This window comes from Hevea brasiliensis, chromosome 10 (genome assembly GCF_030052815.1).
Source record: "Hevea brasiliensis isolate MT/VB/25A 57/8 chromosome 10, ASM3005281v1, whole genome shotgun sequence".
Lineage (NCBI taxonomy): Eukaryota > Viridiplantae > Streptophyta > Magnoliopsida > Malpighiales > Euphorbiaceae > Hevea > Hevea brasiliensis.
Genome location: NC_079502.1, coordinates 28,273,486 through 28,345,574, shown reverse-complemented (window position 1 = coordinate 28,345,574; position 72,089 = coordinate 28,273,486). Strand labels below are relative to the sequence as shown.

General features: G+C 32.2%; 2 protein-coding genes and 1 long non-coding RNA gene across 5 annotated transcripts; 1 reads left to right on the top strand and 2 right to left on the bottom strand.

Moving 5' to 3' along the window:
- Positions 1-24,424: 24,424 nt before the first annotated feature.
- LOC131169854 (uncharacterized) lies at positions 24,425-26,065 on the bottom strand. Of its 2 annotated transcripts, XR_009140784.1 has the most exons (3): positions 25,988-26,065; positions 25,193-25,249; positions 24,425-24,618 (listed from the first exon to the last, which is right to left on the bottom strand). It is a non-coding gene; the product is annotated as an uncharacterized LOC131169854 (long non-coding RNA). The 2 variants fall into 2 exon arrangements; XR_009140785.1 differs by lacking the exon at positions 25,193-25,249 and having other exon boundaries at positions 25,988-26,063.
- Positions 26,066-36,256: 10,191 nt separating this feature from the next.
- LOC110655260 (uncharacterized) lies at positions 36,257-37,520 on the top strand. Its single transcript, XM_021811500.2, has 2 exons — positions 36,257-36,666; positions 36,779-37,520. Exons 1-2 carry the CDS (start codon positions 36,385-36,387, stop codon positions 37,328-37,330), a joined length of 834 nt encoding a protein of 277 aa, XP_021667192.2. The 5' UTR covers positions 36,257-36,384; the 3' UTR covers positions 37,331-37,520.
- A 3,178-nt stretch (positions 37,521-40,698) lies between these two features.
- LOC110655270 (serine/arginine-rich splicing factor SR45a) lies at positions 40,699-43,587 on the bottom strand. Of its 2 annotated transcripts, XM_021811515.2 has the most exons (6): positions 43,445-43,584; positions 42,708-42,829; positions 42,507-42,615; positions 42,176-42,325; positions 41,654-41,717; positions 40,699-41,562 (listed from the first exon to the last, which is right to left on the bottom strand). In XM_021811515.2, the coding sequence occupies exons 2-6, from the start codon at positions 42,827-42,829 to the stop codon at positions 40,850-40,852; spliced, it is 1,158 nt and encodes a 385-aa protein (XP_021667207.2). In that variant the 5' UTR covers positions 43,445-43,584; the 3' UTR covers positions 40,699-40,849. The 2 variants fall into 2 exon arrangements, with proteins under 2 accessions (XP_021667207.2, XP_021667208.2); XM_021811516.2 differs by lacking the exon at positions 42,507-42,615 and having other exon boundaries at positions 43,445-43,587.
- Between the last annotated feature and the right edge of the window lie 28,502 nt (positions 43,588-72,089).

Sequence of the window (72,089 nt, the reverse complement as noted above, 5' to 3'; positions counted from 1 at the left end):
GCCAAATGTTTTTCATCAAAGTTGTTCTTTGTTGTGTCTAGTTACATTTATTTTTTTGAATCACTTCATTTGGAGTTTTGTAGCTCAAGTTATGGCCTAAACACCATAACTGGCCGGATTGCAATTCTTCTAGAATTTCTGGGCAGAATCAATTCTGCAGTTTTTGTACACTGAGTGCAGGTCAGTTTTTGGATATATTATGGTCAAAATTTGGGTTTTTTTCCTCATGAAAGTTGTAGGGCTATGTCTCAGCTTTCTACTGGTAAAAATTCAGGTCAATTGCACATTTATACACTGAGTTATGACCAAATGAATGAACACTGTTCATTTAGTCATTTTCCAGGGACTGCATATTGGTCAACTGGATTAGGTCAATTTTTAGAGCCACTTAGGTTGGTTTTCTGGGACAGTTTCCTTCATCAAAGTTGTTTCATTTTGTGTCTAGTCTAACCTAAAATTGTCCTTGCACCAATTGGAGTTACCTAGCTTGATTTATAACCCTAAAAGCACACTGGACTCAAGTCTAGTATTCTGGCACAATGGGGGCAGCATACCACTTTCAATTTCAAGGCCACAATTACTTCCAATTTAGGGTTAAACTTCATCAAATGGTCACTAATTGACTATTACAACCTCTTTTCATCAATACATGAACAAAAATCCAATTTTTGGTGCCCAAACCCTAACTCCAACAATTTCAATTTATGCAACACACTTCATTCAACTTCTAATACACTTAGTATCCTTAATCATCATCACTAAACAAAGTAAAGTCAATCAAAATAATCAAGACCTTATGGTCACCAAGGGTGCTGAAAATTTCAGTCCCCACATACTCCAAATTTTCTTTTAATTTCATAAAATTTATACTTAATTTAGCATGCTTCAACTAGTTAAGAAAGAAAGGAAGAAGGTTTAGTGCACTAACCTTTGTGTGCAGAATTTTCCCTTAACTAACTTCAATTTTTTCTTCACTCTCTTGGCTTTTCTTGGCAGCCAAACACTTGCTCAAGATGTGGGTGTAATTTTTAGTGAAGGGACCTAAGGGTTTTGGGGTAAGAATAGAGAGAAATTCAAGCTAGAAGGAAAGAAGAAATGGAGGAGTTTCATGGCCATGGTGGTGCGGCTGGTTGAGGAAGACAATAATCAGAATTGGTTCTCATTTTACTCATTTTTATCTCTTTTAATAAGGTTTTTAAGTATGTGTCACAATGTGATTGGGTGGGAGTGCTTTAATGACATCATGTGATGTCATAATTCCTAATTTTTTTCATTTTTCTTTTCTTTTCTTTTCTACTCATTTTCAATTAAATTTTTAGCAATATTTATTCATATTTTAGATTATAATAATTATTTAATTAACTGGACAAGTCGGCCAAAAATCATCTCTGAAGACGAAATGACCAAAATGCCCTCCGTTTGGCTTATTGAGCTAAAATCATCTGTACTTATCGAAAAAATTTTCTAAGCCTTTTCTTGGCATTCTAATGCCATAAAAACCTCAATGACTCTTCTCTGGAGTCCCAAAAATTATTTCATGAATTTTCCCTCAAGTTCAGGGCTTCTAGTTGCGAAGACCGCAACTTCCCATTAGGTTACTCATCGCTAGGGCACTGGCTCATTTAACTTGGTTGTATTTTATTTCTAAAATTTTTTCTAAATTTTTCTTATCATTATTTGAGTTACTTATGACTCCTCACTCTAGTCTAAATATTTTTCCAGACGTTCTAGCTGTCCGAACTGACATTGACCACTGGAACAGTAGAATGTACAAAATTGCTACAGTGAGGGTGTTACAAGGGGTGTGAAGCATACTTGGCACATGTGATAGACACCCAAGTGGGGAGTCCAACACTAAGGGATATCCCTACAGTATGTGACTTTCCGGATGTGTTTCCTGATGAATTGCTAGGATTACCTCCAGAAAGAGAAGTGCAGTTTCAGATTGATGTCATGCCTGGTGTGGATCCAATTTCCATAACACCATATAGAATGGCACCAGCAGAATTGAAAGAGTTGAAAGTGCAGTTGCAAGAGCTGCTCGACAAGGGCTTTATCCACCCTAGTGTGTCACCTTGGGGAGTGCCAGTGTTGTTTGGTAAGAAGAAGGATGGCACTCTCCGCTTATGTATCAACTATCGGCAGTTGAATAAGGTAACAATAAAGAACAGATACCCATTGCCCCGCATTGATGACTTGTTTGATCAGTTGAGGGGTGCAGCTGTGTCCTCCAAAATTGACCTGAGATCAGGTTATTACCAATTGAAAGTACAAGAGTAGAGTATTCCTAAAACTGCCTTTAGAACCCGCTATGGCCATTATGAGTTCTTGGTCATGCCATTCGGGTTAACTAATGCTCCGGCTGCTTTTATGGATCTGATAAACACTATCTTCAGACCATACCTCGACTAATTTGTTGTGGCATTCATAGATGATATATTGGTCTACTCAAGGAGTGCAGAAGAGCATGATAGACATCTGCGGATTGTACTGCAGACTTTGAGGGAGAAATAGTTATACGCTAAATTGTTGAAGTGTGAATTTTGGCTGAAAGAAATATCCTTCTTGGGGCATGTAGTATCGGTAGAGGGTATCAAGGTAGATCCAAGTAAGATAGAAGTTGTCCTTAATTGGAGGCCACCCAGAAATATTACGGAGATTCGCAGTTTTCTGGGTTTACCTGGATACTACTGCCAATTTGTGAAAGGGTTCTCCATGTTGGCATCTCTATTAACTAAGCTACTTCAAAAGGATGTGAAATTTCAGTGGACGGATAAATGCCAATAGAGTTTTGATGAGTTGAAGAGATGTTTGACTAAGGCTCTAGTCCTTACTTTACCTACCCCGAGTGAAGAGTATATTGTTTACAGCGATGCTTCTCACAATGGGTTAGGCTGTGTATTAATGCAAGAGAGGAATGTCATTGCTTATGCATCACGCCAGCTGAAATCGCATGAGAGGAACTATCCGACACATGACTTGGAGCTTGTAGCTATTGTATTTGCTCTTAAGATCTGGAGACACTATTTGTATAGGGAGAAATGCTACATTTATACAGATCATAAGAGTTTGAAGTATCTGGGTACTCAGAAGGAGTTGAATTTAAGACAGAGGAGATGGTTAGAGTAGATAAAAGACTATGATTATCTAATAGACTATCAGCTAGGGAAAGCTAATGTGGTGGCTGACACCTTAAGACGCAAGACTATGGCAAGTCTCAGAGTTTCTCCTTTGTCTATGGTACATGAGTTGAGATCATTGCATACCAGCTTAGAGATTAATGATGAGGGGCAGACAGCAGTTGCATGGCATGTACAGCCAGTGTTGATTGATCAGATCAGAATGGCTGCTCAGAATGATCAAAAGTATCAGAAGCTGTTAGAAGAAGTCAGAAAGGGGAAGAAGCCTGAATTCTCAGTGAGAAATGACGGCCTACTGCTTCACCAGGGCAGAATGTGTGTTCCTAATGACGTTGACTTGAGACAGATCATTATAAAGGAAGCACATGAATCTCCTTTTACTATGCACCCTAGTGGCACAAAAATGTATAGAGGTCTGAAAGAGCACTACTGGTGGATGGGTATGAAAAGAGATGTGGCAGAATTTGTTTCCAAATGCCTAACTTGTCAGTAAGTAAAGGCAGAGCATCAAGTACCAGCTGGTTTGTTACATCCACTACCAGTACCAGAATGGAAATGGGAGAGAATAACTATGGACTTTGTGATGGGACTTCCAAAGACACAGAAGAGTCATGATGCAGTATGGGTTATAATTGATAGACTAACCAAGTCTGCTCATTTTTTGCCTGTCCAGATGGACTATAGCCTGAAAAGATTGGCCAAGTTATACATTGATGAGATAGTAAGACTACATGGAGTGCCAGTATCCATCGTATCGGACAGAGATCCTAGGTTCACTTCTAGATTCTGGGGTAGTCTTCAGAGAGCCTTAGGAACTAGATTGAACATTAGCACAGCATTCCACCCATAGACAGATGGCCAGTCTGAGAGGGTAATTCAGATCTTGGAGGACATGCTACAAGCTTGTGTAATTAAATTTGAGGGCAGTTGGGACACACACTTGCCTTTGATTGACTTTGCTTACAATAACAGCTACCAATTAAGCATTGGGATGCCTCCATATGAAGCTTTGTATGACAGAAAATGTAGAACCCTGTTGTGTTTGGGTAACGTGGGTGAAAAAAAGATGATTGGGCCAGAAATTGTTCAGCAGACTGAAGAAAAGATCAGGTTGATCAGAGATCGACTCAAAGCTGCATCAGACGGTTAGAAGTCCTATATTGATTTAAAGAGAAGGGATATTGAGTATGCAGTGGGTGAGAAAATATTCCTCAAGGTTTCCCCTTGGAAGAAAATTATGAGATTCAACAGAAAGGGGAAATTGAGTCCTCGTTTTATCAGGCCATATGAGGTTCTGGAGAGAGTGGGTCCTTTGGCATATCATTTGGCACTACCTCCAGAATTAGAGAAGATACATAATGTCTTCCATGTGTCCATGTTGAGGAGGTATCGATCAGACCCATCTCATGTACTACCAGTAGAAGAAATTAAAGTGAATCCAGACCTCACATATGAGGAAGAACCCATAGAGATTCTGGCTTATGAGGTGAAGCAGCCACGGAACAAGCAGATACCGTTAGTGAAAGTGCTGTGGAACCATCATTCGAGCCAAGAAGCTACTTGGCAACGAGAGGAGGATATGAGGAGACAGCACCCACAGCTATTCAGAAATTGATACCAGTTAAAATTTCGAGACGAAATTTATTTTAAGGGGGGGAGAATTGTAACACCCCTATTTATATAGCCTGGTATATTTCACTGTTCCGGTGACCGGTGTCGGTCCAGATAATTAAGGGGATTAGAACCACATCTAAGATAACTAGATAAGCCCTGAAAATAAATAATTAGTAATTGTCAAATAGTTAAGTATAAATAAGAAAAACAGAACACTAGAAGTTAAATGAGCTGGGAGTCACAACAATGGGTGACCTTCTCGAGAAGGACTGCGAGGTCGATTTAAACTCGAATTTTGAATCGTAAAATATGATGCCATATTCCTTAGGACTATTGTGAACATAGTGAAAAAGAGAAAATCACAAAAAAGAATTGTTAAGTAGGTCAAATAATTAGGTTAGGTATTCGGAAGAAATATTAAATTACTTGCAAACCGGATCGATCTGGCGAGGGACAATTTGGTCAATTTACCCATAGAGCTGACTCCCGACCTAACTGTCCAATAAAAATGAAGAAACAAAAATGTCAGAAGCGAGAATTAAATTAAAGAACTAAGGAAAAATAAATGACAAAAAAAACACTCATCTTCTTCCCTCACCCAAACCAGCCGAACCCTCTCTCCCTCTCATCTCCATTTGTGTCCACCATTGAAGAGTTATTCAAACTAGAATAACTTGATTCTCTCTCACAAAATCTAACCCTAAACCCTAAAAAGCTTCTCAAGAACCCTAGACAAGAAGAATAACAGAAAGAAAGAGGAAGAAAGATAGAAAATTGAAGCTTTGGAAATCCAAAGCAAAGGTTAGTGTTTTAACTCTTCACTTCCTAGATTTAATTCATGTATAGGTAGTGAAATAGCTTGGAAATTATGAGAAAATTGCAACAAATCAAAAGTGTGGACTATAAGTGAAATTTGGCCAGCCTATGTGAGGGTTGGGAGTGAATTATTTTGATGCAATTAAATGGTTAATCTAGGTGAGTTAGAAGTATAGACAATGAATATGTAAGTTAACTTCATTAAATTCCAAGATTTAGTAATTAGGGTTCTTGGGTATTTTGAAAATTGAGAAAAAATTGTAGAAAATGGTCTAATGATGTGGTTGACCTTACTTGAGTTGAGAAATGGTCAAGTGTGACCATTTGGGGTGTGTATGAAGTGTTGGAACTAAGTTTAAATTCGGATTGGTTATGGTCAATCTGCAGGCAGCTTGACCTAGGTCCCTTTCAGGGACTAAAACTGAAAATTTACCAACCCAATTGGTGTGAGGCCAATTGGGAATGAAACTAGACACAAAATGGCACATTTTTCATTTATGAATCATGCCCAGAAAGTTACCATAACTTAGTGAACAAATTGGCCAAATCCAAATTAGGCACACTGACCTGTACAAAAATGACCAAATGAACAGTAGTTACGCAAATGACCATAACTTGGTCTAGAAAGGTCCAAATGACCTGAAATTTTACCAGTAGAAAGACATAGCCCTACAACTTTCATGAAGAAAACAAATCCAAATTTTGACCATAACCTATTTGAAAATCCACCTATAGTCAACCACAAAAATTGCCAAAATCCAGAATTTGCCCAGAATTCTGGGTAAAACCAAATCCGGCTAGCTATGTTCAAATGGCTATAACTTGGGCTACAAAACTCCAAATGGAGTGATTCAAAAAGCAAAATAAATTTAAGACAATAAGGAACAACTTTTATGAAGAAAACTTAGCCAAATTATCACAGCAACATAATCAATGGAACAGTGAAAAACTGAACATCAAAACTGAAAAATTTGAAATTTGTGCTTAAGAGACTTGAAGTTTGAGGAAACAACCAAAACCAAAAAATTAGGTAACAAAAATGTGGTATGTGGGTGAAATTGGAATTCCCATACCTATTAAGCATTAGAAAGTCAATAAATTGACTTGAATAGTATTATGAATAGTAATCCCGAAATACAAATTTTAAAGAACGTCAAGTTAAGCATATTAAAGTTAGATATAAATAGATTTAAAATTATTTTTTGGACTTATGATAATTTATGGTACTGAAACACTATAAAATTGTGTGTTTCAGTTGAAAAAAAATATCGAAAAAGAACCCGAAGCATCGAGTCAAGGCCAAGAGGCGATTCGCTTAAGGTTTGTGCACAACATCAATATTCTTTAAAATTCATTTACAAAGTGCATGAAATGAATTACTTATATTGCAAAATGTGTATTGTGCTTTTGAATTAAATTGTTGAAAGTTTACTTGTATGTGGTTGAAATGGCAATAAATGTTTAGTAAATGATTAGATAGTTTTGAAACCACAGTGTCTTGACCATATATTTGAATACCTCACTAGCATGACTAGTGGGAAGAAATAGTTTCGAATTTTGATTCCTTCTCTGGCTGAAGTGTTGAGGTGTGTGCTAGTAGAAGAAGAAATTGAATGGATATTCATATCTTTGAGCTAGCTAGCCTTGTGATTTCTCATAAGCCTCTGGCTATTGAGATGAATATTGTTTCGAATGGCATGATTTAACTGTGTTTTTATGAAATTCGTTTTGAGATTTCCTAAATGAGATTGTTTGGACTAAAAATTTATAAATCATGTTTTGTATCTGTTTTTCATGTTCAATCCAATATTTGAATAAATGTGATTTGAATTATGCATAACTGTTATTTTTAGTATGTTGTGCACCACTGAGTCATAGTACTCAGCGATGGCTGTTATTGCTATCACAGATATAAAGACCAGAGGAGCATCAGAGTGAGATGCTGAAGATCTTGGAGCTACACCCCCTAAAGTTCTGTCGGATATATTTTATACCCTGTTTGTAATATTTATTTTGATATTTGTAAATATGTAACACCCTCACTGTAGCAATTCCGTACATTCTACTGTTCCGATGACTGGTGTCAGTCCGGACAGCTAGAACGTCTGAAAAAATAATTAGACTAGAGTGAGGAGTCATAAATAACTCAAATATTAATAAGAAAAATTTAAGAAAAATTTTAGAAATAAAATACAACCAAGTTAAATGAGCCGGTGCCCTAACGATGGGTAACCTAGTGAGAAGTTGCGGCTCTCGCAACTAGGAGCCCTAGACCCGGGGGAAAAATTATAAAATAATTTTTGGGACTTCAGAGAAGGGTCATTGAGATTCTTATGGCATTAGAATGCCAAGAAAAGGTTTAGAAAAAATTTTCAATCAGTACAGACAATTTTAGTCTGTTAAGCCAAACGGAGGGCATTTTGGTCATTTCGTCTTCAGAGATGATTTTTGACCGACTTGTCCAGTTAATTAAATAATTATTATGATCTAAAATATGAATAAATATTGCTAAAAATTGAATTGGAAATGAGTAGAAAAGAAAAGGAAAGAAAAATGAAAGAAATTAGGAATTATGACATCATATGATGTCATTAAACACTCTCCACCCAATCACAAATTGACAAGCCTCTTAAAAGGAATAAAAACTAAATAAAAAAGAGACAAAATGAAAAACCAATCTACACTTGTCTTCCCCAATCACCCATAACAAAGGAAAAAAGAGAGAAAGAGAAGAAAGAAACCACCATTAAAGCTCCACCAAGCTTGAGTTCACCCACCATTTCACCTTAAAAACCCTAGATCACTTCAATAAAAATTAATCCCACACCTTGAGGAAGATAGTGGCAGCCAAGAAGTGGAAGGAAATTGAAGTTTAGGCAAGGGCAAGTTGGACACAAGTGAGGTTAGTGCCATATCTCTCCATTTTTTTTCTTTAAATTTGAAGTTAGGTATATGGATTTAGTTAGAAATTCATGAAGTTAAAAGAACATATCCATATATGGACCAATTAAAATTTTTGGCAGCCTTAGTGATGGAAGTGTTGATGAGTTTTGAATGAATTTAAGTTGTATACGAGTGGTCTTGAACATGAGTATGAGACTTAAACATCATTAAGTATGTTGAATTGATGTATGTGCATGAATGGATATTTGAAAATTTGGATTTTGAGCTATATTAGGGTTTGACCATATTGATGGTAAATGGAAGTTCTAATGGTCAATTAGTGACCATTTGATGAATTTTGACCTTAAATTGGAGACCATTGTGGTATTGGAATTGAAATGGTATGCTGCCTTGAGTGGCCCTGTAGGTCTGGATGTGAGTCCGGCATGTTTGGGCAGCTATAAATGGAGTTGTATAGGTTTAATTGGTACAAGACCAATTGGACATGAAACTAGACATATAATGGCACAACTTTGGTGAAGAAACCATGCCCAGAAAACCAAACCAAGTGGACCAAAAGTTTTCCCTAATCCGGGTGACCAGCAGTCTGCCTGGGCAAAATGACCAAATGAACAAAGTATTTGTTCATTTGGCCATAACTCAGTGTAGAGAGGTCCAATTGACCTGAAATTTTACCAGCAATAAGCTGAGATATAGACCAACAACTTTCATGAAGAATACAAATCCAAATTCTGATCATAACCTAGTCAAATTGGCAACCAAACTTAGGTCACCAAATCTGGCAGAACCAAATTGCCCAGAAAATCTGGGTACAGGTCACTCCGGCCAGTTATGGTAAAATGACCATAACTTGAGCTACAAAACTCCAAATGGAGTGATTCAAATAAATAAATTCAACTAGAAAAAATAAGGAACAACTTTCATGTTGATCATTTTGCCAAATTCTCACTGCAAATTTGACCAATGGAACAGTAAACACAAGGCATGAAAACTGAAAATTCTGCCCAATTAACATTAAGCTTGGAAATGGTATTGGCAATCAATACCAACAAATTTTGAATGCAAAATGTGGTATCTTTGAGAACTTAGGTTCAATAAATTTATTATGTATTAAAAAGTCAACAATTTGAGTGAATAGTAATGTGAATAGTAATACAAAGACACAAAGTATAATAACTAAATTGGTAGAGGAAATTAAGGTATGAAATTTGGAATCCATGAAACATTCATGGATTACTTGGAATAGAAATAGTAATTCACCTAAATGACTTAATGAACATTTAAGTTATGTGAGTATATAGTTAAGAATTATTCCCATTACTAGTAGGTCTAATAAAACATAAGTAATACCACTTGAATATGAAATGACATTAACCTAGATGGATTGTTGAGTATAAATGGGATGAGGATCACATTAGGATTTATGTTTCCATTACAAATAAGATAATAACACCTTGTATGAGTTATGAATTCATATAAATATTGTAATGAATAAATGAATCACATGAAAATATGAATTAAACATTAGTTTTCTTTATAAGAGAAAGGAAGAATGTTTTGAGTACAATGGTACATGAACACCATTGTTGTGAATTGTGATCAATATGAATGATGTAAGGAATATATGAATATTATGATGAATGTATAAATTATGGAATTTGTCATGAAATAATGAAGTCATAAAACACAATATATTAATATTGAATGATATTATGTGCCCTTGTATTGCCTAGACATGTGTGTCAGATTGGATAGATTGGCATGCCAATAGGGTATTATTTTAGCAGTACTGCGAAAGGCTTTATGCATGTATTCATGGCTTTATGCCCGTATTCATGGCTTTATGCCCGCATTCATGGCTTTATGCCCGCACTCATGGCTTAATGCCCGATTATGTGTTATCATGGCTTTTTAGCCATACTGACTGCATACGTGGTTGACGTTTTGCGTCCCATGGTATGACGGCCCGAGGCACCGCGATGTCCAGTGCCAACGACCCGTTATCCAGTTTAGTCAGCCTGTCATAGGTTACTTGGGCAATGAAATTTATTGAAATAAGTTAAGAATATTAGTAATTAAAAATATTAGAAATTAAATAAATGAGTAAGATGACCTAAAATAAATTAGAATAGTTATTTATTAGAAAAAATCGAGATGAATTGGACCGATATTAAAAATTTACTTATTATGAAATAATCTGAGACAACCTAGAAAGTATTGAGAAAATGCTAAAAGATTAGCAAAGAAAATTATAATATACATAAATATTGCAAATGTGACTTACATAATAATATAAGCATAAATTTATTATTTTTAGATCATTTTTCTATGTACATTATTACTATACATTAGCGAAATAAACACTTCCAAAGAAGACTAAATTAGGATAAAACATATTAAATTTTAGAAACCGTATGTGAAGTATAAATAAATCTTAATTATTTGAATTATGTTTTATTTCTATTTTTTTTATATTATTTTCTTGCTATATTATTGCACCACTAAGCAGCAATGCTTAGCGCGATGGAATTGTTTCCTCGCGCAGGTACTGAAGTTAAAGCCCAGTGAATACTAAACAGAGATTTTGGAGTTCTGATCTGCAGAGCGTTCAAGGTTGTCACCTCCTCAGCAATGTATGTAGATAGGGCTCACATTAAGCATATAATGTGTTTTGTGTATGTTATTTATTTCTTATATTGTAATATAAATTAGCAAATTGTAATTAATTTGTATATCATGTAAATTAAGGATTTATTTAATTATTGCAAATGATGTAAATTAATGCAAATTTGATAATTTTGCTATAAGAATGGAGCATGAATGAATTTATACAAATGAGTATAGATTTGAATTACATAATAATTTTTCAAATGATGTTATGAGTATAAAAATGATTATGAAATTAAAATGTATGGATGAGATTTGAAATATGAGAAAATTATGAGAATGATTGATGAGATAATTATGATTAGCTTGGATGAGATTTTTTTTATTTTAAAATATTGTTGAATTTCAAACAGGTGAATATTGAAATACGCCAAATGATAATAAAATAGGGGAAACTCCACTGGTTTCTGCGTCGAAAAATAATTAATATTAAATTAAACGAATTCAAAATTATTTAAAAAATAAAGTAAGATAAGTTAGGGTGCTCCGGCACCGATTGTAGCACGCCTTGCTTCGCTACACTGTAGTCAGGTGAGGGGTGTTACAAAATATATGTACATGTAATAACTAGTCATGAGCAGTTGCATAGAGTTTGTAATAATAGTATTTTGGATTTATAAATGTAAAGTTTAGTTGATTAATTAAAGTGAATTTATTATAATGAAATATGAATGGAATTATTGAGTACTGTTTTTTATGACAATTGAATTGAGAAATGATATTGAATTGTGTTGAGGTAGTAGTGAGTTTGATGAAAAAGAATCATTGAAAGTGTTTTTATAGGTTTTTGAAGAACTATTTTCTTAAAATACAGACGGCACTCTGACGAAATTTTTCCAAAATTTGCGGATAAATAAAAATGGACAAAAATTCTAACTAGTTTTCAAACTCCAATTAAATGTTTTTAATACTTATTAGAAAATACTTATCACTTCAAAAAAGTAAGAAAATTGTTTTAAAATCTCTTGTATGGTACTTAATGAGTTATCGGTTGGTGAAGTTCGGCAGTTCATTAGGTATTCTACGGAATCTTGTTATACCTTACAGAGGGGTAAGGTGCTACATAGCATCTAAGCACCTAACATAGCCTTTGATAAACTCGAGATACTAGTAGGTATATGAGACATAATTGTTCCAACCAGGCACCAATTTGTGCTTTGCCTCAACTCCAAGGTGCCATCAAGAAAACAAACACAAGCTTCCTCATTTGTCAACTTAAAAGTTCTCCCATAAATGCTCTAACCCCATCGACATGCCATAAACCAATCACTAGAAAGAAACACTGAAGAAAACTCAAAAAACCCTACTAGAAACAAGGAAGAAATGATCATCAACAAACCAGTTTTTTGACAGAAAATTAAGAAACCCTATCTCTACCAAGAGTCCTTACTCAAGAGGGAGGAATACTCCACAGCTAGTGAAAGACTAATTTTTTAAAATTTTTATTTTTATAACCAACATACAAATTTTTTTCAATTAATTAATGGCACTTGACATATTTTTTTTAATGTTATAATAACATAATGCCTTAAATTTGATGATTTATTTAATTACATGTTAATTTATTAAGTACATTTTGTTTGTTGATTATAAAACAAAAAAATAATAATGCAAAAGATAAAAATAAAAATAGTAGTGCAATAGATTAAAATAAAATATCAAGAATGCAATAGATATTCTTAATTAATTTAAGAATAAATTTATTTAAAGATGAACTTTTTTGCAAAGAACAATTTATTAAAATTTGATAAGAGATTTCTCTCAAATTGAAAAATGCAATTATCTTTCAAGGTCAAATTGCAAATAAAAAGCAAACAAAACTAGAATAACTTTTACATGCATGAACAAGTTTTGTTTGATACCAATGTTTAATTTGGCCTGCTATTAAATTGTGAAAGCAAATATTTAAGAGTGTGTTTGGTATCATTTTAGGTTTTATATTTTTTGTTTTCAAAAAACTTAAAACTATTTATCATTTTTTAGTTTTTAATAACCATTTTTGTTTTCTTTCTTTCTATCCACAAATATTATATTATTCAATTTCTCAACATTCTTAGAAGCTTATATTTCTTCTTTAAGAATATTTTAAATTGAATTTTAAAAATTTATTAACTCAAAATTTAAGTTTAAAGTTGATTACCGCTAAAATAGCAAAAATAAAATAAAATAGTTGTCATTTGAAAACCTTGTTGGACATTCACCTACCCTTTGCCAGCAAGTCATGGCCACCTATGAGCACCGCTACTTTTGGTGACAAATGGAAATTCTGACCATATCATCATTTTTATTTCTCTCATAAATCTCCACCCATCATCTACATACCCAAAGTTATCTACAATGCTCTTTTTTATGGCCTTCATTTCTATGTTTTTCTTCCTCGTACTCTAATGCAGTTCTTACCATTTTCAACTACTGCATCAATTTCTTTTTTTCGATTGTTACATGTTTTTGTGTTACGTGATTCTTTATTGGTGGCTGGTGATAAAAAAAAAGCTAGTGATTAAGTAGCAAGTAGTAATAGAAATAGAGAGAGAACAAGAGAGGGAAATGGTTGTAATTCTGGCCAATTCAGGCTAGTGGAGCTAAGGGGATCCCAACTCAACACTAACAACTCCTAGGTAGATAGAATAGAACAACCTAGAGCCTATAATGATGAAAACCTATGGATTTTGGTTGAGACAATTGAAACTTAAAAGTTTTAGTTTGTCAAAGTGAGTATTCCTAAAGAAGGAGTTTTAGTTAGAAATAAGTCATCCAAAGTGGGCATTACTGTAACAGGATACATGTAACACCCTCCCGGTAACTACTCCGTACATCCTGCTGTTCCGGTGATCAGTGTCGGTCCGGACAGCTAGAATGTCTGGAAAAATATTTAAACTAAAGTGGGGGACCATAGTTAACTCAAATATTAATAAGAAAAATTTAGTAAAAATTTTAGAAATAAAATACAACCCAGTTAAACGAGCCGGTGCCCTAGCGATGGGTAACCCAGAGGGAAGTTGCGGTTCTCGCAACTAGGAGCCCTAGACCAGGGGGAAAAATTATAAAATAATTTTTGGAACTCCAGAGAAGGGTTATTGAGGTTCCTATGGCATTAGAATGCCAAGGAAATATTTAGAAAAATTTTTCAATCGGTACAAACAATTTTGACCCGTTAAGCCAAACGGAGGGCATTTTGGTCATTTCGCCTTCAGAGGTGATTTTTGGCCGACTTGTCCAGTTGAGTAAATAATTAATATGACATAAAATATGAATAAACATTACTAGAAATTAAATTGAAAATGAGTAGTGAAGAAAAGAAAAGAAAATGAGGAAAAGGCTTATTTATGACATCATGGTGATGTCATTAAGAAAACTATAACCAATCACAATTAAGCAACCATTTGACTAACTAATAAAAGAGATAAATAAAGACTAAGGAAGACCAAAAGCCAGCAGCCATCCCTCTTTCCTCAAGTGCAGCCGAAACCTTTGCTTGCCCTAAACCTCCATTAATCCTTCAACCAAAGCTCAAGTTCTCTCCTTATTTCACCATAAATTTCCCTACTCCATTCACAAAAACTTATCCCCACATCACAAGGTAACTCTAGGCAGCCACAAAGAGGAGGAATTCTAGAGTTTTCACAAGCTCAATAAGTTGAGCCAAGAGGTTAGTGCTATACTTTCACTCTCACTCTTTTAATCTTTGTTAGAGCATCACTTTAAGTTAAGGAATTGTAAAAATTTGAAGTAAATTATATATGTTAGGGTATCTTCAATTTTCGGCAGCCCTAAGGAAGGATGAGTTTGATTGTTTTAATGGACTTAGAGTGGGCTAGAAATGATGTTTAGGGTATGTATATGCATGGATAATGAATTAGTGTGCTAATTAAGGTGTATGGGTAAATTGAATTGGACATTAGGGTTTTGAGAAGTGAAAATTTGACTTGGCTTAGGAAATTGTTAGAGAACAATTTAATGGTCAATTAGTGACCATTTTAGGTAAGTTGACCACAATTTGGACTGAAATATAGCATGGCAAAGTGAATGTGTAGGCTGCCTAGGGACAGCAGCAGAGTGGCTGAGATTCCAGCCCACTTACACAGCCATAACTTTGGCTGTGTAGGTCCAATTGGTGTTTGGCCAATTGGACATGAAACTAGTCTTATAATGGCACATTTTTGCTGAAGAAACCATGCCCAAAAGACCAAAGCAAGAGGACCAAAAGTTGGTCCCAATCCGGATACCCACAGACACTGCAGAAATGACCAAATGAATAGTAACTGTTCATTTGGCCATAACTTACTGTAGATATGGTCAATTGACCTGAATTTTTACAGCAACAAGTTAAGACATAGACAAACAACTTTCATGAAAAAACCTACCCCAAATTATGGCCATAACCTATTCAAATATGCAATCACAGTCACTGTTCATGGTACTGTAGATTTGGTAATTCTGCAGTTTTGGAAATCCGGCCAGCTATGGTTTTTGGACCATATCTGGAGCTAAAAAACTCCAAATGGAGTGATTCAAAAAAGGAAATTCAACTAGACAAAATAAGGAACAACTTTCATGTTTGTCATTTCTTCAAATTCCCACTGCAACAGTGTTTAATGGAACAGTAAACATATGCTTCAAAAACTGAAATTTTCTGCCCTCTTGGTTTTAAGTTAGAAATGGTAAATGTGACCAATCCCAACAAGTGTAAAAAGCAAAATGTGGTATGTTGGGAGTGCCAAAACCAATGTACCTAATTTCTACCTAAAAGTTAACATTTTAGTTGACCAAAGAGGTGAATAGTGACACCGAAACTTGAAATTCAAAGATTGAAGAATTTTAAAGTATCGAATGCCCTAGTATACCTAACAAGATTGGTTTTGATAGTTTGGCATGCCAATAGGGTTCAGTTAGCAGTACTGCACATGGCGATATGCCATTTTGTGATTTCATGGCTTTTAGCCATTCTGACTTTGTATTGAGACTTGGCCTTGTGCCTGATATTATTCTGACTTGTTAGCCATTACTGCACACCGGGAGATGCATATGTGACCGATGGTGTGACGGCCCGAGGTACTAGGTACCCAGTGCCAGTTTACCCGTTATCCAGTCCAGTCGTCTAGTGTAGGTTACTTGGGGCAACCAAATGAATAAAAGTGAACAAAGTTAATGAAATAATGAATATACCAACACCAAACAAAGAAAGCATACACATTCTATACACATTTATTTTCTTGCTATTTTCTTTTATTATATTATTGCACCACTAAGCATTATTGCTTAGCGCGTTGCTTTTGCCATGCGTAGGATCGAGATCCCGATCGTGAGCCCAGTAGACCACAGGTAGGTGAGTCCATCCTGCAGTTACGCATGTGTCCTTGTCACCTCAACTCTGCGATTGCATTGGTAGGACACTAGGTGTCATTTTGATATTTTGTAGCAAATTTTTACTTTCTCATATGTATTTGAACTTATGTAATATATTTTGATGTTCATGTAAATAATGAAAGTTATGACTATGAATGCAAAATTTGAGCATTTATTTATTGCTTGTATATGAGTATTATGAGAAATGGATGTTTGAGAAATGAAAAAGTTATTGAGAACTGAAATTGAGAAATATTGTTGAGATTTTGGATATTGGAGTTTGAGATGATTGAATACAAATTTTGGAAGTGTTTTTAACAGGTTCCGAATAACTGTTTTCTCCATTTTTAGCCGGTATTCTGCCGGATTTTCTATAAAATTTTCGGAACCTCAAATAAATTATAATTTCAATAAATGAACTATATTTCACAAACTATATTCAAAACCTTGACAAAAATTAATTAAGGTAAAATAAAGTGTGCCGGTACACCGTGTGGCATAGCTTACTCGGCTACACTGTAGACGGATAAGGGGTGTCACAATACAGGACTGAAACCTCCCAAAATTTTCTTCTTAAATGATTCAAGCTATGAGATAAAACAATTGCTATTTGATTAAATGACAAGAACGTGGAAGTTGATCCCTAATGTGAAGGAGCATTACTATTTTTGAAGCCATGTGGTTGAGGTGCTGGAAAAATTATCATCATCTACAGAGAACTCTCTTGTATTGGATATGACTTTTGGAAACAATGAGAACATGTCATGGTTTTTCAAATCGTTGAAAATGAAAACCAATATTTATGGTTTTTAAAAACAAGTCTCTTGTTTTAAAAACACTTCCAAGAGAAGAATGAACAAGAAAAACATGAACGAGTAATTCGAACATGCTGCACAATTTTCTCTCAAGAAAAAAAATAAAAAAACTAAAAACAACAATATTTTCGAATACGTCCAAAATTTTTAAAATCTAATTGAGATCGAATTTAATCAATATATTATTAAAAAAATGTTAAATATATTATAAATTTTGTAATAATACCAAACACATCCTCTATGTAACTTGCGCAGACTAGAAGAAATTTTTGGAAAGATCAAAGAAAAAAAAAAATATGTTCTTCCTCCATAAAAAAACTCTTCTAATAATTTTAAACCTAATCTTTTCAAAAAAGTACATACAATACTTTTGTATTTACATTTGTGTTTACAGGCCAAAGTTTTAATACAAGAAAGTTGAAGCATATATTTTATTAAACACACTTTTATTTTTTTTGGGATAATGAGAAAGATTTTTGCATATACACACAAATCAGTTGAGAACATCAGAATCTGACGACTCTGCCCGAATCAGTTTTTTCTTCATTGTGTATTTTTTTTTTTTTTTCAATAAATTCACATTCATATTGACAGGAGTATATCAAAAAATATAATTCCATCTAAGGTAATTGAATCTTATCTGTGAATCTCTTTATCTATGTTCCATGGATTTGGTTATTTTTCATTTGGATTTCTTAAATTTGTTGTGATACAAAAGTTTTTTTTATTGAAAAAGATATATCAAAATATGTTATTATTATAGTTATAAAAAAGTATATATATATAATGTGAGATAACCCAATTAATTGGTTTATCAATTTACCAGTTACTCTGTCAATTCATATCGGTTAATAGCTGTTATATTCTTTTAATGTAAAATATATATTTAATAATTAAAATTTAAAATTTATAAAAAAAATACAACGTGTTACCGATTTAAAATTGGCCAAGATGAGTCAAATAGAGCAATTTTATATTGGATCATACTTCATAGAATTACTAAGTTGAAATTTAAATTTTAAAATTATTAAATTTTAATGATTTTGAATTAATTTTAAATTTTAAATAGATAATGAGTTACTTTAAATTAAAATTGATTAAACATAAAAATTACATCTAATAAAAAAATTTTTACCTCTAGATTTCATATTGAACTTCAACATGACAAATTTTGGTACGATCAATCAACGAAATAAAAATTTAATTTCAATTCATATAAAGTCTGAATTGGCTCAAATCTAAATAAGCTGTAGAATTGAAGATCAACTCCATCAACTAATTCAAAATGACTTGTAATTTACAAATTAAATTATATATACCTTAATGTATTACTCAACTTGTATATTAAGGATGTGTTGGATAAAAAGTTATAAAGTTAAAAGTTAAATATTACTCTTATAAATTTTAATATTTAAAGAAAGTAATTATTAATTTAATTTGTTTAAAACTAATATTTAATTCTTTAAAATAATATAAATAATTATTTCTTGTTAATTTGATATCAAACACCTTTTAATTTGAACTCACTTTTTTGTAAAAAGAATAAGAAATTGTATAATTTAAAATAATTCCAACACAAATAATTCGTGTAAAATGTGGAGATTCATGGAAAATGTGAAGGTCACCCAATCTGAATCGATGAGTCATGCTTGAAAAATGTGAAGGTGCAATTGCACGCATTTTCGAACAAGATATATATAAACGCAACACCATCACTTTTTGACTCACCCAAATGCATATATATGCCCATGAGAATCACAAAATCATCCTCGGTAATTTTAGCCGACAAAAATCCTCGGTCATTTTAGTAGTTAAATTTTTAATTTATTATAGTAGGAAAAGTGAGATTCTACCATGAGTTTTTAATTTATTTTTATCATGCCTTATGTGATATATATTATTATAAGATATATTAAATTTTAAGGACCTATTTGATTTAACTATTCAATACAGCTGATAACTGTTAGTTGGTAACTGATAGCTGATAGTTGGTAGCTGATTATAGTTGATTTATGTTAAGTGTTTGGTAAAACTATATTTAGCTGTTGTTGTTGATACGTGAAATAAATAATAAAGGTATATATTATATAATTTATTTTATTATTGAAATAAATATAAAATTATAAATTTATTATATTATATTATTTATTTTATTATTAAATTAAATATATAATTATTAAATAATATATTATATCATTTATTATATTATTAAAATAAATATAAAATTATTAATTTATTATATTATATTATTTATTTTATTATTGAAATAAGAAAATAATTAAATTTTTTAAAAAATAATTAAATAACTTTAAAAATATAGATAAAATAATAAAGTAATTATTATTGTTGATAAAGGAAAAACTTATAATTAATTTTAAGTTTTTATATATAAATAAATATTTTATATTTATGTTATTAATAAAAAAATTTTAATAAAGTTGAAATGTGTTAATTAAAATATTAAAATTATAAATAAAAAATATAAAAGTATTAATAATATTAATTTTTGAGTTAAATAAAAAAAGATAATATAGTCAAAATAAAAAATGAAATCAAACCAATTATCAACTGATGAGAAACAACTCTAAAAATAGAGTTGATACAAACTGCAGTTGATGGGTACCATATCAGCTATCTATCAGCTTTATTTTTTTTAAACTTACCAAACGTTTTAGTTCATCTGTTTGGGTGTCTATCAGCTATTAGCTGCACCCAACAGGTGAACTAAACACCTCTTAAATATAATTATGGAATATATTTTGTCAATTTTTTATCATGAAAATAAAGAAAAAAATTATTTTTTATATACTTAGTGTTTTTTTTGAAATTTAAAAAAATTTATTAATACGCTTTTTTTTATATTTATAACACTTACAAAATTATTTTTATTTAATATTTATTTTTTATTGTACTTATTATTATTTAATTTAGAGTAAAGAAAAATCTTAAGTGCAAATATTTGTGTATTCACAAATTATACAAATCATATATATTATATGTGAGAAAATATTTATCTATATTTTAAAAAATATTTAAATATAAATCATAAATTATTATGCCCTAAATAATTCTACCATTTCAATTTCGGTTTTTTTTTAACAAAATACATGTAGTAAAAAAAAAATTATGGCCAGATTCATAGATCAAATATATTATTAGAATCTATAGTAATTGCATTTGTATATATTTTATTGTCTCATTCTAAGATTGATAGTATCTATATGCGTATATTTTACATCTTCATTAATTTAGAAGTATCTTATTTTTTTATATAATATGCTAATTTTGAAGAAAAAAAAGAAAATAAATTCTCATAATATTTTAAGATTTATAATTTTTTAACATGGAATTTTTTTTGACTTACATATAAAAAAAAATAAATCATGAGTATAAACAACGAGTACAATGTGTAAGCACATTAAAAAAATATATAATATATATAAATGTATAAAGGAAAAGGGGAATATTAGATTTACCCAAAATGCTCTTTATAATTTATATTATTTATAATTTTTATTATTTAAAGTAAATATGTTAGAGTATATATAAATTTAAAATTGTTAATCCTACTTATTTTTAACTTTAATTCAAAATAAAATTTGATAAAAAACAGCTAACTAAAATAAGAAATTCATGTTTTCTAAAAAAGTAAAATACGTGACTAATTTGTTATTATTTAGAAAACTTTAATTTAATTGGTTATGTTGATTTTTATTTAATTTAAATTTCATTTTATTAAAGAACATTTTTAATTGCAATTGCAGCTTGCACGTTATATGGACATGAAGTATAAATATAACTCCACTATAAATTTAAATATCTTTAGTTTTTAATAATTAATAAAATTAATTTTTTTAGTTGGTAATATAATTGGTAATTTAATCGGCTAAAAGTGAATCATAGATAAAATTTACCTACAACCTAATTAATGTATTACTTGCGTTTAGTCGGTATTTAGTCAATAAATGAAATTACCAACTAAAATCCTCTTAAAATAATAAGTAGTTTTAGTAGCTAAATTTTTAATTTTTTGCGGTGAATAGGAAAAATGAGATTCTTTTGTAATTTATTTTTATCGTGCCTTGTGTGATATATATTATTATAAGATATAATATAACTTTCAAATATAATTATAAAATATCTTTTTATCTTATTTTATCATGAAAATAAAGAAAAAATTATTTTTTTTTATATTTAGTATTCTTATGAAATTTTTAAAAAAAAATTATTAATACCTTATTTTATATTTATAACACTTATAAATTTATTTTTATTTAATATTTATTTTTAATTATATTTACTATTATTTAATTTAGAGTAAAAAATCTTAAGTATAGGTATTATTTACAAAAGGAATTCTTACGTAAATAAAATTCTATATACAAAAATTTTTTGTAAATTACAATTTTAAACTACGATCTGTTTGTTTCACGAAAAAATATTTTTTTAAAAAAAATATATTTTTAGGTGTTTGAAATATTTAAAAAAATAAATCAACAAAAATTATTTTTTTGATCAAAGAGAAAATTAAATCATTTTAAAAAAAATTACTTCATCTTTTTAAAGAAGGAAGTTATTTTTCATTTTTTAAACTTTGATATTCTTATTAAAATATGAAAAATATTTATACATATATATCATAAATACATACCATTAATTTAATATTATAATTAAATAATGAGAAAAAATTTCATAGAAAATATTTTTTTCCACATACAAATTACTTTTTACAAAATAAACAGAATTTAAGCCACGTGTATTTCTTCTATCACTAACTACTCCTTCCAAACCTTAGCAGTTTTATAGAGTGTACACAATAAATATAGAATTAAAATCAAAGTCATATATCATATATATTACTAGGATCTGGGGCGATTATATATATACATATTTTTATAATCTCAATCTAAAATTGATAGTATATATATGTACATATTTTATAGTATTAATTAATTTAAAGATATCTCAATTTTTTTTATATAATATACTCATTTTTAAGATAAATAAAAAAATAAAATATTATAAAATTTATTTTTTAGCATAGAATTTTTTAAAATTATATATAAAAAATTAAATTATGAGCATAAATAAGGGCATAACGTGCAACACATTACTAGAAAAACTAGTACATATATGAAATAGCATACTCCTTAGTGTAGTGAAAGTGGTAACCAGGTTTACAATTCATCTATTCACTAGGAGTTGAGTGCTCAAGCCATCTCTCCATCAATATTTTTAGTGAGATGACCCAACTAATGGATTTATCGATTTACTAGTAACTCGGTCGATTCATATTGGTTCATAGCCGTTTCTAGTCTTTTAATTTAAAATATGTATTGAATAATTAAAATTTAAAATTTATAAAAGATACAAAGTGTTATTGATTTAAAATTTATGGGTCAACATGGAGTCAGATAGAGCAATTTTATATTGGATCATATATACTTCATACGAATTGCTAAGTTGATTTTTAAATTTTAAAGATTATTAAATTTTAATTATTTTGAATTAATTTTAAATTAAAAAAGATTATGAGTTACTTTAAATTAGAATAGATTAAAAATCAAAATTACATCTAATAAAAAATTTCATAATTGAACATAAATATGGCAAATTTTGATAAGATCAATCAATCAAATAAAAATTTAATTTCAATTCATATAAAGTTTGAATTGGCTCAAATCTAAATAAGCTGCAGAATTGTAGATCAACTCCAAATTCCAACTGATTCAAATTGAAGCCAACCTGTCGTTTGAATTAATTTGATCAAACTTAAAATTTAATTTAAAGTATAACTCAATGTATTACATGTACATAACTATTAAGGATATGTTTGGTAGAAAGTTAAAAAGTTAAGAGTAAATATTACCTTTATAAATTTTAATATTTGAAAAAGGTAATTATTAACTTAATTTTCTCAAGGTTAACATTTAATTACTTAAGAGAATACAAAACATTTTCTTAATTTAAACTCACTTTTTTTAAAAAAAAAAAATTGAGATATTGTATAACTTAAAATAATTCCAACATGAATAGTTCATGGAAAATGTGGAGGTCATGCATTGAATTTGAAACGATGGACTATACGAAGTGCGATATGCTTGAAAAATGTGAAGGTTCAATGGCACTTCAGTGCAAGATGCGTATGAACCCAACGCCATGACTTGGTTCACGCAATGTTTGACTCACCCATGTGCATATATACGCCCATGAAAATCACAAAATAATGCTCGCTAATCATCCATCCCTCTTATTTCCATATTTTAAAATTTAGCTTTGGCCTTAATATTAGCCATGCAACAATTAAAGTTTTCTTCACTTATGAAAAATGAAATTAATTTTCAAGAATTTTTTTTCAAGAAAATGTTAAAAAAACAAATTTCTATTTTTTTTTTCTAGATAGAGAATAGAGAAACTTTTTTTTCTAATTTTTAAAATTAAATTAAGATTTGAAAAATAGTTTTTCACATTTTTTTATAACAAAAGCTATGTTTTTTCTAACTATTTTTCAAATGAATAATAATGACATTTCTATAATTAAAAATTATATTGCTTTTCCATGACTAAAATTAAATAATTAAAAATTTTATTTACCATGATAAAAAAATTAATTATATTGTTATCAAATAAATGAATAACAATGGATAACACATATTACAAAAATTTTAAAAGAAATTAACTATATATATATATATATATATATATACATATATTATTATGTTTTTTTAATTTTTAATTATAAAAGACATGAATTTTTTTTTAATTTTGAATTAAAAAATATTTTCTACTATTGACAAGTGCAAAAAATCTTTTTATATTTTCTCTTATTTTTAATGAAAAAAAAGAAAGAATTTTCTTAAAAAATAAATGTCACGACCCAACCTATGGGCCGGACCGGCACTAGGACCTGGGCCAGCTTAAAGCCCCCGAGGCCCGTAGTAAGCCTAACTATTCCTCAAATCCATAACCAGGCCCACAATTTAGACCCAATATGCATATAAGATAATTTAAATTAAACTGTTATAATTTCATTTTGGGCCAACTTAGCCCAGAACTTTTCAGAAAACTAAAATCAGGGGAGCCCAGCTCAACCCTATTACCTCATTTATAACCATTTAAAACTCATAAAATTTTTTTCTTTTCATTTATTAATATGAAAACTTGAATTCATACAGTCTCTGATAGGCTTAATGCTACTACTAGCACATGCGGAGTCCTAAATTACAAATTTAGAGAATAATAATACAATTAAGTAATCTTTTCATAACCTGAGAGGAAAGGGACAGGTTATTCTGAAAAATGTCTCCTCCTGTAGCCTGGAAAAATATGGTGAACAGGAGTGAGCGTTCGACTCAGAGAGTAAAATATCAATTTTAACCGTAATCTCTATAACTATCTAAAACTAATGCACCCTGTAGAGTGAAATGCAACATCAGCAATAAATTCACATTATAGCATCAAAAAGGTAATTTGGAGCACTCACGCACCCTGTAACATCAATCATAATATATGGGAGCTGATCCCCTATACAGCTCTCTTAAATCCAACCTGGTGCCAGCGAAGAACTCAGCTCGGACTTCCACTTAAATACCAAATCGGGGTCCCAGCGAAGAACTCAAGCCGTGTCTACCCCGAAGGACCGGGTCCCAGCGAAGAACTCAAGCCGTGTCTACCCGTCCTATCCATAGTCCACACCACATCACACGCACGCCAACGCACGCACACTGCTCCAAATTACCACAACAACATACATGGCACTTTAACATTTATCAATGCATCAAAAATCGTGCCTAGAGTTTAACTACATAAATATATGCATATAAGTGATGCATGGGCATGCTGAACATATAATAATATCGAAATTACAATTAAAATTAATATTCTACTCACAGTATACCATCGACTATTGTGGCTGCTGGATGCAGGAAAATAGTTGATCTCGATCACCTAATAATTAAATTATAAATTTATTAGTACTAACTCAAAATAAAACTCTAAAGAGGCAATAGACAGCCTAATTCATGCCGGAAATCAGTGAGTTTCCCTATACAGGACCTACCCAACCTGCAAAGAGGCTCAAATAACACTTCTAAATTCTCAATTTCCACAATCACATCTCATTAATATCACATGGCCCCTCCTGGGCCCTCCAAATCAGACTATACTCAAAATTTTAAAAATTACGTTTTAGTCCATATAATTGACATTTTTCAAAAATCCACTCAAACAAGCTCTAAAAATTCTAAAATTTTGCCCCGTGGTCCTTAATAATATTATAAGGCTATTGCAAAATGAATTGTAATTTTCTAATCACCCATGAATATTTTATTCAAGAATTTTACTCGATTCCATAAGTTTCCAACAGCTAACATATTCCTAATTCAACCCAATTAAATATTCACATATTTAAACCTCCATCCTCAAGCTTCAACCAATTATATAAAATTTAATTATCTTAATTTCAATTAATCTTATATGCCCACATGCTAAAAATATAACTAAAATCCATCCATATTTCTCAAAAATATTCTACGATCACCCAAAAATTCAACTAACACCATAGAATATCTCCAAATAATTTTACTTTCATCATATATTTTTCTTAGAATTTTTCTCCAATTTTTCCTATTTAAGAAACACTGTATTTATGCTCCACAGACAGAGAAATAATAAAAATTGTCTTACCCGAAGTTTATCTGTGTCTCAAAAATTCCAAAAATTTATGAGGAAGCCTCTGGAAGTTGAACCATCTCCATAGCTCAGGGACCCATCACGCACCACCGCGCACGGTGGCGGCCGTCGCCGGCGACATTTGCGAATCTGATCATACCACCATGTTCCTCTCCTCTTCCTCAGTCCATATGTGGTCTCGGATCGTCGATCCAACGGTCGGATCGTCGTAGATCCGAAAAAGCTTGAAAATCCCGAAACTTCTCTCCTCCATATCTCACTCATCCGACCTCCATGTGATTCAAAATTGGTATCAAAAGAAAGCTCTCGTAACAAGCTTTCCAACGCCACCGCAATCACCTCGATTGGACGTCGGACGGCGGAATCGCGCGGAAAGCCATCGCCATCGTGCGCTCATTTTCTCTCTCCTCTCCCTCTCTTGCCGCCGTTTCTGGTGGTCGCCGGAGGGTCGCCGGCCGGTGGGGAGCTGCTTGGGACGTCGCCGGCCGGTCACCGGAGAAAGGAAGAAGAAGAAGAAAGGGAAGGAGAGGGAAAGAAGAGAAATGGGGGGGGTTTTCCTCCTCCCGTTTTTGAAAATTTTTTTTTTTATATATATATAAAAGGCTGCTGTGACAGTGGGAAACCCACTGTCACACGCCAATCCCATTTTTCAAAATTTTTTTTTTTTTTTTAAGGGTTGTTACATTCTTCCCCCCTTAAGAAAAATTCGTCCTCGAATTTTCGAATAAACCAGAGATATGGAAAAGAAGATTATCAGAACAAGTGCAATCATTACTCCTCCAGCTATGCAGAGATTGGTAAAACATTTATTCTTCAAACTCTTTGTACATTATATATGACATTCTATTACTCTCTTATTCTACTATGGTGTCCTATTTGTCTTCATCTCTATCTAGAGATGCTCTTATCTCTTGGCTATTCATTGACCATTCTTCTGACATTTCAAGTATTCGCTATATCTCACTGTTCTTGACTTGATGTCTCATAACTTCAATCAACTTTAGTGCTTACCTCACTTTTATTATGCCCCAACATGTCTCTTGGTGACTTCAGTCATCATTCCTTTGTTTTAATAATCTCTGTTTTCCCCAATGACATAACTTATGTTCCTTATTCCATGATATCCTATGAGTAGCTTTCCTGTAGCACCTAATCTAGGCATCTTGTTCGAGATCTTCACTCTTCTTATGACTTCAGTGGTTAATACCTATAAATCTTCTCACTCCCATTATACTTTAAATTTTTAATCTCTCGTGTCATTACTAAGGTACTTAGACCAACCTTTGTCCATCTTATGTAACTAGTCAGGTAGAGTCCCCTCCAAGGGCCAAGTGTACCATTTATCAATATTAGAAAGCAAACTGGGTCTCCTCTCTTATATGACAAACGTGTTTATTTTCCTGACAACTCAATCCATGCGACTTTATCAATTCTCACTCCTTCTCTGGAATGGAAATATCTAGACTTCTTCCTTTAGCTTCTTAGTATGTGGCCTATTTCTATCACATTAGCACTCAGATCGAGGCTCCACTACTCCTTTAATCTATCATCTCATAATAACTTATTTTAAACGTATCTTAGCGTGTTCCTAGCATACCTATTCCTCCTTATCCTCGTCATTATAACTAGCTTCACCGAGCTTTCTTCTTGTCATTTGGATCTTATCCACTTCCTTTTCCTGTTTCTACTATTGTTGATATCCTTTCAACCTGCTGTACTTATTCCTTAATTTTAGTCCTATCTCATCCTTACACCTTTTCCTTCAAAGATGTCTATCCCATCATCAACTTTAACTTTCATTTTGTTTCTTAGTTACTAGTTCTATTACTTCGGGAATTCTAACCTTACGATTTTCTCTTACCAGCACATTCTTCACCTTTTGTAACACTTATAATTAACCATAGAAAATTCTTTTTTTTTTTTTTGCATCCCCTTTTACCAACTTAACTATCAGAACATTATCATTCCCTACCTCTCTTAGTAGGAAATTACACATCCTAGATGGATATGAGCCCTTGAAACTATAAGTTCCATCTGAACTAACACGGCTGTGAGAAATGTGTGCCATGCCTTAATCCTAAACAAAATACTTCACATGTTCATTCTCCTTAATAAAATCACATATACTGCCCATAGCTTTCCAAACTTCAGCTTCATCTTTTCCTATTAGCAACAATCTCATTCATTTGTAACTCATTCACAATTAGTATTCTCTCCAGCTCATAATTTAAAATAGTCACAAGCCTTAGTAGCTAACTCAATTTGACTCCTGTTATTACTCTGATCGTCCTTTCATACTTAACACTAGGTATGCACTTACAGTCATTCTCATATCACGAAATTGTATATGAATTGGTGCCTACCAAACTCTCAAATAACTAGGTCTCCTTGACTCTGTCTCCGTTCCTTATATAACCCTCTAGAACCAATAGCACAAACTAAACTTGAAAAGAAAGAAAAATATCCTCTTATATTCAACTACACCCGATTGTCCATATAATAACGTTTAATCTATGTTTCTTGGTCTTTCTCTTCAAATTTCATCATCTCTTAGCACAATTGTGCTCTACCTATAAGATATCATCTGCATGAACACTTTACCGTACCATTGTCCTTCCTGACATAATATTTTATAATTTATTAACTTTACTTATACTCGACCAATGATTCATATCTATCATCGTTTATATTGTGCCCTTAACTTTTGTTGATTCCTGAAAGATTTCTCTCACTAATAAATTCTTCCAACACTAATTCCACCCTTATCTATGGTCATTAATTTGATCCTTGAACTTTCTAGTAATTTATTACCATCCATACTTGTCACTTTTCATTCTACCCCTACTGTTGTTCTGTCGTTATTACTTCACTGCAAAGTGATTCTGTTGATCACACTAAAAATGTTTGCCTGACATTCATAACGAACCTCTAACTACCTTCTCACTATCTCAAAAGTCTAACCTAAAACTTATGTGTCATTATCTATAATTCTTTCCACTCATCATACCTATTTGATCCCGTAGACTGACTTTTATTCAACTTACTATTTACTAACTTCTTTTTCTCTACCTAATTAGGTAGTCCGCAATACCATCGCACACCTTCTAGCATTTACTCATTATTATGTTATTCCATACCTCCATCACTATTCTCACTAATGTGGTCCCATTTTGGGATTTCCATCCTTGTCATTCTCCTTGCCAAGAATAACACTTAGTCTACCCTATATCTTAACTTTATTCCGTTTATTACGCGCCCTTCAGATTGTCCTTTCATTCATTTCCTTTGTCTTACCCAAAATAGAACTTGACTATTCTATCCCTGGTTTCATTCTTCTTCCTAACATGACAGCTGTACTTGCTGACTATATCTTTCAGAGTCTCTACCGCGTTATCACATATCTGTGCTACTCAGATTTGGTCCTTTGACCACTCTAGCTGGTATTCCCACTGGCATTTAGATTATATTGCATCTGCAATGAATTGTCCAAACTTTCGTTCTGTACTTTTTCTATCCATTGGCCTTCTATAATTTATCTTTGCTAATTTATTTCTCTTAACACTATTATAATTAGATTATACTATTATTTTGATCAATATGAAGTTAGAAAAGAACTCAGGAAATTGCGGTCATACCTTTATCGTATGATTTCTATTCTTATCCTTTAGCTTACATAATACCTTTACTACCTCGAGAACTGATTCTGCAGTAATTTTATTATTATTATTATTATTATTATTATTATTATTATTATTATTATTATTATTATTATTATTATTATTATTTTCTATGTTTACTCAATTTGCCAAAACTTAAGATTCCGGGCACCCAAACCCGTCATCCAATTCAAAGGATTTACATCCATCGTGATCTGATTATATATGATTCCTATAATGAAACTTGTATCCTCTGCGGGATACCCGAGCCAACTACTCTCTACCACACTCTACAGTCCCATCTGGGGCACTATTTGGTTGGTCACCATCATTAGTAATAACTTTCGATCCCTTCTGAAAAGATAAGACTACACCCTAACTTGCTGCAACAAAGGTACTACATTTACCACCTTGCCCAAACCATGTCAAATTAATGACTCTCCTATCATATCATATCTCTGTGAATCATCAATTCATAGTTTTGACCGTCCCTAGGTAGTAGGGTTGCACTTTACACCTTGCTAATACACACAAGGTATCCTATTCTCACTAAGTTCTAAGCAAGACGTCTGTCATTCTGCAAAAATCATCCAAAATTCCATACCGAAGACTAGATGGTCTCACTCTATAGGTGTCACTTTTACTTGCAACTAGTCCGAAACCTCTGGTCTGATGGCAACTCTTAATACAACTCTAGCTCATGCTAGGGTAACCGAGTCATTGACTCTAGTTACCACCTAACTGTAACCTTTCGATATTCTAGCTCTAGACTCTTAACCAGGAGTTCCCTACTCCTCTACAGATATAGAACTCTATTCTGGTATTGCTGTACCAAAACAGAGGCCATCAGTAAACACTCTCATTATGGAGCACCACGGGGATGCACGCAGCTCTACACAATAATCTCATGTCGATCAGTGTCTGCGACTACAGAGCAGACATTGAGAACATTGTATAGTTACTACGATACGTCCTGACAGACTAGGTCTCCTAATCTCTTATCTCTCTTGAATATTCTATTATCACAAACTTATTCTAACTGGGTCATCCACTGATGACTGCCAGCAGTGGTATCCTCATCCTTATCTAGGGCAACTGTACTTTCAAGACTCACCTTTATGTACTCGTGCCTTGCACGAAATGGGCACACCATTTAAACCCATACTGACAAAATATAACATTTCTTGGAGTACGTATCCTCATGATAGATCTCACATGTCTACTAACTCTATTTCACATTTCTGTGTACTCCACGAAAATCAAGACACTAACTGAGGCACTTTTATATTTCCCGAGGTATAACGCAGAATCTAGAAACAAAGAATTACAGAAAAAGACGAAACAGAATCCTATACTCCGCATGTAACATCCTAACAAGACTCCTTTTACACTCCCAAGTATATTATTTCCCATGAATCTAGAGCCTAAGCTCTGATACCAACTTTGTCACGACCCAACCTATGGGCCAGACCAAGACTAGGACACAGGCGACTTAAAGCCCCCGAGGCCCGTAGTAAGCCTAACTATTCCTCAAATCCATAACCAGGCCCACAATTTAGACCCAATATGCATATAAGATAATTTAAATTAAACTGTTATAATTTCATTTTGGGCCAACTTAGCCCATAACTTTTCAGAAAACTAAAATCAGGGGAGCCCAGCTCAACCCTATTACCTCATTTATAACCATTTAAAACTCATAAAAATTTTTTCTTTTCATTTATTAATATGAAAACTTGAATTCATACAGTCTCTGATAGGCTTAATGCTACTACTAGCACATGCGGAGTCCTAAATTACAAATTTAGAGAATAATAATACAATTAAGTAATCTTTTCATAACCTGAGAGGAAAGGGACAGGTTATTCTGAAAAATGTCTCCTCCTGTAGCTTTGGAAAAATATGGTGAACAGGAGTGAGCGTTCGACTCAGAGAGTAAAATATCAATTTTAACCGTAATCTCTATAACTATCTAAAACTAATGCACCCTGTAGAGTGAAATGCAACATCAGCAATAAATTCACATTATAGCATCAAAAAGGTAATTTGGAGCACTCACGCACCCTGTAACATCAATCATAATATATGGGAGTGATCCCTATCTGACTCTCTTAAATCCAACTGGTGCCGTGAAGAACTCATTTCGGACTTCCACTTAAATACCAAATCGGGGTCCCAATAAGAACTCAAGCCGTGTCTACCAGAAGGGCGACCGGTCCCAATGAAGAACTCAAGCCGTGTCTACCCGTCCTATCCATAGTCCACACCACATCACACGCACGCCAACGCACGCACACTGCTCCAAATTACCACAACAACATACATGGCACTTTAACATTTATCAATGCATCAAAAATCGTGCCTAGAGTTTAACTACATAAATATATGCATATAAGTGATGCATGGGCATGCTGAACATATAATAATATCGAAATTACAATTAAAATTAATATTCTACTCACAGTACACCATCGACTATTGTGGCTTTGGATGCGGGAAAATAGTTGATCTCGATCACCTAATAATTAAATTATAAATTTATTAGTACTAACTCAAAATAAAACTCTAAAGAGGCAATAGATGACTAATTCATGCCGAAATCCGTGAGTTTCCCTATACAGGACCTACCCAATCTGCAAAGAGGCTCAAATAACACTTCTAAATTCTCAATTTCCACAATCACATCTCATTAATATCACATGGCCCCTCCTGGGCCCTCCAAATCAGACTATACTCAAAATTTTAAAAATTACGTTTTAGTCCATATAATTGACATTTTTCAAAAATCCACTCAAACAAGCTCTAAAAATTCTAAAATTTTGCCCCGCGGTCCTTAATAATATTATAAGGCTATTGCAAAATGAATTGTAATTTTCTAATCACCCATGAATATTTTATTCAAGAATTTTACTCGATTCCATAAGTTTCCAACAGCTAACATATTCCTAATTCAACCCAATTAAATATTCACATATTTAAACCTCCATCCTCAAGCTTCAACCAATTATATAAAATTTAATTATCTTAATTTCAATTAATCTTATATGCCCACATGCTAAAAATATAACTAAAATCCATCCATATTTCTCAAAAATATTCTACGATCACCCAAAAATTCAACTAACACCATAGAATATCTCCAAATAATTTTACTTTCATCATATATTTTTCTTAGAATTTTTCTCCAATTTTTCCTGTTTAAGAAACACTGTATTTATGCTCCACAGACAGAGAAATAATAAAAATTGTCTTACCCGAAGTTTATCTGTGTCTCAAAAATTCCAAAAATTTATGAGGAAGCCTCTGGAAGTTGAACCATCTCCATAGCTCACCGGGCCACCGCCGGCACCACCGGCGACATTTGCCGAATCTGATCATACCACCATGTTCCTCTCCTCTTCCTCAGTCCATATGTGGTCTCGGATCGTCGATCCAACGGTCGGATCGTCGTAGATCTGACGAAAAAGCTTGAAAAACCCGAAACTTCTCTCCTCCATATCTCACTCATCCGACCTCCATTTGCTTCAAAATTGGTATCAAAAGAAAGCTCTCGGAACAAGCTTTCCAACGCCACCGGAATCACCTCGATTGGACGTCGGACGAAGCCGGAATCGCGCCGGAAAGCCACTGCCCACTGTGCGCTCATTTTCTCTCTCCTCTTCCTCTCTTGCCGCCGTTTCTGGTGGTCCTGGACGTCGCCGGAGGGTCGCCGGCCGGTGGGGAGCTGCTTGGGACGTCGCCGGCCGGTCACCGGAGAAAGGAAGAAGAAGAAGAAAGGGAAGGAGAGGGAAAGAAGAGAAATGGGGGGGGGGGGTTTTCCTCCTCCCGTTTTTGAAAATTTTTTTTTTTTTTATATATATAAAAGGCTGCTGTGACAGTGGGAAACCCACTGTCACACGCCAATCCCATTTTTCAAAATTTTTTTTTTTTTTTTAAGGGTTGTTACAATAAAAAATTGTAAAATATAAACAAAATTTCACAAATAAACAGACCTAATATTTAGCCTAAATCAAGTTAAATTGACCATATATTTGAATTACATTGATTTTGAGAATGATTTTGCATAATTTATTGGTTAAAAATTAATTTAAAAATTATTAATCTATTATACTAAGTTTAAAAATAAGATCATGTTCTTAATAAAAAATAATGTCATAACAACTACTAGCTAAAAAGGAAAAAATTAAATTTATTTTAATTTGAAGCTTTTAAAATATACAACTGTTGAGTACTCTAACAACTAATGTCTAATGACTCATACAATTTTTTAATAAATTACTAATCAAATTGTTGGATATTAAAAGTGTCTGTTGTCAATCATGCCATATTCATTAAACGACGTCACAATTGCATTTGAACATCATGACATCACACTTGTTAGCTACCATCACTTGGATAATTTTGGTTTGCCGTCGATCTAGTCCTCATCGTCTCAAACACAGGCCCATTTAATTAGGCTCGAAATCCTCCCCTAGGATTCCAGGCACCAGCTTGTTTGAGAGTCTTTTACTCTTGGCTTTACATGATTTGATGCGTAAGTTAGGTTAAATCCTATAATAAAATTTATTTTATTTGTAAATAAATTTTATTTTCATAATAAAATTTATTTATAAATTTTTTTTAGTATATTTTATATTAAATATGAAATTCATTTTAAATAAAATGTATTTTATATTTAAAATAAATAAAATAAAATAAATAATTATAATAAAAGAATAATTTTATTACTTAAAATATATATAATTTTAAATTTAGAATCTATTTATAAATTTTATCAATTTTGATGAAATTTGGTTAAGTTATAATAAATTTTATAAAATTTATTGTTAAAAATTTTAAATAAATTTTCACTTAAACCAAATACTAAAATTTTAAATTTACAAATTAATTTTATAAAATTTTGTAAAATTTATTTATATTAAACGCTATCTAAAATTATTATATAAATTCTCTTATTCTCCTTCATAATTATAATTATAGTGTGTTTAACCATCATAGTTACTGAATCCCTAAATTCACAATGAATAAAAAAATTTGTGACACACAAATCTGTCTGTACGGAATAATTATACATCTTCATTTTACTCTCTCTCTCTCTCTCTATATAAATAATGAAGTTTGCTTAAAAAATTTGTAACCTATATTAAAGCATAGATTTATGTAAAAATTTAAATTAATTTCACTGAAAATTTGTCAAATAATATGCATGTTTTAAAATAAAAATGTATTAAGTAATTATTAGTCATAATCAAACTAATTTACAAAACAAATTGTTGGAATGATGAATTTTCTACAACTTAATAATTCTGATTTACAGCTATAATAAGAAACAAAAGAAAAAAATTTTAGTTTTATGATATTAAAATAATATTTTTATCTATTAAGTGATGTATATATATTCTTTAGTGATGTACATATAATTTTAAATTTTATTAATATTTTAATTTATTAAAAATAATTAAAAAAAATTAAAGCTATTTTGACAATAAATTTTATTAAATAATAATTTTAATTTATAAAATTAAAATATTTGTATTCACATTCCATATTTATAATATTTTAATTAAGTAAAATAATATATTAATTTTATCTTTTTATAACTTTTTGAGCCAACTTTAATTATCAGTAAAATATAGTCATTATAATTTGATATTATGATAATGATGGATTAAATTTAATTAATATTAAAATAATAAATTATGATAATATTATATTTTATATGAAAAATTAATAAAAAATTACATATGAAGAAAATATGAGTATATGTAATGAGTAGTATATTCACCCAATCAATTATTAATTATTTTCTTAATTAAAAAAATAATGAGTCTCGTATAAAAATAAATATATATATAATTTTTTATTAATTGAGTATTTATATACCTCGCTATAAATAAGAAATTTTTGAAATATTAGATTTGTCTTTCAGGTAAATCATAAAAAAAAAAAACAAAAATGGAAAAATAAATAAAACAACTGGAAATCTTCTTTGTATTTATAGTTAAACTCATTTAACCAAAAGGCATAAAGGCCAACCGAAACAATAAAAGAAGAGTTGTCTACTCTCCTTTCTCAGCTGTCCCTCACGGGCAACACCAAGAGCGTCCAACCTTTTTTCAACTCCTAAAATAGGTGGACTATTAATTAAACTATTCAGTCGATTTCGTTTTGAATCGAATTGATTCAATAAAATTGAAAAGCTTATTAATCTTAAATTTTAGATCGAATCAGATTAATATTTAAAGAATAATCAAACAAAATCAATCAACAAATATCAATTCAGTTTAATTTGAATAGAGCCAAATTTATTAAAAATAATCAACATCAGCTCCATAAAATTCAATCCACATTAGTTTGGATGAGCTTATGTACTGAACCTACACAAAATATACACATTAATTGGTTTTATTATTTGGGTGCTACCGAAAAAACTGAACAAAACTAAAAATTACAATTATCTAAAATTTCAAATCAAACCAAATTGTCTAGACTAAAAAATTAAACTGGCGAATTGAATTGATTTAATTTTTCAATTTAAACCTACAACTCTACACCTTCCAAAAACCACATTTCGTTCAGTTTCAGGTCATGGTCAAAAAAAGAAAAAAAAAAACCTGATTCACTTGATTCATTAATATTAAAACAGTCTCATCAACGTGTAACCATATCTTGCTATATGTAACCTTCAAACCCTTCTGCTTTCTTCATTACCCTTTGCCTTTCTTCGGTTAAATTATGAAGGATGTTTCAAGAAACAAGTTCTTGCTCTGTTTCCGACCCGTTATCGACATGGATCGATTTGTTCTCGACTCCAAAGCAGCTGTTAAGCGCTCCAACAATCAGCATTTATCATATGTTGGAGCTGAACAGAATAAGAATGTGAAGCATTTAAGGTCCAAATCTTCGCTTTTGGATTATAAATCCTCAACAAATTCAGAAAATTCATTGATTATTCATTCTCCAAGAAAGACTTGCCTCTCCCGATTGATCAAAGCAGTTTCTTTTCAGTCTATTTTGGTTGGTGTTCTCAAATTTCTATTACCCATTTTAATTTTTACACTTAATAACAATGTTAATGATCATATATGTATATTTGTGTGCTTTTCTTGTTTTCTTTTTTAATCTTCAGCCCAAGAAGGTTCGGGATGAAAGAGGTTTAAGCCAAGATTTATATGGATCAAAGCATAATTCCTCTTCATCGAACAGCACAGAATCTTTGAATACAAGTGATGATGATTCGGTTAATAACGTAGAGATTAAAACTAGTAAGGTGTCTTCTCCTTCTTCATCATCTTCATCTTCATTCAGTTCTTGCTCATCGGGTTCAACTTCAATATCACAACCAAATAATATCTCCAAATCTTTATCGAACACAATGGACTATTCAAGAACAAATCAAGAACAAGAATCCAACCCAAAAACCATGGGCAACACTGGGATATATTTGCTGCTTTTTAGTCTCACAGTGACAGCCTTTCTGGGTAAGCTCTTTGCAATATTCTTCACATCGATTTTGCTATATTTTGTTTCTCGCAAGCACGTTCTGTACAGTATTAGCCCAGCAGGGTATCTGACAAGTTTGCCACAGAGGAAAGAGAGCAAAGAGTACGCGATCATAATGGAAGGGGTTCTTGAAAAGGACCAAAACCAGTTACAGAGAAGCTATAAATTTCTGACATGAAAAATTCTCTCTTTCGTGTTTGATGCTGTCTTCTCTCGGCCACTGGCTTTTCAACCAAACAGAGCCTTTGAACTTGTTTGGGGAAATTTTTTTTTTTATTTTTCCTAAAGAGGGAATGGTTTTAGGTTTTCTAAAACCTTCAAAAGTCTTACTTTTTTTAATTCATCGAACTAATTTTATTTTGCTTAAATTTTTTTTTTCCATTTTATCCAAACAGACAACAAAACATGATTTTTTTTTTTTATTGTGATTCTTGTGCTGTTGCCTTCGGCGGAATTTTATGGTACCATGTTATCCATGTAACAGCATGAAAATAATGAAAAATACTTACCAAAGGTCCAACCAATAAAAAGTTATCAATATGATTATGTGGAACGTTTCATAATTTTATCTAATATGATATTAAAATTTAATTGGACATATACCCCCGATTGTAACCAAATCATCAAAATTATCACTAAATTACATTAAATAGTTGATATATGGAATTTTATTTTTAAAATTTTCTAAAGTGTATTATTAATTTATTTTATAATAACATGATTAATTTTTTGTTATTAATTATTTAATTTAAAAATTAAAAAAAAATAACACAATTTTAATTATAAAAAATCATGATTTTCTATTTATAAAACAGTTAGAAAATAGAATTTGAAAAACAATAACTTAAAGTTATTTTATAAATTTTCGTTAAATTTTAAAAAATTGAAAAATTAATTTTTCACTTATTCATTTGAAAAATTACACTTTTTTTAATTTTCTTTTAAAAAAAATTTTCCTTTTTCACAAGTGAAGATAGAATATAAATTGGTACGATAAAATATAATAATAATAATAATATAATCAAGTAAATTAATGAAATTGACATTTTTTATTTGAAAGAAATAATAGACAAACTTTCTTCTTCCCCTAACAGGCCCTCGGTTATTCTTAAGGTCTCCAAAGTAATTGCCCAGCCATCAATCGGCCGGAGTTTTTTGTTTTTAGGCTCAGAACTCTTAAATTGCACTCATATTTGATACATTTTCGTTCTTCAATCTTCATCATAGAAAAAGGTGAATCCTCTAACGATTGGGATATCCTACAACAGGAACAGCCATCACAATTAGAAGTGTGGGATATTAATTCGGTTTGATTTTAATTTTATTTTAAAATATAAATTTGTTTAATTTTTTTAATATAATTTTATTTTAATTCAAATTTTAATTTAATTTGATAAAATAACATTAATTTAATTTATCCAACTTTAAATCAAAATTTAACATCTAAATAATTTTATTCTATTTTTTTTAATTGTAATTTCATTGCATTCAAACTCAAAAGAGTATTAGTACACAATACAAGGCCTAAGTCAATACAGACTCAATACCAAAACCCTACCCAGTAAGTGTAACCCAACCAAAGGCGTAGCACCCAAAACATGAAAGCCTAAACCCTAGCATCCAACAAGATCGCTGGAAGCTTCTTCTTTGTAAAGCATTGCCGACGTCGAGCACTGTGCAAGATGGACTGATCAAGCTCTAAATTAGGAGAAACCTTCCTTTCAAAAGCAACCAAGACTTGGCCAAAGCAAAGAAAAACTACTCCTCAATCAAGTTAAGCCAGCCGACTCCACTTAATGAGAACACAAAGCTTGAAGCCAATGATTTGAGAGAGATAGGGGTGACCACGATTCAGGAACCGCCGGTTACGGTTTCTCAACCGTCGGTTCAGGTTCAATAAAATTATGAACCTGAATCAAACCATCATGGGACGATTTGGAAGACGGTTCCTGAACTGCTGATTCCGGTTCGAATCCCGATTTAAAATGGTTTAAAGGACAGTTCGAAAAATAACGGTTCAAGACAGTTTGGAGGACGGTTTGGAAGGTTTTAGGTACAGTTTAAGAGCGACTTAAAAGAAAAAATTAGAGAAAAATTTTATTGATTTAGAATTTAAGTTATATTAGTAAAAATATTTTAATTTTTCATAGAAATTTTTCAATCAAAATAAAATAGGAAAAAAAAGAATGAAAATGACTTATTTTAAAAAAAATTTAATAAGCAAAGTCTTGAACTTATTAAAAAATTAGAAATGAAATTAACTTTTTTTTAAATTAAAAAAAATTTGAATAAACTTAATTTTGCCTATGTATTCCTTTAGGATTTGGGGGAATCAAAATTTTCGGTTATAAAATAATAACAGAGTAATTGAAATAATATTAAAAATTTCAGTGAGCATATAAAATAATAATAAAGTATGGAAATTGTGAGAGTACTGAAAATTAAAAGAAATGTAGAAAATAATTATTTAGAAAATTTGAAAGAAATCGAAAGAGTATTAAGAATTAAAAGAGTGTAGAGAATAATTGTGTTGAGAATTATATATAAATAAATTAAGTGTAGAGTAAAGTATTTATTGAATTTTTTTTGTATTTAAATCGCTAGTTTAGTCCGGTTTGAAACCGTTGGTTCAATCCGATTCTGAACCACCGATTCACGGTTTCTAAAAAATATGAATCTGAACCAAACCGTAGAAATACGATTTTGATCCGATTCGAAGCCGATTCCAATTTTAACTGATTTCAATCCGATTTTGATCGAATCAATTCTAGTTCGGTTCCAATTCAAAATCAGACCGTAGCCACCCCTGGGGAGAGAAACAAGTGAAGGCCACGGCATTTCATTCTCTAATAGCCATAAAGGTAACAACCATTAATTTAACGCCGACTCATCATATCTCTATGAAACTTACTGCCGAAAGATCTCTTATAACTGCAACTTACTTGAAGGGTCAAGATCTACCAAACAAACCGAACAAAAAACCAACTATTAACACTCCAATTAGAGAGGAGAGTGGACCTCAACCTAGCTGAAGAAAGGAAATCACCTTTTCCCAGCCAAAGGGTAAGAAAGGCTTAGAAGTCAATGCTCGAGCAAGTCTGAACTTAAAATGGAGATAATAGTTTTTTTCCTTCTCTTAAATCTGATTCTATTACTCACATGACAAATCATATTATAATATATACTATACCATATGAAATATATTTATTATTCATATATAAATAAATATTAATCATGTCATATAATAAATTATATTTATAATAAAAAATTATAAAATAAATTAATTTTTTAAACAGATATTAAAAAATAAACATTCAATTATATATTTTACAATAATAATATAAATAATATAATAGTCATAATATATATTATAATTTAAATTATATATAAATATATAAAATTCCTTTAAAAGTAATATAACATCACGAAAAATCAAGAATTCCCAGGCAACTTGAAGCCTTGAACCCTCTTTGCTTCCTAAGGTCGTTAATGTTTCAAAACCATGGCTAAACATCTACAAGAAAAACACATCCTGGACAATTAAAGTAGCAAATCGTATGCCGCAGTTATTAATAATAAGAGTTGCAGTTGATTTAAAAAAGTACACTAAACTGTTTATCATGCCAAGACTAGAACACCTCATAGGGCATGGCACCGATCCTACAGAGCGATCACTAGCACACACTTCCACTTCCTCTCAATATGATGGAGAAGCAGACCTAGGGGTAACAGACCGAGAAACATACCCAGAGCTATAACTCACGCTTGGGCTCCTAGACGAGCCACCATGGTATCTTCTCCTCGAGTTCTTCCTTCCCTTTGGAGAAAGGCTACTAGAGTAACTCCTCTTTGTGCTCTTCCCCACTCTTGGGGAAAGGCTACTAGAGTAACTCCTCTTTGTGCTCTTCCCCACTCTTGGGGAAAGGCTTCCAGAGCAACTCCTCCTTGAGCTTCTTTTTGATGCAGGAGAAATGCTGTGTGAGTAGCTCCTCCTTGAGCCCCTTCTTCGGCTAGGTGAAATGGTGCTTGAGTAGCTCCTCCTTGAGCTTCTCCTTGTCCTCTGTGGGCTAGGACTCCAGGAAATCGAGCGATAACGATGTCTTCTATAGTAACGATCATCTGGTGAATAATATCTAGAATCATAAGGAGAGTGTGAATGATCATGCCTACTTACAGGGGACCTACTGTAAGGAGACCTGGAGTACGATCTGCGCCTGCTATAGTAGTAGGGAGAATGTGATCTGCGTCGACGGTAATAAGGAGAGTTGGATCGGCGCCTGCTGTAGTGAGGAGAATATGACCTGCTCCTACTGCGTTCAGATGAATAATAAGGTGACTGACTCCTGCTCCTCTGATAAGGAGAGTAGCTGGGTGATCGACGAGGAGAATAACTAGGTGTCCAGCGTCGAACTACAAACAGGTATGAAGATAAATTAAGAAAGAAATGAAAATTTATACAAACAAAACATAACACAAGTAACATGTATTGTGGAATCCTTACCACGAATAGTTCTCAGCCCCAAATACTTTCCAGGAGTAGGAGTTCGTCCTCTCCGCCTCTTAGCCTAACACAAATTAAAAGAGTGAGGTCATCGAATTACAAAACCACTTTAAATAGAAAGAGATGCATAAAATTTACTCTTTTCTATGGAGTATATCCACACATATGGGATCATACCAAATTTTCATAACAAATAAAGTGATAGCAAAATCAGTATGGCAGCTTAACAGCACAAGATTTAATTTCCAAAAAAAAAAAAGAGAGATGCAGGGCATACAACCCTAACAGTCTGATACTTCGTGGTGTGTTTGATTTGTTTGTTTAGTTGTGGTAAGAACTTTGGAGTTTGGTGAAGAGCTGCTACGCACAGCTAACCTGCTGCCACAGAAACTTCAAGTGGAAAGAAGCAAACAACTTTCAAACTAATACAGAATTCTTAATGCAAATTGAAGCTGGCACAAATTAACCATGATCCAATAAACTTGAGTTGGTCACCGTGAACAAAATGAGTAAATTTTTTACCTTCTCCACTGTAATGACACGGCCTTCAAGAACAGAGTGGTTCAAATACTTGATGCAGCTATCAGCCTCATCAACAGTGGACATTGTTACAAAACCAAATCCACGAGATTCTCTCGTCCATGGATCAACCACCAGATGAACATCGATCACCTAGAAAAACAAAGCCTTTAATGGTAAAAACACAAGAAATAAAACAAAATAATCTACAAATCCAATTCTGAGCACTTCTACTATTAAAAATTCCTTATTAATCCAATCTGTTCCAATCATGGGAAAATTCTAATGTTCCTAAATTGGCTATCAAAAAATAGATCAGTTATGTTAGGCACACCGTTCCCTCACTGGCAAAATGCTTCTCAAGATCTCTCTTGGTGATACGTGGTGACAGTCCTGTCACATACAAATTGTTACCAGGGTTTTCCACGTCACTTGTGGGGCTCCTGTTAACCAAACCAAATCAAAACACTGGACTTGTTAAACTATGTATCAACAGACTTCCATACAGAAATCAGCTCTGCAACCATAGCAATACCTTGACCTGTCCCTCTCCCTTGATCTCGACCTTGACACCGACAAAGATCTCGACACGGACCTGCTGTATCGCTTGCATGGAGAAGGAGAGCAAGCATCCTTTGACCTTTTGGAGTACGACATCTGGGAAATAAATTAATAAATAAACAACATAGCCAACTAAAAAAAAAAAAAAAAGTTCTGAGAGCACACATGAAGAATCAGAGGAAGAAAGAGCCATACAAACAAAAAAAAAAAATGAACAGATTTCTGCTCCCTTTGAAAAGTAAAACCTAAAATTTAGAGAGATATTTCTACCCACTTAGTAAATTCAATTAAATGTAACAAAAGAAAAAACCAATAAATTGTTGTACACAATCATGCTTGCAAAATTTAAAATGGGAAAAAATTTGTATCTTTTACAGAATTAAGAAAACATAAAAGCTCCCAATCATAGACGAAGAAGATGAAGGACAAGAAGTTCAATAAACTGCTAAAAATCATCAACCCAAAACGTTACCAAACAAGATTTATCAGAAATATATTCTAGGAACCCAACAAATGCACATCCAACATCTCTAGAACAAATCACACAATTGAAAATTAGGAAAAATCAACAAAAAAAATAGTAGCACAATAGTCAATCACCTAAGACAATCGTAATTACATAATCCAAATCTATCGGAATTTTAATTCACAAAATTGATAGCAGTAATTGAGAAATCATAGGAATTAAAATCCACCAAATTGATAGCTTACCTTAAGAAGAGATCAACGCTCCTTTGTGTAATTTACGGAGTTATAGGTGGTTCAATCTCCATCTAACAAAACGCAGAAATGATAAAAATAAAAAAAGAGAGAGAAGCAATAGATGGAGAAGTTTCTGGAGAGGCGGACGCCGGGGAATGTTTAAATCCAATTGAATCATCCCTTCGGATCCGTGGCATTTTTGTCAAATCATCTCAGCCAGCCTTTTCTCTGCGGTTTAATTTTATCCGTCAATTTTGAGTTCAATTTATTTAGAATTTTCAATTTAAATTTAATTTAATTTTTTAACAAATAAGAAACATTAAGTGGTGAACAAGTGAGTTTGATATATATTAGGAGTAGTGCTTGATTTTGCTCTTCTTGAATATGGCCAATTTAACTTAAATTTAATTAATAAAAAATACATAAAATAATTTTATTATTAAAACAAAATATTTTAATTTATTACTTATATAAAAATATAAAAAAAATATTTTCTATTTTTATTTAATTATAAATAATTTAAATATGTATTTTAATTTATTGAATTTTAATTAGTTATATGAAAATATAAAACTAATATTTTATTATTAAAATCAAATTATAAAATTATAAGTAATTTTAATTAATTATATGAAAATATAATAATATTTTATTTTTAATTATTTAATTATGATTGATTTTATTTTGGGATAGGGAAGTGAGTGGTACATGGTCAATATGGGCAAAGCCGACTGGTCTAGGCTCATTAATGATTTATATAATATGCAAAAGAAACATGGTTAGTGCTGAGGTTTTGGAAGAAACAAAAAGGTGATAGATTAATGTTCTATACATTAAAGGATTATATGCTCTAAGGCACTCATTGGGAATACCCTATGTGGAAATGTTAATGCAAGCATGCAATCACTTAATTTTATAAATATTTTCATAAAATCACTAAATTTTAATGATTTTTTATAAAAATTATTAAATTTCAATTTAATTTTATAAAAGTCACTGTGATTGAAAATAAAAGATTTTTAAGTTAATTTATTGATTTATCAATTATTTTAAAAATTAAATTACATTATTTATTAGTTTCTTAAAAAAAAAAGAAAAATAGGATAAATAAAACACATCCTACTGCTTGTCTCGCCGTCAAATGCCTCTCTTTTTTCCATTTCTTCCCTATCAGTAACCAGTAGTTAGATAAATTTATTTGTAAAATAATTGATAGGTCAGTAAATTAACCTAAAAACTTTTATTAAATCAAGTTAAAATTCAATAATTTTTATAAAAAAAATTTTTTAATTTAGTAACTTTTTATGAAAAACTTATAAATTTGAGTAATTGCGTATGATAATTACCCCAAGTTGGACATTAATATATGGAGAGTTCTTTAAGAGTTGTAATGTCAATCTTTATCAATGTGGATAGTATGCACTAACTTTTTTAATAACTGTTATCTTGGGATATGCCTATTTGGGATAGCTTGGAAAGAAAAAGCTATTTATAAGCTCATAATGTGGTCAGTGCATTTAGTGTGAACAGTGAACTTAAGATACTTTTACAAGCTTGAAAGGACAAGTTTATTATAATACGCATTTAATAGCCTTTATAGTACTTCTTAAATAGATCTTTGGTGTACAAAAGCATTTTGTAATGCCCCTCACCTTAGGTGAGCTAAAATCTCTGCAGAAGTGGGATATTCTATAAAGTCCAGGATGATGGGTAGATCCTTAAAAGTAAGGTTTGGGAGAGAATATTAAAAGAGGGGTTTAATTTCTTTAAATCCTAAAAATAGACTTTTGGCACCTAATGTTTATAAGTTTGGCTGCTGAACATCTGTTGTGCAATATCCCACAAGTGCACAGAACGTAACAAGTAATATAGTAGTAAGCAAAGTATCGTTCCCATGAAAAATTTAGTTTAAGTATCAAACTATACAGCAATTATAATTATCTAGACTATCGAAATCAAAAGAGAAATTATAACTAAACTAATTATAGCTAGAAGATAAATAAAAGCATATTACTAAATTGAAGATATCAAATAATAAAATTATTTCAGAATTAGGGTCTCATACTTCAATAAAATATGGATCTATCTAACCTATTCAATAAATTGGGAATTATTATTTTGAAAGCAATTAATCCTAATTTACCTCAAGTCCTCTCTCAAGGTACTCAAGTTGTATTTTAATTAACTCAAACCCAACTTTTATAGCAATTTAGTACATTGAGGGATCAAGTTCTCCACTCACTACTATATTACTTGGTAACGATCTGTGTACTTGCAGGATTTTGCACAATAAATTTTTGGCACTATTGTCGGGGATCGATGCTTGATGTCAAACGATTAGCGATTTCGTTAATCTAGACATTTTATTTCTTTTATCATTTATTAATTTTGTCTTCATTTTTCTTCATTTTTAATTTTGCTTTTGTTTGTTTATCTTATGAGGTACATTGAGATGTTTCATTGTCAAGTCGTCACAAGTTTTGCTCAACAACACTCTGAACCCTTTTATGTTACTTAGGGAAGATTTAATGAATTGATAGAGAGATTTCCTCATCATAATCTTTCAAATCAGTCTTGTTGTCCCTTGTGGCAACCCAAGAGGGGGGGTGAATTGGGTTCTAATTGCAAAATTAAAGACTAAAAAAAATTTAGACACAAAAAAGAGTAGAGGAAGAATGATGACACAAGAAATTTATAGAGGTTCGGCTATCCCAAGCCTACATCCTCTCCTCAAAGCCCTCTTTAAGAGTTAACTCCACTAAAATTCTTCTTTGGGTGAAGAATAAATCCCTTACAATCACCACAAGAGCAAACCCTTGCTCTTTTATAAATCCCTTTACACTCAAGAGCTACTTAAAATTCTATCACACTCTAAATTACAATAAGTGCTCACAACAACCTTGAATGAACTCTCAGAATAAAGAGTTTACAACTCAAATATCAAGTTCTCAACATTAACTATGGTAGCTCAAGTTCTAGAGAGAAAGAATGAAGAAAATCTTTAGAACACGATAAATTTTCAAAAAGTTTATTATTATCAAAAAACTTGTTTCCAGTCATAAATAGTGCATATTTATAGTTTTTGTAAGAAAATAACCATTGGGGGTGTATTAAATACTAAACTAGCCATTCAACTATCCAAAGCTTTATGTTTATCGAGTTGTAGAAACTCAGGTTCGGCTGTCGTAGTTATTTACTTCGGCTGCCGAAGGTTAGAGTGCTAAAAAATAGCTTTTGAAAAGTCACTTTCGACTGCCGAAGTTATCACTTTCAACTACCGAAGTGCTCTCTGAACAAAATGGCTTTTAACGCTCAAAAACCATGATTTAAAGAATGAACTTCGGTAGCCGAACTTCTCACTTTTAGCTGCCAAAGTGCTCTCTGGACAAAAAGTGTCAAAAGGGCACTTAGGCTTCGAAAATGCGTAACTTTTTTACTGGAACTCAAATTTTTGATCCGTTTGAACCGTTAGAAAGATAATTTAATAAACTTTTCAATGAAAACACTTTCAAAAACAAATTTGTATTTCTCAAATTTGAAAATTTCATTTTACTCCCCCTTGGTCAAGAAAAAGTTATAAGTAAAGATACTAAAAAATTCAGAGTTTAAAAAACTCATAACTTTTTGATCCGAACTCGAATTTTTAATTCATTTGAACCATTGAAAAGCTAATTCAATGTATTTTGCAACTAAAATACTTTCCAAAATTAATTTTGCATTTTTGAAAAATTTATTTAATTTTACCTTGATAAAGAATTAGGTGAAAACTAAGTTGAACAAGATATTTTTAGTACCACCTAAACTTGAGTCAACACAATTAATTAAATGAAATTTACAAGATATAAAATAAATAAAAGTTACATTGTAGGGTCCCATAAATACTTGCTTCCTTATCTTGCTCTTCCTTAACATAGATTTGAAGCAATTTGATAATTTTGAATCTAGGGCTTACAAACTCAACACAAACACTTCCAAAGTATATTAGTAGCACACTAATTGTTTATTATCATCAAAACATGGGTTAACACACATAGGTCTAATAATCTCCTCCTTTTTAATGATGACAAACAATTAGTGGATGAGGAAAATTAAACACCAGTGAAGTATGTGTTTTTCAAAAATTCTCTCCCTTAATGTACTCCCCCTTTCAAAAATAGTTTGTGCCTTAATAAATAGAATTTGGAGAGCACATAAGAGAGGCTTTGACTCAATAAATGCAATGCCATAAGTCCTAGGTGAATGATAATGCAAAGTTATTTTTATATAAAAAACAATTCAGAATATGTATCAAAAGATTACCAAAAAGCATCACATAAGTATACCCAAAATATGTATCCCACTAAATCATCATTTATATATCATGTTTAAAGTCTAAAATTTGGTACTATTCATCCATTAGCTAATTCATCCACTAGCTATATATCTTCTCCTTTTGGCATCATCAAAATATACTCTAGAAGAAAAGACATACAAAACTTATGGTATCATTCAAAGGCGTACCACCATGCCAAAAGATATAAGAACATATGGCAATATATAAAGATTACAAGAGCACTTCATGTAATGGCAAACTTACAAGGTGCAGTTCTAAGACAAGGCATAGCTTATTAGATTTGAATGCTATCATGAATACAACTGTATTGTTTAGACACTCAAACACATATCTAGTGTATGCTCAATCTAGAGACAACATAAATAGCTATTCTCAAGAATAACCTTTAAAGAGCCAAAAAAGGCTAACCATCAAGGAGTCTATTCAAAGCAAAAATAGAATTTTGGTAAATAACCTTCATAGAACAATTAAGGAGAATAATCTAAATTAATGAGGAATGGTTTTGTGATCATATGTCAGCCAAAAATAGGAAACCAATATTTTGTTCATGTGAATAGTAATGTGAACAGTAAATCACAATCTCAAGCATCAAGGTTGTCAAATATGCCTAATTATCTCTTAATGAAATTAAACCTATCATCACACAAAGGTTTTGTAAAGATATCAGCTAATTGGTGATGTGTATCAACAAACTTAAGAACAACATCACCGTTCAATACATGATCACGTATAAAATGATGTCTAATGTCTATATGGTTGGTTCTAGAATGTTGTATGGGATTCTTGGTCAAATTGGTTGCATTTATGTTATCACATTTAATAGGAATGTGATCAAGAGACACTTTGAAGTCTCTTAATTATTGCTTGATCCAAAGTATTTGGCTACAACAAAGACCCAGAGCCATATATTCAGCTTCAGCTGTTAAAAGTGCAACTGAGTTTTGTTTCTTGCTACACTTAGAAACTAAATAGTGTCCTAGGAGTTGATAAGTACCGGAGGTACTCTTCCTATCAAGGATGCTTCTAGTAAAGTTAGCATCTGAGTAAGAACATAAATTAAAGGCTACATTTCTAGGATACCATAGACCTAAATGCAATGTACCATTCAAATATTTGAGAATAAGTTTAACAGCATGCAAATGAGACTCTTTAGGACATAATTGAAAACGTGCACATAAACATATGGAAAACATAATGTCTGGTCTACTAGCTGTGAGATATAAGAGACTACCAATTGTACCTCTATAGAGCTTTTCATCAATCGGTTTTCCTTTTTCATCCTTGTCAAGTTTGGTGTTTGTGCTCATTGGAGTTCTACTTGGCTTGCTATTCTGCATTCTAGACCTCTTGATCAATTCTTTGGTGTACTTGACTTGATTGCTGAAGATGCCATCCTTAGCTTGCTTGATTTGAAGCCCAAGGAAGAACTTTAGTTCTCCTATCATGCTCATCTCAAACTCACTCTTCATGGTATTAGCAAACTCTTCACACAACCACTCATTAGTAGCACTAAATATAATATCATCAATATATATTTATACTACAAGGATGTCATTTACATAATTTTTAACAAAAAGAGTTGTATCAATTTTTCCTTTTAAAAAACTATTTTGTAAAAGAAAGTTACTAAGTCTTTCATACCAAGCTCTAGGAGCTTATTTCAAACTATACAAGGCTTTAGTCAATTTAAAAACATGGTTTGGAAACTCATGATTTTCAAAACCAGGAGTTTGCTCAACATATACCTCATCATCAATAAAACTATTTAGAAAAGCACTTTTAACATCCATTTTGAAAAGCTGAAAATTCATAGATGATGCATATGCAAGCAAGGTTCTAATGGTTTCTAATCTAGCTACGGGGGCAAAGGTTTCATCATAGTCAATGCCCTCCCCTTAGTTATAGCCTTTGACTACTAACCTAACTTTATTCCTAGTTATGTTTCCATCCTCATTTAATTTGTTTCTAAACACCCATTTGGTGCCTATGGATGGATGGTCCTTTGGCCTAGGAACTAAGGTCCAAAACTTATTCCTTTCAAACTGATTGAGGTCCTCTTGCATTGCAAGTACCCAACTCTCATCATTGATAGCCTCATCTATGCTCCTAGGTTCTATTTGAGAAATGATTGCAATGTTATTACATATATTTCTAAAAGAGGATCTAGTTGTTACTCCTTTTGATGTATCACCAATGATTAGGTCTTTAGGATGATCCTTCTTGAATGTCCAATTTTTTGGTAGATCTTGTTGAACTTCTTGATATAGAATTGGTTGACCTTGTTGCTCTTTAAGCTCAACTTGATCAACTCCCAAGTCCTTCAAGGGATCTTCCATGTGTTGATCTTGAATTCCACTAGATTGAGGATCTTCAAGAGTCAACTCATCAAGATTACTTACAAAATCATCATCACAAGAAATATCCTTTCTAGGACCAAAGGGGTTAGCTTCATCAAATACAACATGCATTGACTCCTTAACAATTAAGGTTCTCTTATTGAAGACTCTATATGCTTTACTGGATGCAGAGTACTCCAAGAAGATACCTTCATCAGTTTTGGAGCTAAATTTATCTAGATTATCTTTGGTATTCAAAATGAAGCATTTACAACCAAAAACTCTAGAATAACCTATTTTAGATTTCTTGCCATTCCATAGCTCATAAGGGGTTTTCTTCAAAATAGGTCTAATCAAAACTCTATTTGAAACATAACAAGCAGTATTAATGGCTTCCGCTCAAAAATAAGTAGGCAAATTATATTCATTTAACATAGTCCTCCCCATGTCTAAAAGAGTTTTATTTTTTCTTTCAACAACACCATTTTGTTGGGGAGTCCTAGGAGAAGAAGATTTATGAGTGATCCCTAGTGAGTTACAAAACTTATCAAATTTCTCATTTTTAAATTCTTTACCATGATCACTCCTAATAGAAGAGATTTGAAAACCCTTTTCATTTTGAACCCTTTTTTTAAATCTCTCAAAAATACCAAAACATTCATCCTTATGAGCAATGAATGCAACCTAAGTATACCTAGAGTAGTCATCAACAATCACCAAGGCATAATATGCACCACCTAAGCTAACTACTCTAGTAGGACCAAACAAATCCATATGCAATAATTGAAGGGGTCTAGAAGTTGATACCTTATGAATGGATTTAAAAGAGCTCTTGACTTTCTTACTCATTTGGCATGCATTACACACCTTATATTTGTGAAACTTTATTTTTAGTAGCCCATCAACTAGCTCATCCTTGTTCAAGTTTGCAAGAAGGTCCATGCTAGCATGTGTAAGCCTTTTATGCCAAGTCCAAGAGTCATCACTAATAGAAACAAAACACTTGACATCTTTATTAGACAAAGCACTGTCACACCTTACCCCTCCATAAGGTATAACATGATCCCGTAGCATACCTAATAAATTACCGAACTTCGCCTATTGATAATCCATTAAATATACTACTAGGGATTTTAAATCAATTTCCAATCATTTTAAAGTGGTGGGTAAGGTTTAATGATTACAAAAACCCTTTAATTGGAGTTTATATCATAAATCAAAATTTTAATTAATTTGAAATCTTCAAAAATTTTACAAAAATTTCGGCAGAGTGCCAGCTATAACTTGAGAAAACAGTTCTTCAAAAACCTATGAAAACACTCCCAATATACATTTAAATCTCAAACTTCAATATTCTCATCACAATCTAGTCTCAACTCAACACCATTTCAAGCAATTCATAAAAAAAAAATTATTTCAAAAATAAACCGAAGCATTTCATTAAGTAGAATAATAGGTTTTCATTTCAACTGTTTCTACAGATCAACAATAAATTCTAAAATTTATTATACAACTGCTCAAAGCTAATGTACATACATACAGTTACATATGCATTAAAATAAAATTTACGAGGGTATAATCTATATACCCGGTGATAACTCTCAAAATACTGAACACTCCAAGTCACAAGCAGCATACTCTGCTGCTTTATCTACTTCTTTACCTGCGACAACAATAAAAAACTATTGCTGAGCCAAAGACTCAGTGGTGCACAATTAAAAAAATAGTAATAATAATTGACACAACAATTAAATCAAAATTTTACCAAATTAAATCAATTGAAAAATTAAACACATACAAATCATGCTGTATTTCTAAAGCCAGATTTCATTCCATAAATCACAACATAAATTCTTTTGAAAGGTCACACAGCTTGACCATGACACCAATATCCAAATCATCCCAATAGCCAAAGGCTAATGAGGAATACCAAGGCTAGCTAGCACAAATATATGAGTACTCATTCAACTCTTCCTCAACTGGCACACACCTTAACACTTCAACCAGAGAGGGAATTCAAATCCAATTCATCCCACTAGGCAAGCTGGTGACGAATTCAAATATATAGTCATGACACTGTAGTTTCAAATCATTTCAATAATTTTCCAAGCATTAAAATATCATTCAATTCACATTCATATTGTATTTAAAATAATTTCCCAAAAATTTGGGCTAGTAATACAAAATTTTGTCAATCAAAGTATTCAATGTAAATAAGGCCATAAATTAATTTCACAACTCATTTCATTCAAAATTCAATTTGAAATTCAAAAAGGGTAGTTGTTGTACACAAACCTCTAATGAGTCGCCTCTTTGCCTTGACTCACTTTTTCTTTATCCTTCTCAGTGTCTTTTTCTACTGAAAAATATAATTTAAAGTGTTTCAATACTCATTCTGATAAGTAATCCAATAATTAAATTTTTTTGGACTTAATTTACCCAATAAAATTTATAAAATTTAAGTCCTTTGCATTTGGTGCATTTGTGGTTACTATTCACTTTACTATTCATTTCAAAATATTGACTTTTTCATACTTAAGGAGTATACTAGTTCTAATTACTCTCACATACCACATTTTGGGTTATAATTGTGTTGGCATTGATTGCCAATTGAAATTCAAAACTCCCTAAGAGAAATTCTAAAATTTCAGTTCTGGTCACTTTGGTTTACTGTTCCATTGGACCTGTCTACAGTGAAAATTTGGCCAACTTTTCTTCAATCAAAGTTGTTCCTTAATGTCTTAGCATTAATTCCTTTTTTGAATCACTCCATTTGGAGTTTTGTAGCTCAAGTTATGCCATTTTTACTAAGGCTGGCCGGATTAGTCAGATTCCAGAATTCTGGGCAATATAGGGTTCTGGCAGATTTGGAGAGCTAATTTTTGTTGGCAATTTGATTAGGTTATGGCCAAAATTTTAGTTTGTGTTCTTCATGAAAATTGTTCTACTATATCCTAGCTTTCCAATGGTTCAAAACTCTAGTCATTTGAACCTTTCTACACAAAGATATAACCATTTGAACATGTACTGTTCATTTGGTCAATTCTGCCCAGTAACAGGGTACCAAATCCGAATTCAAGAAGATTTTAGGTCCACTTAGTGTTAGTTTTAGGGCAAGGTTCTGCATGAAAAATGTTGCCTTATGACCCTATTTTCATCTCCAATTGGTCTCACACCAATTGGAGTAACAGAATTCGACTTATAACATCCTATGTGGACAGGGGTCAATCTGTCCAGAATGCATCAAGTTCCTAACCATAACTTCACTCACTTTCATTTATCAATTTACATCCATAAGTACACTAATTGACCAAATTGAGCATCAACAATATCAATTGGTCATGAATTCTTAAAAATCCCTAATTTCACATTAAACCCTAACCACCATAACCCTAACTCACCAATTAGCATAATTTATATATATTTATTTCACAAACATAACACTTTATCCAACATCACTCAACATGCATAATTTAACCAAATTCATTAATTTCCTTGCTTTAACAAAGCTGGCTAAATTCCACCCCTATCATAGCATGCATAATTTTTCATTTTTCTAAATAATTTTCATTTATTCAACCTCAATTCTATACTTATATACCAATTGAAGTTAAGAGAGAGACTCACCTTTAATGGATCTCTTCAAAGCATGAAATTCCCTCTTTCTTTTTTGTTTTTCTTTCCTCATATCTTCAATTCAAGGCTCAACTTAAGATTTTCTACTAATTTGGGGAAGTTTTATGGAGGAAAGGTGAGGTTTTGAGCTTGAATTTGGAGTGGAAATGGAGGAAAAATGGAGAGGATGAGAGAGAGAAAGTGGCTCGACCACTTGAAGAAGAAAACTAAAATTTTTTTCTTTTTTTTTTTTTAATTTGTCATTTTATGTTAACATTTATCCCCAAATTTCTTAAATTTAAAATTATAAATTTATGAGGTCATGCATGATGTCATAAAGCTTTTAATTTTTTTGAATTTCTTTTCTTTATTTTCTTTTCTTCCATTCATCTCTTCAATTTAAATTTATTTTTTATAATTTTAATTTCCTACATTTTAATAGAAATTTAGGCTAAGAGTCACCTCTAAGGGTGAATTGACCAAATTGCCCCTTACCGGTCTGATCTGTTTTACCAATAATGTTAGATTGCTTTTGAACCATGATTTAATTATTTGAACTTGTTCTCAATTCTTTTCTATGGTTTTTACATTTCCACTAATTTTGTAATTATCCCTAGGCCTGGGGTGCCATAGGGTACCATTCAAAAATAGGACAGTGACTGATCTCACAGTCACTTCCCAGTTTGGTCACCCATTATTGTGGCATCGGCTCATTTAACCCATTATACCTTATTTTCTTTATTTCCATTTTACCTTGATATAATTGCTATTAATTTTTATTCATGCCTTTTCTAAATGACTTAAATATGGTTTTACACATCCCAACTGTTCGGACAGACACTGGTCACCAGAATAGTAGAATGTACGAAACTAGTAAATATAGGGGTGTTATAATTCTCCTCCCCTTAAAATAAATTTCATCTCGAAATTTTACCTGGTGTTAGTCTCTGAATGGCTGTGGGTGCTGCCTCCCCATGTCCTCCTCACATTCCCAAGTAGCCTTTTGGCCTGAATGATGGTTCCACAATACCTTAACCAGTGGTATTTGCTTATTCCTTAGCTACTTCACCTCATATGCTAGAATCTCTATTGGTTCTTCCTCATAGGTGAGGTCTGGATTTACTTCAATCTCCTCTACTGGTAGAATATGTGAGCAGTCTGATCTATACCTTCTCAACATAGACACATGGAAGACATTATGTATCTTTTCTAGCTCTGGAGATAGTGCCAATTGGTATGCCAGAGGATCCACTCTTTCTAGCACCTCATACAGCCCAATGAAACGAGGACTTAGCTTCCCCTTTCTACCAAATCTCATAGTCCTCTTCCAAGGGAAAACCTTGAGGAATACCTTATCACCCACTGCATATTCAATATCCCTCCTTTTCAAATCAACATAGGATTTCTGCCGGTCTGATGCAGCCTTGAGTCGATCTCTGATAAGCTTAATCTTATCCTTTGTTTGCTGAATAATTTCGGGGCCAATCAGCTTCCTTTCACCCACTTCATCCCAACACAGAGGAGTTCTGCACTTCCTGCCATACAGAGCTTCATATGGAGGCACCTCTATGCTTGATTGGTAACTGTTGTTATAGGCAAACTCAATCAAAGGTAAGTGTGTGTCCCAATTACCTTCAAATTCAATCACATAAGCCCGTAGCATATCCTCCAATATTTGAATCACCCTCTCAGAATGGCCATTTGTCTATGGATGGAATGCTGTACTAAAGCTCAATCTAGTTCCTAAAGCTTTTTGCAAACTATCCTAGAATTTAGAAGTGAATCTTGGATCTCTGTCTGACACAATCGATATCGACACCCCATGAAGTCTTACTATCTCATCAAGGTACAGTTTAGCCAATCTATCCAGGCTATAATCCATCCTCATTGGTAGAAAATGAGCAGATTTAGTCAATTTATCCATAATGACCCACACTGCATCATGATTCTTCTGTGTTCTTAGAAATTCCATCACAAAATTCATCGTTATTCTTTCCCATTTCCACTCAGGAATTGGCAATGGATGTAGCAAACTAGCTGGCACTTGGTGCTCTGCCTTCACTTGCTGACAAGTTGGGCATTTGGATACATACTCAGCTATATCTTTCTTCATACCCATCCACTAATTGTGTTCTTTGACAGTTCTATACATTTTAGTCCCACCAGTGTGAATAGCAAAAGGAGAGTTATGTGCTTCCTTCATAATGATTTGTCTCAATTCCACATCATTAGGAATGCACATTCTACCCTGGTGTAGTAGTAAGCCATCATTATTTATAGAAAAGTCTGGTTTCTTGCCTTCCTAAGCTTCCTCCACCAATTTCTGATATTTTTCATCATTCAGTGCAGCCAGTTTTATTTGATCAAACAACATTGGCTGTACATGCCAGGTAGCTATCATCTTTCCCTCATTATCTATCTCCAAATTAGCATGTAGTGCCCTCAACTCATGTACCATGGTTAGAGGAGAAACCCTTAAGCTAGCCATAGTCTTGCGACTTAAGGCATCAGCTACTATATTAGCTTTTCTTGGCTCATAGTCTATTAAGCAGTTATAGTCTTTTATCAGTTCTAGCCATCTCCTTTGTCTCAAATTCAGTTCTTTTTGTGTGCCCAAATACTTCAAGCTCTTGTGATCTGTGTAGATGTAACACTTTTCCCTATACTGATAGTGTCTCCAGATCTTCAGAGCAAATACTATGGCTGCAAGCTCCAAGTCATGTGTAGGATGGTTTTGCTCATGTGGTTTCAGCTGACGTGATACATAAGCAATGATATTTCGGTCTTGCATCAGTACACAGCCTAGCCCATTGTGTGAAGCATTGCTATAAATAATGTATTCTTTACCCAGAGTAGGTAAAGTTAGGACTAGAGCTTTAGTCAAACATCTCTTTAATTCATCAAAACTCTGCTGACATTTATTAGTCCATTGAAATTTTACATCTTTCAGAATCAGCTTGGTCAGTGGAGATGCCAACATAGAAAATTCCTTAACAAAATGGTGGTAGTATCCAGCTAAACCCAGAAAACTACGAACTTCTATAACATTTATGGGTGGCTTCCAATTAAGGATAGCTTCAACCTTACTGGGATCTACCTTAATGCCCTCAACTGACACAATGTGCCCCAAGAAAGAGATTTCTTCTAGCCAAAATTCACATTTCGATAACTTGGCATACAACTGTTTCTCCCTTAAAGTCTGTAGCATAATCCGCATATGTCTATCATGCTCCTCTGCACTCTTTGAATATACCAATATGTCATTAATAAACACAACAACAAATTGATCTAAATATGGCCTGAAGATAGTGTTCATCAGGTCCATAAAAGCACCTGGAGCATTGGTTAACCTGAATGGCATAACCAAAAACTCATAATGGCCATATCGCATTCTAAAAGCAGTTTTTGGAATACTCTGCTCTTGCACCCTCAACTGATAATAGCTCAATCTCAAATAAATTTTGGAGAACATAGCTGCACCCTTTAACTGATAAAAAAAGTCATCTATACAGGGCAACGGATATCTATTCTTTATTATCACCTTATTCAACTATCTGTAGTCGATACACAGACGAAGAGTACCATCTTTCTTCTTAACAAACAACACTGGCGATCCCCAAGGTGACACACTAGGGCAGATGAAGCCCTTGTCAAGCAACTCTTGCAATCGCACCTTTAACTCCTTCGATTCAGCAGGTGCCATTCTATACAGAGTAATAGAGATTGGTCCACACCAGGCATAACCTCTATTTTGAACTGCACCTTTCTTTTTAAAGGTAATCCTAGAAATTCTTTAGGAAACAAATATGGAAAGTCACATACTATAGGGATGTCCCTCAATGCTGGACTCCCTACTTGGGTGTCTATCACATGGGCTAAGTAAGCTTCACACCCTTTTCGGATCATTTTTTCTGGCAAGTGCAGCCGAAATAAGATTTAATGGCAGTAACTGCCTCTCCACATGTATAACCACATCACCATATTGAGGAAGACCAAAAGTGACTGTCTTCAGTCTACAATCAATAATTGCATGATGCCTGGCTAACCAATCCATGCCCAAGATGATATCATAATCTCTGAAGGGCATTTCAATCAAATTGGATAAGAAGGTGTGTCCTTGGATCACCAAAGGACAATCCTTATACATTGTGTTGACCCTAACCTCTTGTCCTAACGGACTAGTTACTAACACCTCAAAATTCATTTTCACACAAGGAACGACAATATAACCTGTGATGCTAGCACTAACATAAGAATATGTGGACCCCGAGTCAAATAGCACAAACACATCTTGGTTAAAGATAGAAAATGTACCAACCACAATATCAGATGTTTCTGCCTCTTCTATCTACTGTATAGTGTATACTCTAGCTGGAGCACTACCCTGCTCTAACTGATTAACAGTGCCTTGACTGCCTGAGGTACTGCCCCTACCTCTGCCTCTGCCTTTGCCTCTACCTCTACTAGCTGGTTGTGAACCTCTGGTGGCAGAACTCTGAACATATCCTTCTACTATGGTAGTAGGTGGCCCAGATCTGCGGGGACTGGTGCAATCCTTTGCAAAAAGTCTCAAACCACCGCAGTTATAAGAAGCACCGATAGCCTTGTAGCATACCCCACCATGGTTCCTACCACAAGTCTCACAGGAACGGGGAGGAAAGGAACTTCTGGTTATCTGCTAACTAAATCTAGGTGGTCTCTGTCCCGAAAATCTTCCCCTTTCAGACTTTTTACTACTCTGTCCCCTGAAATTTTTCCTCTTTCCAGTATTACCACTAAAACTCTGATCTGCTGGCTTCCCACTCTTCTCTTTTTCTATCTTCTCTTTCACTGTTGTCCCTTCTGATTCTATCCTTTCTAACTCTAGGGCTTGAGATATTAGTTCAGAAAAATTGTCATGTCAGAATCTAACCACTTGCATTCTCAAACTGGGCTTCAACCGGCCTCAAACCTTTTACACTAGTCTCTGCTGGTGGTGAGTAAGCTCTCAGCATAGTGGCTCATGCGGAAAAATTCCCTTTCATACTCTGCCACTATTCAGTTTTCCTGTTTCAGACTTAAGAATTCCTGCAGTTTCATGTCCACATAGGCATCTGGGATGTATTTTTGTCTGAACTCTCTGAGGAAGTCGTCCCATGTCAATACTGGGGGTTCCACCAAGCTATGGGGGATGGTCTTCCATTAGTCATATGCATCCCCCTGTAATAATAAGAATGAATATTCAAACTTCAATTTCTCCTTGCAGTGTAGCTTCTTAAACACTCTTTCCATTCTCTCCAACCATTGCTCTACTTCCAAAGGGTCCACTGTACCCTTAAACATAGTAGCACCATACTTGATCAACTTATCATATTGCCTGGCTAGAGGCTGTGGTTGCACTACTAGTGCTTAAATTGGGACTTGAGTAGGCATATTCCCAGCCATTTGTTAGAACAAAGTAGCCATCTGCTAAGCGAATTGAGCAGGAAACTGTGACATGGGTGGAGTTGGTGCAGCTGACCCATTAGCATTTTAGAGAGCTGGGGCTTCCCCCTGTGCCTCAGCTTCTACTGATTGCACAACTGAACAATCTCCTTCCTCCATATACAATTAAAGGATATTCTATCTCTTGAACAAACAACACAAGGAGATTTCCCTCCATCAGTTCATATTCATAATGTAATGCATCGTATGTATTAAACAATAACATTGAGCAATTGTACTTATTAAGAAAAATACTCAAATTCACAGTTCAAAAGATGCTTTGAAAATTCTGATACCACTAAAATATGTCAAACCTTACCCCTCCGTAAGGTATAACATGATCCCATAGTATACCTAATGAATTACCGAACTTCACTTACTAATAACCCATTAAATATATTACTAGGGATTTTAAACCAATTTCCAATCATTTTAAAGTGGTGGGTAAGGTTTAATGATTACTAAAACCCTTTAATTGGAGTTTAGATCATAAATCAAATTTTTAATTAATTTGAAATCTCCAAAAATTTTACAGAAATTTCGGCAGAGTGCTGGTTATAATTTGAAAAAATAGTTCTTCAAAAACCTGTGAAAACACTCCCAATATACATTTAGATCTCAAACTTCAATACTCTCATCACAATCCAGTATCAACTTAACACCATTTCAAGCAATTCATAAAAAAAATTATTTCAAAAATAAACTGAAGCATTTCATTAAGTAAAATAATAGGTTTTCATTCCAACCATTTATACAGATCAAAAATAAATTTTAAAATTTAATATGCAACTGCTCAAAGCTAATGTACATACATACAGTTACATATACATTAAAATAAAATTTACAAGGGTATAATCTATATACCCAGTGATAACTCCCAAAATGCTGAACACTCCAAGTCATAAGCAGCCTACTCTGCTGCTTTATCTACTTCTTTACCTATGACAGCAATAAAAGTCTATCGCTGAGCCAATGACTCAGTGGTGCACAACTAAAAAAAACAGTAATAATAATTGACACAACAATTAAATCAAAATTTTACCAAATTAAATCGATTGAAAAATTAAACACATATAAATCATGCTATATTTCTAAAGCTAGATTTTATTCCATAAATCACAACATAAATTCTTTTAAAAGGTCACACAGCTTAACCATGACACCAATATTCAATTCATCTCAATAGCTAAAGGCTAATGAGGAATACCAAGGCTAGCTTGCACAAATATATGAGTACTCATTCAACTCTTCCTCAACTGGCACACACCTCAACACTTCAACTAGAGAGGGAATTCAAATCCAATTCATCCCACTAGGCAAGCTAGTGAGGAATTCAAGCATATAGTCATGATACTGTAGTTTCAAATCATTTCAATAATTTTCCAAGCATCAAAATATCATTCAATTCACATTCGTATTGTATTTAAAATAATTTCCCAAAAACTTGGGCTAGAATACAAAATTTTGTCAATCAAAGTATTCACTATAAATAAGGCCATAAATTAATTTCACAACTCATTTCATTCAAAATTCAATTTGAAATTCAAAAAGGGTAGTTGTTGTGCACAAACCTCTAATGAGTCACCTTTTTGTCTTGACTCACTTTTTCTTTATCCTTCTCAGTGTCTTTTTCTACTGAATCACACAATTTAGAGTGTTTCAATAATCATTCTAATAAATAATCCAATAATTAAATTTGTGTAGACTTAATCTACCCAATAAAATTTATAAAATTTGAGTCATGTATTTGGTGCATTTGTGTTTACTATTCACTTCACTATTCATTTCAAAATGTTGAATTTTTCATACTTAAGGAGTATACTAGTTCTAATTACTCTCACATACCACATTTTGGGTCACAATTGTGTTGGCATTGATTGCCAATTGAAATTCAAAACGCCCTAAGAGAAATTCTAAAATTTCAGTTTAGGTCACTTAGGTTTATTGTTCCATTGGACCTATCTACAATGGAAATTTGGCCAACTTGTCTTCATCAAAGTTGTTTCTTAATGTCTTAGCTTTAATTTCCTTTTTGAATCACTCCATTTGGAGTTTTATAGCTCAAGTAATGCCATTTTTACTTCGGCTGGCCGGATTAGTCAGATTCCAAAATTCTGGGCAATGTAAGGTTCTAGTAGATTTAGGGAGCTAATTTTTGTTAGCAATTTGAGTAGGTTATGGCTAAAATTTTAGTTTGTGTTCTTTATAAAAGTTGTTATACTATATCCTAGCTTTTCAATGGTTCAAAACTAAGGTCATTTGGACCTTTATACACAAAGTTATGACCATTTGAACATGTACTGTTCATTTGGTCAATTTTGCCCAATAATAGGGTACCAAATCCGGATTTAAGCAGATTTTAGGTCCATTTGGTGTTAGTTTTAGGGCAAGGTTTCTGCATGAAAAATGTTTCCTTATGACCTTATTTTGATCTCCAATTGGAGTAACCGAATTCAACTTATAACATCCTAAGTGGACAGGGGTCAATCTGTCCAGAATGCATCAAGCTCCTAACCATAACTTCACTCACTTTCATTTATCAATTTACATCCATAAATATTCTAATTGACCAAATCGAGCATCAACAATATCAATTGGTCATGAATTCTTAAAAATCCCTAATTTCACACCAAACCCTAACCACCATAACCTTAACTCACCAATTAGCACAATTCATATAAACTTACTTTACAAACAGAACACTTTATCCAACATCACTCAACATGCATAATTTAACCAAATTCATCAATTTCCTTGCCCTAACAAAGCTGGTTGAATTCCACCCCTATCATAGCATGCACAATTTTTCATTTTTCTAAATAATTTTCATTTATTCAACCTCAATTCTATACTTATATACCAATTGAAGTTAAGAGAGAGACTCACCTTTAATGGAGCTCTTTAAAGCATGAAATTCCCTCTTTCTTTCTTATTTTTCTTTCCTCATATCTTCAATTCAAGGCTCAACTTAAGATTTTCTACTAATTTGGGGAAGTTTTATGGAGGGAAGGTGAGGTTTCGAGCTTGAATTTGGAGTGGAAATGGAGGAAAAATGGAGAGGATGGGAGAGAGAAAGTGGCTCAGCCACTTGAAGAAGAAGACTAAAATTTTTTTCTTTTTTTTTAAAAATTTTTTATTTTATGTTAACATTTATCCCCAAATTTCTTAAATTTAAAATTATAAATTTATAAGATCATGCATGATGTCATAAAGCTTTTAATTTTTTTGAATTTCTTTTCTTTTATTTTCTTTTCTCCAATTCACCTCTTCAATTTAAATTTATTTTTTTATAATTTTAATTTCCTATATTTTAATAGACATTTAGGCCAAGGGTCACCTCTAAGGGTGAATTGACCAAATTGCTCCTTACTAGTCTAATCTGTTTTACCAATAATGCTAGATTGCTTCCTGAACCCTGATCTAATTATTTGAACTTGTTCTCAATTATTTTCTATGGTTTTTACATTTCCACTAACTTCACAATTATCCCTAGGCCTAGGGTACCATAGGGTCCCATTCAAAAATAGGGCAGTGACTGACCTCGCAGTCACTTTCTGGTTCAATCACCCATCGTTGTGGCCTCGACTCATTTAACCCATTATGCCTTGTTTTCTTTATTTTCATTTTGCCTTCATATAATTGCTATTAATTTTTGTTAATGGCCTTTCTAAATGACTTAAATATGGTTTTACACATCCCAACTATCCAGACAGATACTGGTCACCAGAATAGTAGAATGTACGAAACTAATAAACATAGGGGTGTTACAATGCAAATCAATAACATAAATATTTTCAATTCTTTTACCAATAAACAACATTGTGTTATCACTCATCCTAGACACAAAGTAAGATTTAGAGTTAAAAATAACTCTACAGCCCTTATCACATAGTTAACTAAAACTAAGCAAATTATGTTTTAAACCATCAACCAAAAGCACTTTGTCAAGAATAGGGGAGTTTTCATTACCAACCTTACCTATTCCCACAATTTTACCTTTACTATTATCACCAAAAGTCACTTGCCAACATCCATATTTCTTTTCAAGTGAAAGGAAGAGATTAGCATTTTCGATCATGTGTCTTGAACATTCACTATCCAAGTACTGCTTGCTTTCAAGCTTTGAGGATTTCAAGCACACCTACACATGATAATTTAATTTACTTTAGGTACCCAAATGTACTTGGGTCCTTGGGAGTTAGTAGTTCCATCATTAAAATCAAATATTCTACTATATCTAAGATGGATTTTCCTAATAGCACACCTATAGTTGGTGTGACCAAACTTGTCACAATAGTGATAATGACCATTGAACCTTCTTATTCTTGGTCTATATGCATGAAAGTGTGAATATGGTCTCATGTGACCATTCTTTTTATGTCCATTATGTGCATGTGAGCATGAGACATGGTGAGTGTGATGATGGTTATGAGGCCCAGTAACATGTCCCTTATAAAGGTTTGGCCTAGATGCAACTCTCCTAGATGTATATGTCCTATTTACATTTTGTCTAAAAGCAAGTTGAAGAAATAAAGTCTTTTTAGTTTCATTACCACAAGATTTCTTTGGCTCTTGTCCTTTAGGATTGGACACCTTTGGACTAGGCACTTGGGGACTAGGCTCATAAGAACTAGATGCTTTAACAAAGATGGTCTTGGAAGGAGGTGCTTGGGCAAATTTACTATAGGCAAGTCCATACTTGATGCTAGGAGACCTTTGAGAGTCCAAAATTGCATCAAGTTTGTCATTTCCTTTAGCAAATTTGGAAAGAGAAGTTTTTAGCTCAATAATTTCATTTTTTAACTTCTCATTTTCTAATGAGAGGTCATCTAAGGATTTTTACATATCATCCCCTAAAGGTTTATCATCCTTAATTAAGGTCTCATTTTCTTTCCTCAAACAAACTACTTCCTTTTTCAAGAGCTTATTTTTCTTATAACTTAGTTCTAGTTCATTATTCATAACTTTAAGAGCACTAACTAGTTCATCATAAGAAAATTCAACAATATCATCATAAGAAAATTCAACAATATCATCATTTAAAGTTACCTCATCAGAGCTTTCCTCTATTGCCATGAAGCACATGTTGGCAACTTCATCATTGATCTCTTCACCTTCACATCTTGTGGATATTGAGCATTCCATGCTTCTTATTCTTCTTGATTCTTTTTCATTGTCTTCCAAAGCAATTAAGCACATGTCAATCATGGAGTGTTCTTTGAAGCCTTTGTTCACAAGCGTTATCCACTTGCGGCATTTGCTTCATTTGTTAATGAGAGGAATAGTTTTTGGTGTACTTAACTTCATCAACTTGACAACAATGGTTAGAATTATATATAGAATCAAGAGAATCCCATATATCTTTAGCATTGGAGCATTTAGAAATTTTAGCATAAGAAAATTCATTTAAAGAAATTCTCAACATATGCATAGCTCTTATATTCAAAGAAAACATATACTTATCATGCTTACTCCATTCACCCTTTGTCTTTGGCACATGCTTACCATCTACTACTTTGATAGGAATGAAGGGACCATTTTCAATTATATCCCATAAATCCACTACTTCTAAATTAAGGAAGTAATACATCCTACTCTTCCAATAGAGAAAATCATGTCCATCAAAGAAAGGAGGTTTTACTATCGATTGACCTTCTTGTGCATTGAGGGTTACCATTGATCTTTGCTCTAAGATGATTAAGTCTTTGAATGAAGACCAACTCTGATACCACTTATTGTCCCTTGTAGCAACCTAAGAGGGGGGGTGAATTGGGTTCTAATTGCAAAATTAAGGACTAAAAGAAATTTAGACACAAAGAAGAGTAGAGGAAGAATGATGACACAAGAAATTTATAAAGGTTCGGCTATCCCAAGCCTACGTCCTCTCCTCAAGGCCTTCTTTGAGAGTTAACTCCACTAAAATTCTTCTTTGGGTGAAGAATAAACCCCTTACAATCACCACAAGAGCAAATACTTGCTCTTTTACAAATCCCTTTACACTCAAGAGCTATTTAAAGCTCTATCACACTCAAAATTACAATAAGTACTCATAACAACACTGAATAAACTCTCAGAACAAAGAGTTTACAACTTAAATATCAAGTTCTCAACATCAACTATGGTAGCTCAAGTTCTAGAGAGAAAGAATGAGGAAAATCTTTAGAACACAATAAATTTTCAAAAAGATTATTGTTGCCAAAAAACTTGTTTCTAGTTATAAATGGTGCCTATTTATAGTTTTTGCAAGAAAATAACCGTTGGGGGTATATTAAATGCTAAACTAGCCATTCAACTACCTAAAGCTTTATTTTATCGAGTTGTAGAAACTCAGGTTCGGCTGCTGTAGTCATTTACTTCGGCTACTGAAGGTTGGAGAGCTAAAAAATAGCTTTTGAAAAGTCACTTTTGGCTGCCGAAGTTACCACTTTCGGCTGCGAAGTGCTCTTTAGAAAAAATGGCTTTTAATACTCAAAAACCATGATTTAAAGAATAAACTTTGGCAGCCAAACTTTCCACTTTCGACTATTGAAGTACTCTCTGGATAGAAAGTGTCAAAAGGGCACTTAGGCTTTGGAAATGCGTAACTTTTGATCGGAACTTGGATTTTCGATTCATTTGAACCGTTGGAAAGATGATTTGATAAAATTTTCAATGAAAACACTTTCAAAAACAAATTTGCATTTCTCAAATGTCAAAATTTCATTTCACTTCCCCTTGGTCAAGAAAAAGTTTTAAGTAAAGACACTAAGAAATTAAGAGTTTAAAAAACTCATAACTTTTTGATCTGAACTCGGATTTTTAATTCTTTTGAACCATTGGAAAGCTAATTCAATGTATTTTGCAACTAAATACTTTTCAAAATTAATTTTGCATTCTTGAAAAATTTATTTATTTTTTCCTTGATAAAGAATTAGGTGAAAACTTAGTTGAATAAGATATTCTTAGTACCACCTAGACTCTAGCCAACATAATTAATTAAATGAGATTTATAAGATATAAAATAAATAAAAGTTACATTGTAGGGTCCCATAAATATTTTCTTCCTTATCTTGCTCTTCCTTAACCTTGATTTGAAGCAATTTGGCAATTTTGAATCTAAGGCTTACAAACTCAATACAAACACTTCTAAAGTATATTAGTAGTACACTAATTGTTTATTATCATCAAAATATGGGTTAAGACACCTAGGTCCAATAAGTCTTTAACTCATTGTTTCTACGATGGTTTGAATAAAGTGGCAAAAAATTAGGTAGATTATAGAGTTTGGGCAACTATGATCATTTTCTTCAAAGAGATCATGAGGAAGTCATTCACTTGTCAAATTTTGATTACCACTAGCATTAGGACCCTTTATTGTAAGGTTGGAGTCACCAATATCCTCCGCACCACTATCAATCCAATATTACACACCAATCATTTGAGCTACAAGAAGAGAAAGGAGTGAAACTTAAAGAGATGGTAGCTAAAATGGAAGATCTTGAAACATTAATGAAGAAAAATGAGCTATGAATCAAAATGATGAGTAAACTTTATGAGGAGAAATTAAACAATCAAAGTGGGGACACTGAGTTGAATGATTAAAAACCTTCATGGAAATTTGAATATGTAGAAGAAACGGAGCCTCAATTGGAAGAACAAAAACGGAGCCTCAATTGGAAGAACAAAATTCCTTTGAAGATGACTTACTAGTAGAGTTCCCATAAGAAGAGGAGTTACTAAAGAAGTGGAACTTGAAGTTAAAGAAAACAACTACTTTGTAGTTGGAGGGTCCTTAAAAGATTGTTTATTTGAAGATAAATTAAAAGAGAAATTAGTGGATGAGGAAATTGGTACAAGCATCAATTTTAGCTTATTGATCGTGCTTTCGCCGCTTAAAGACCTTTTTCTTCCATGGATACCTTTTGCACTTTTTTATATCCTCTATGAGTTTAAGCAATCTTCATTCCAAGCATGTGATTCCAAGATAAGTGTTGTTAGAGCAATGTATAGAAATGTTTTTTATCTTACCAATCTTGAGGGCATCCTGAATCAAGACCCATATAGGGTGTTATATGATAACTACTATGGGTGAAAGCTACTTTTTTATTAGCACTTCTAAAAAGGTCAAACTAATAACCTTAAATTAGTACTTCTTGGGAGGCAACACAAGCTTTACTTTTAATTTTTGCAGTTATTTATTTCATTTGTTTTATCACATTTCCAAACTTGTTTTGATATTTGTTTGCTTCATAGGCTCAAGAAGTTCTTAAAGGGAGTAATGGAAAACAAGCATACAACTCTTGAACAGGAGGCACGCTTCAAAGGGGAGTATTCCAAATATATTAGCTCTTCCTTATTGATTATGCTTATAATATAACTCTTAACCTTATTGTGATATCTTGATGACATTGAGGACAATGTCAAATTTGAGTTTGGGGTTGTAATAAAATTTGCATTTTAGGTTTTGGATTAATTTTAGGTAGAAAAATTTTGCATTTTTTGCATTGTGGTAATAAAATTGATGAAATTTTTATTTTTGCATTTTTCGACTCTTTTGATATGATAAGGATTGTTTTGATAGATGATTGAAGTAACTTTTTGAGGTTTGATAAGTTGATTACTTAGAAAAGTATAAGGGAAAGAATGTTCATAATGGAATTGATATCTAGCTTTGTGTAAATTATTTTTTCAGGGCATATGTACATCATTTCATTACAATGAAATTATGAGTTCTTAGAGCAAGTACGTATACATGGAAGTGATCTTCCAATTGTCTCACTATTCTTAGAATAGGACTTTTAAACTTATCGAGGTAAAATTCTAGCATACACTTGATTAAAAAATGATTTAGGTACTCTTTGATTTCAGCCTCATTATAGCCTTAACCACTCTTAATTAAAACATATCCCTTGTATCCAACTTAGGCCTATAGTTTTACCTATATAATTTTTTTTGTTTACCTGGCCCTTAACTCAAACACTTATCTTATCCTTGTAAGAGAGGTTTTTTGTAAAAGTGAGAGGTACACTAAAAACAAAAAGAAAAAAAAAAAGAGAAAAAGAAAAGAACAAAAATATGGAAAAAGAAATAAAATAGAAGTGCTAGTGTATAAAATAAATAAAGAATTATTCCACCTAAGTGGTCAAAAAATGAGTTTGGAAGTGGAACCAAGGAGGGACAAATGTAATAAATCCAAGAGTATAAATAAAATTCCTGTTGAGGCAGTGGGTATATAATAGGTTTCGAGGTATGATGAATCACTATCTTTAAGCTATTAATTGCTTCCGTTAGGTTTCTGCAAGGTTATGACAATATACCTCTAGGATACAACAAAACCTAAATTTTGTAGACAACAACTTCTGAAAATTTTTCTTAAGAACTTTTTGTACGAACAAAATTTAAAGAGACTAGAAGAGAAGAAGAAGAAGAAGAATAAGAAAATAGAAGTAGTATATATAATTTGAACAACTCATCTATATTTATAGAGAATAAAAAGTCATGGTATCTTTTCTAGACAAACACATCTATCTATTTCCAATAGACATGACTACTTATTTTAAATCAGCACCTCTTCTAATAGATGTAACTGTTTGTGTATAATAGACATGTCTGTTTATTAACAAGCACATATGTTATGGTACCTCTCCTAACAACTGTAACTGTGTGTAATAAACATGTTTGTTTATTAACTGACACATCTACTTATTAATAAATGCATCAGCTAGTAATTTATTTATTAAAATTAAAATAAAATAATTATTTTATTTTATACACATATATGCCAAGTGCAATTATAGAATAATATATATTTATTTAAATATATATAATTCTATATATTTCATTTTCTTTTCACTTCTTCCCTTTTTTGTATTTTAATAATGTGGGAATTCTTTGTTTCTCAACTATCTAGCATACAAGCTATTTATAACTATCTCTCACTTAGCTTATATTGTTAAATCCCATTGTTTCATATGTAATGAAAAGTTTCTTTCAATTTAAACCTTTTTTTAGTGTAAGTATTTTAAAGTTCTAAAGAAATCATGATGCCTTTAGCTTAAACCTAGATTCCTATTAAATAGAACTAGAAATACTACACACATGAACCAATTAGTTTGAACCAAAAGTTCACCAAAATTTCAGCACGAATATGGCCTTGTGCTATCTCCTATTTTCATGAATATTTACAAAAGTTATTCTAACTTTTTGTTGAAGTTGCACCACTTTCTATATTCATATAGGAGAAGTTTCCTTTGTAACAATATTAAACATCATTAAGAGTATAAATGCTTATCCTCATTCCATTAACTTAGTACATTAAGTACTTAATTATAACATTTATTAATAACTTGTTGTTACCCTTTAAACTTTATTTAGTAATAATATATAAAATATGATTCCCATCATTAGTAAATTTAATGAAATATTCTTAATCCTAATCCAGCACATGTACTTTTGATCTTATCTCTCAAGAGCTCTTATATTAAAGGAACTACTAGATTATTACAAGATTTAACATAAACAATGGTAATAAGATATCAGAGACTATTTGTCTCACATATTCATATTTATCGCAATATAAAGAAATAGATGGCATTAGTTGTGGCCACAACTTAATATCCAGTAACAAGTTTCTTGGCCATTATGCTTCTTTACTTACAGTTGCCAAATCTATGAGCTTGAATTCCATCATCAAATGATTTATATAAGTTTGTTTCTTTGATGCCCAATAAACAACACCTCCACTTAAGGTGAAATCCCAACTAGAGGTTAACTTATTATCATTAGCACTAGTTATCCAACTACCATCTATAAATCTTTTTTGCAATATTAGAAATTTATTACGGAATAATCCATAGTTTATAGTTCCTTTTAAATATCCAAAAACCCTTAAAATTTCTTTCCTATATTCCATACTAGGATTACTAGTATATCTTGATAATTTACATATTGTAAAAGTAATAATGCATAGCACATATTAAACTACCAATAGTATTAGCATACTCAATTTCAGTAATTGCTCTACCGGAATTTTCAGTCAATTTATAAGAAATATCATGTAGAGTATTTGTTTTTCTCAATATAATGAGATTGATAGAAAGAAAACCCCCCATTATATTTCTTTACTTTGATACCTAAGATTATATCTACTTTTTTTATCTTTCATTTTAAATTTTGAGGTTAAATACTTCTTTGTATCATTCACACTTTCCATATTTGTTTCAATTATAAGCATGTCATTGTTATAAAGACAAATCATCACACCAAAATCTTTTTCAATGTGCAAGTGTTTCTAAATCTATTTAAGAGAAAAAGTCTCCTATAGTATGTAGTAATTTCTTCCTTTAACAATTCCAATTAGGAGGAAGTTTTGCTATTATTCTTCCTACTTGAAATGACTTAGGAACTATTACTTTCAAATTCTTAAGTTTTGAAATAAGGATATGTATCTCATGAAAGGATATGTAACTCATAGTTTGATCTATAACAGACACATTATTAACCATTTGGAATTCAAAAATGTTTCATGTAAGAATTTATCCTCACTTCATTTTTTTCTGTGTTGTATTTGAACTCCAGCAAATTTCAGATTTCCTTTGAGACTTGGTAGAGATAAATAGATCATTTAGCCTATCTAACAAGATGTTGAGAATATGATCTCTATAGAACAATTCATCTTTTTTACGCTTTTTTTTTTCTCGATCTGCTTTCACCTTTTCAGCAAATATAATTTGTTCCTTTAAAATGATCTACTTTCATGATCACTTGATTCATTACAAAAATAACCTTGGACTCCATTGTGATTAATACCTTAAGATTATTGAGGCAGTGGGTGTAGAATACGCTTTAAGGTGTAATGAATCACTATCTTTAAGGTATTAATTGCCCCTACTAGATTATTGCAAGGTTATGGTAATATAACTCTAGGATACAATAAAGCATGAAATCTACAAACAATAACTTATAAAGATTTCCTTTAAGAACTTGTTATATGAACAAAATTTAGAGAGATAAGAAGAGAAGAAGAAGAAGAAAAAGAAGAAAAAGAAGAAAATAGAAGTAGTATATATAATTTGAACAACTCATCCATATTTATAGAGAATGAAAAATTATTGCATCTTTTCTAGATAGACATATCTATCTATTTCCAACAAAATTCTTCATAGATGTTTTCAATTATTTTGGATTTTATCCCAGGATGTTAGTGCCAAACTTGATTCAGTTTTTGAGCTGTTTTGAGAATGTCTACAATTTATCCTCCTGTTCCTCTTTTCAAAATGTTCTTTTAGGCCGTAAGGCAAGCGAACAACTTTTATGGGTCCAGCGGCCACTAGAACATGTCTCTTTTTATTAGCTACATGGATTCCATTCACGGGTGGAATGTGACACCCCTTACCTGTCTACAGTGTAGCCGAGCAAGATATGCCACACAGTGTACTGGAGCACCAAATCATATTTCCATTACAATTTACCCTTTTTAATTCATTTATTTATAATTTTTATTAATCTGAATTTTTTGCAAATTTTATAGAAAATTCGGCAGAGTGCATGCTGTAAATTGGAGAAACAGTTCTTCTGAATCTGTTAAAAACGCTTCCAATATAAATCATATTATCAATCTCAGTCAACCACAACATATTTCCACAATTTCTCAAATGACTTCAATATTTCAAAATTCAATTCATTTCATATCATACTCAACTCAATAAGAAATACTCAAATTTATTACTGAACATGATTTATAGATAATTACATCAAAACATAATTACATGAGTTTATAATATACATGGCAAAATAAAAGTCTAATTATAAAAGTTTACAAAATACAAAATATCAAAAGTAGCCTAATGTCCTACCAATGTACTGCAAATGTGAGGTGACTCTGGACTCTGTGCAGATCTGAAAGTTCACCCGGTCTGAGGTCTGCTAG

Excerpts from the sequence above, each read along its gene's own strand:
- LOC110655260 (XM_021811500.2), top strand. The coding sequence starts at position 36,385 with ATGAAGGATGTTTCAAGAAACAAGTTCTTGCTCTGTTTCCGACCCGTT. Across the intron at positions 36,667-36,778 it reads TTTCTTTTCAGTCTATTTTG|CCCAAGAAGGTTCGGGATGA; the intron begins GTTGGTGTTCTC and ends TTTAATCTTCAG.
- LOC110655270 (XM_021811515.2), bottom strand. The coding sequence starts at position 42,829 with ATGTCGTACTCCAAAAGGTCAAAGGATGCTTGCTCTCCTTCTCCATGC. Across the intron at positions 41,718-42,175 it reads GTGTCATTACAGTGGAGAAG|GCTAAGAGGCGGAGAGGACG; the intron begins GTAAAAAATTTA and ends AATTTGTGTTAG. Across the intron at positions 41,563-41,653 it reads GGGGCTGAGAACTATTCGTG|TTCGACGCTGGACACCTAGT; the intron begins GTAAGGATTCCA and ends ACCTGTTTGTAG.